The following is a 56,815-nucleotide window of genomic DNA, read 5'->3' on the forward strand; positions in this document are numbered from 1 at the left end:
CTCAGTCTCTTATGGGGACAATGCTCCTTTCTCCTGGTTCCTGGTGCACAGAAAGTTTTGTCTGTGACCTCCAAGGGTCTGTTTTCCCAGTCCTGTGGAAGTTCTGTAATCAAATCCCACTGGCCTCCAAAGTCAAATTCCCTAGGGGTTCTCAGTGCCTTTGCTGGGTCTCCAGATTGGGAAATCAGTTGTGGGTCCTAGAACTTTCTTAACAGTGTGAGAACTTCTTTGGTATAATTGTTTTGCAGTTTGTGGGTCATCTGCTCAGTGGTTCTATGGTGGATAACGCTCCATGACCCAGGTGTGCTGCAACCTGAGCCTCTGTCCCTACAGCAAGCCAGTGCTGACCCATGCCTCCACAGGAGACATTCAAACTCTTAAAGGCAGGTCTGTGTCAGTCTCTGTGGGGCCTCTGGTTCCTGGTAAGCACAAGGCTTTGATTGAGCCCTCCAAGCATCTTTATGGGTATGGGGTTGTTTTCTAAATGCCATTTAGAAAAAACCACTAGACAATTAGGGAAAACCTCTAGACCATTCCAGTATGAGCTAAATCTAATCTCTTATGATTATACAGTGGAAGTGACAAATATATTCAAGGGATTCAATCTGATAGACATATTTCCTGAAGAACTATGGACAGAGGTTGATGACTGTACAGGAGGCAATGATCAAGACCATTACCAAGAAAAAGAAATGCAAAAAGGCAAAATGGTTATCTAAAGAGGCCTTACAAATAGTTGAGAAAAGAAGAGAAGCTAAAGACAAAGGAGAAAAGGAAAGATATACCCATCTAAATGCAGAGTTCCAAAGAACAGCAAGGAGAGACAAAAAATACTTTCTTGGTGATCAATGCAAAGATATTGAGAAAAACACGCAGATCTTCCTGACCCAGGAATCAAACCAGGGTCTCCTGCATTGCTGGTGGATTCTTGAACAACTGAGCTATCAGGGAAGCCCCAGAGGAAAACAACAAAATGGGAAAAATTAGAGATCTCTTCAAGAAGGTTATAGTTACTAAAGGAATATTTTATGCAAAGGTGGGCACAGTAAAGGACAGAAACAGTATGGACCTAACAGAAACAGAAGACATTAAGAAAAGGTTGGAAGAATACACTGAACTATACAGAAAAGATTTAATGACTCAGATAAACATGAGGTTATGATCACTTACCTAGAGCCAGAGATCTTGGAGTCTGAAGTCAAGTGGGTCTTAGGAAGCATCACTATGAACAAAGCTAGTGGAGGTGATAGAATTCTAGATGAGCTATTTCAAGTCCTAAAAGATGATACTGTTAAAGTGCCATACTCAATATGCCAGCAAACTTAGGAAAGTCAGCAGTGGCCACAAGAGTGGAAAAGGTCAGTTTTCATTCCAATCCCAAAGACGGGCAATGCCAAAGAATTTTCCAACTGCCGCACAATTGCTGCTGCGCCTTCTAGGGGACCTGCATCCCTGTCTGGGATTCGTTTGGCTGCGACAAGGACTGTCTGATTTTCATTCCCTTTAAGCTGCCACAGATCAGCTGCTTCACTCTCAACCTTAAATGTTTCACCTCTGACCCAGACATTTGCCAGATATGGGAATCGGACCCCTGCTTTAGTTCCCTCACCCGCTGAGGGCAGGTCCAGTCCTACTAACACTCCTGTTTTCCCCCTACTCCTGTTTTCCCTTTGTCCTATGGTTTCATCTGGTTCTGTATATTCTTTTCCCATGATCAGGTACTCCTGTCTGCTCTCAGCTGGTGCTATGCAAGCATTTCTGTGTCTGAAGGTGTATTCCTGATGTATCCGTTAAGAGAGATGTACTTCACATCCACCTACTCCTCTGCCATCTTGTCCCACCACCCCATTTCCTTTTAGTTAGCAAACCCCTTATCTTTAATTTTTTGAAATATTTGGAGAAGATAAATAGTAACTTTTACAAATGTTTGGTATATTTCACCTATCTAGCTGTCTGGTCCTGGACTTTTGTTGTTGATAAATTTTAATTACTGATTCAATTTCATTACTAATGATTGGTCTGTTCAGATTTTTTATTTCTTTCTGATTCAGTCTTCAAAGATTGTATGCTTCTAGGAATTTACCCATTTCTTCAATTTGTTTACATTTGATTATTCATAGCAATCCCTCATTACCTGTTATATTTCTGTGCTGTCAGTTGCAACTTCTCTTTCATTTCTGAATTTATTCATTTGGGCCCTCTCTTTTTTCTTAATGAACATAGCTAAAGGTTTCACAATATAGTTTATATTTTCAAAGAACAAGATCTTAGTTTTATTGATCCTTTCTTTTTTTTAATCTTCCTTATTTCACTCATTTTTAATAATTTCCTTTCTTCTACAAATGTTTAATTTTTTAAAAATTCCTTTATATCTAAGTTTATATTGTTATTGGAGGTGTTTCCTATTTTCTATGTTAGTCCCATATTACATCAGTTTCTTTCTAGAAAACTAGAAGTAGTGCTTTTGTTACATCCATAGCTTTGGGAACATGGTGTTTCCATTTTAATTTGTCTCAAAGTATTTTTTATTTCCCCAATGATGTGTTTAGTGGCCTATTGGTTGTTTACTAGCAAGTTGTTTATACTCCACATGATTATATTTTATCCTTTCCCCCCTGTATTTGATTTCTAATCTCATACTGTAGTGGTCAGATAAGGTGATTGATATTATTTCAGGTTTTCCAAATGTATTAAGACTAGTTTTGTGACCTAATTTGTGATATATTCTGAAGAAGGTTCCATATGCACTTGAAAAGAATGTGTATCTTTCTGCTTAGGGATAGAATGTTCTATACATTTAAATTAAGTCCATATGCTCCAATGTGTTATAAAGGCCAATGTTACCTTGTTGATTTTCTGTCTGAATAACCTTTAAATTGATGTAAGTGAGGTGCTAAAGTCTCCTACTATTATTTTATTACTGTCCATTTCTTCCTTATGTCTGTTAGTATTCACTTTATGTATTTAGGTGCTCTTAAGATGGGTGCATATGTATTTATAAGTATTATATCTTACCATTGAATTGATCCTTTTATCATTGGAAAAGGAAAGGACAACCCACTCCAGTATTCTTGCCTGGAGAATTCCATGAACAGAGGAGCTGGCTCAGGATGGGGAACACGTGTATACCTGTGGTGGATTCATGTTGATATATGGCAAAACCAATACAATATTGTAAAGTTAAAAAAAAAAAAAACATGTTAGTAGTCTGGAAGACATGGTAATAGAAATTTACTTTTCTCCTAATCTAGCTTGAATTGATTTTTCAAGTGCAACCAAAAGAATCTTCACATAACAGTTGAAGGCATGGAAATACAAAAGATCAAGTATTAGTAGCTTACTATTCATCAACTCATAGTGAAAAGTGAGGAGGAGCAAGGAATTAAGTTGGAAAGGTAGTTAGGCTCCAAATCCTGGTGGTTCTCATATATCTTTTTGTTCATCTCCTCATACATAGCAACCTCAAGTTATAGGAATGCATATGTACATGCTAAACTGCTTCAGTCATGTCCGACTCTTTGCAACTCTATGGACTGCAGCCCATGAGGCTCCTCTGTCCATGGGATTCTCCAGACAAGAATACTGGAGTTGGTTGCCATGCCCTCCTCCAGGGGATCTTCCTGACCCAGGGATCAAACCCTTGTCTCTTAAGTCTCTTGCATTGTCAGGTGGGTTCTTTACCACTAGTGCCACCTGGAAAGCCCTTTTAGTAATAATGAATGCAAATCATCTTTCCTGTTATACAATTGGGCTTCCCAGGCGACGCTAGTAGTAAAGAACCCACCTGCCAATATAGGAGACATAAGAGTCATGGCTTTGATTCCTGGATCGGGAAGATCCTCTGGAGGAGGGCATGGCAACCCACTCCAGTGTTCTTGCCTGGAGAGTCCCATAGACAGAGGAGCCTGGAAGGCTACAAACCATAGGGTCACCAAGAGTCAGATTCAACTGAAGAAACTTGGCACACACACACACTGTACAATTATCTTAGGAAGAAGCCTCTAGAGGCTTATGTTATAGCACAAGAAATTGTTTTGAATATAGGAAGTATTTTCAACTGAAAATTTTGAGTCTAATCTGGATTAAGTGGTCGTAGAATTGTTGTGTTAACTTGTTATTAATTAATGCTTCTATGATCAGTATCAACTTTTAAATTTATTAACACCACAATTAATCTTTTATTTGACATCTAGAAGAAAGTGACAGCAAGCTCAGTAGAAATATTTAAAACATTTAGAGACTTATAGAATAAAAATATGCCATCCAATTTATGTAAACCTCCAGGGAATAAGAAGTAACGTCTGTTTAGCACCACCGAATCAATGGACATGAGTTTAGGCAAACTCTGGGAGATTGTGAAGGACAGGGAGGCCTGGCACGCTGTAGTCCTTGGAAACACAAAGAGCTGGACACAACTTAGCAACTGAAAAAAAACAAGAACCATAATCTACCTCCAACAATGTTTAAATGAAGGATTTCTTCTCATCACTAAAAGGTAACACTCTGTGAAATCTGTACATTCCCACATAGAATCCTGCAGTTATAAATAATCCCTCAGTGTATCAGAGAAACCTATTTTTTATCTTTAAAGTAGTAGACAGATTCAACTAACTGTGACAATGATTTTTAGCCCATTTTATTGCAAAATATAATGCTTTCAAGAGACTTTATAGAAAATCACAGATGTTGCCATCATACAGGTTAGGAAATAGAACAATGCTGACAACTTACAAGCCCACACACATATGCTTTCTAGAGTACATTCTCTTCCCTCTGCCATAGACATAATCATTATTATGAGTTTATAATAATCACTTTCTTATTTTGCTATAGTTGTTTTTACCACCTATGTTTGCATCCCTCTTTCTGAACTTTATATAAATGGTATCTTAAATCTTTTGTTCAATGTTACAGGTTTTATCCATATCTCCCTATTTTTGTGTATCTATAATTAATTCATTTTCATTGGTGGGTGATATTCCAGTGTAAAAACATCAGATTTTTTGTTTTTGTTCTGTTTCTAATAGACAAAAAGTATACATCTTAAGACCTAAGATAAAATAAAGCTGGTTGTGAATCTAATAATATTATCCAAAACTCTATTTGAAACTGTATTTTTATAAACTAAGAATCTCTCCAGAGCAATATTGTTCAATAGAACTTTCCATGATGCTTGAAATGGCTCTCTCTGTTTTTCTTTCCATTTTCCTGTAAATTTTTTTTTTCATTCTATAAGATCTTTATAAGTTATCCTATCTTTGGAAATCAGCTACACTTTATTGCTTTCCACAAATTAAAGACGAAAGATAGGAAAGAATTTCTCTCAGAAAAATTCATAGAGGATATTGTTAGCCTGATTTTTTTTTTTGCATATGAATTCTTAAAACAGCCGAGTATTTGCACCTCATGTTGAAGAAATAACTACTGAGCATACTCCTTGCGTGCTTTGTCCCTGTTAGGCTGTCACCACAGCTGTGCAACAGGTATAGAGACTTTTTTTCTTTTTTAAAAGCAATTTCAAATAGCCTTACTGTCTTCAGCCAGTCAGTAGGTGGTCTTGAGCCTTAAACAAAACAAGGAACTGAGCAAATAGTCTTCCTGTCACTGACTTCTACTTATTAGGTAGGAATGATTACTTGCCAGAATGATAGAAATGGTTATAGCCAAATTATTCTATCAATAATATATAGCCAAATTATAGCTATTTTCTATCATTGCAGAGTTGAAGCACATGATCTACCACTTGGCAAAAGTCAATGAATAAATGCTCAAAACTTGGAAAATACTTGCGTATGTGTTATTGAGAGCATTAATCAAACAGTGGAGCAGGAAAACCATACACACTTAGTAGCAGTAAAATAAAGCATGTTGGTTACCTAAAAATGTTAAATCCCATATTAATGTATGGTGGAAATGTAACAATAAGCTACTCTCTAGCTTTTTACGTAAGGAGTAATTTTGTCATCAGTATATTAAAACACTAAATAATAAATGATCACAGTAAGTTCCCAAATTAGTGAATGTATCTAGTAAACAAATACCTCCTTATACAAGGTCCCTTTCCTGATTAAATTAGAAAAATCTTGGGTAAATCTTGCTTGTTAGCCTGATTTGGTCCAATCACTACAACTAGAGGTGACTGAGTAGTAATTTCCAACTCCTACCACAAAAGGTGGACAGGGGAAATTTTCTACAGAAAAATATGGTATATTTAGTAAAGGAAAGGAGGTTAGAGTGTTGGGTGTACAAAGTAATTTATATAGGAAAATTTGAGAGTAAATAAAATTTACATCAATTACTTAGCTTTTAAACAACAGATTATACGGAAAACATAATCGGGAAAATGGGTTACTGACTAAAATATAACTTCCAAAACTTTGTGCCTCTATCCTATAACTATAAAATTTTGTTTCATCTTACTGGAAGAGAGTTCATGATTAATAGCATAAATTAAAATTTAAATTCAAAGTCAAAAGTCTTTTGGTATTAAGATACAAAGTATGAAAAAAGTAAAAGAACACAGAACATAAAAATGAAGAGTATCAATTGATAGAAGACTGAAAACTTTTATATTTAGGTATCTAGTGAGTCTTACATCCTAAGCTTCAATTGCACTGAAATATTTGGAAGTCATTCTCACTGAGCTAGCCAATTCCCCTTGTAGAGGATGAATAGAACCATCTCAGCTCTGATTGACTGGGCACAGTGATTTCCAAAACAGCAAACAATCTGCCTGGGACATAACAAACTCTGAAACAGCAATTTCCTTTTCTGAATGCATGTATTTGTATTAAACTGGAAAATGTTTCTGAGCATGGCTTACAAGCTAGAAAATCATGCTCTTGGTAAAGTCTCATATAGCATTAAATGAGAGCACATGTAAGTTTTTCAAAATTCTATTTCAGAACAACTTGTGGACACAGTGAGGGAAGGAGAAGGTAGGACAAACTGAAAAAATAGCATTGATGTATACACACTATCATGAGTAAAATAGATAACTAGTGGGAAACTGCTATGTAACACAGGGAACCCAGCCTGGTTATAGGGGTAGGATGGGAGAGGCGAGGGAGCCTCAAGAGGCAGGGGATATACATGTAATTATGACTGTTGTACAGCAGAATTCAACGCAACATTGTAAAGCAATTAAAAAGAAACTCTATCTCAACTAAATCCTTTTTTCTCACTCTCAATATTTATGAATACTCAAGAAAAATGTTTATAATACAATCTATCTTAAATTTTATCACAAAGAATAAAGAGCCACAGGAACTTAGCATATTTGTTATTAAATATGTATCAATATATGTTCATTGGAAGGACTGATGTTGAAGCTGAAACTCCAATACTTTGGCCACCTGATGCGAAGAGCTGACTCATTTGAAAAGACCCTAATGCTGGAAAAGACTGAGGGCAGAAGGAGAAGGGGACGACAGAGGATAAGATGGTTGGATGGCATCACCGACTCAATGGGCATGGGTTTGGGTGGACTCCAGGAATTGGTGATGAACAGGGAGGCCTGGTGTGCTGTGGTTCATGGGGTCACAAAGAGTCAGACACGACTGAGCGACTGAACTGAACTGAATATTATGAACTGAAATTGATTCTCTATTAGAATAGGTAATTCAGAATCTCCAAATCATTGAGCATGATTTTGAACTGGGCTATTTTCAGATTAAATTTCCTTATTCCAAACCTGAAGATAAACATTTTAGAATGATTGACAAATCATATAAAGCAAAAGTGTTCATCAAGCTGAAGATTTGAGGTAATAAATAGTGCTGGTTGAACAGTACAATCTTTGGTTTATTTTTATATTTATTTCCTCCATTTAAAAAGTACATACTTAACAATAACTGAGTTTATACTGGGATAGAAAATATTTTTGATTATTGAGGAGCCCAGATTCTGAACACCAAGAAAAGGATTTGTCGGTATTGTGTCTTCATAAGCAGTCTATATCATAGTATTAAATTTTGCTTTAATTCAAAATTTACCTCAACAGTATACCTCAACAGTGTATTTTACATACACACACTTAGGTAATAATTATATGTTATATAAATATTACATTTGATAGTTTTGATAATTTTTCTCTATTCTTTCTTTATTACTCCAACTAAATACTTTCAATTATTAAAATATTAAATTCATAATTTTATAGAGTATTTATAAAGAATAATTCATTCTGGGCTTTGGCACAAAACTGTTTTATAAAAGTGAATCATATAAGCAATAATTATTTAAAGGGTATTTTTTTTCTTCCTTTCAACATTCGTGAGGAAACAACAACAACAAAAATCACTAAGTACTGAAGATTATGGAAATATTTCTGTTTATGTGCCAAGGGGAAATATATTGAAGTTAGAGCCAGATTATTTATTATGCTGATGATCTTGAAAATTAGACAAAATTACCTTAATTTTGCAATAAAACTAAATTGTAAAAAATAAAACTAAATTGGATTTGATAAATATTAGATAGTTATTTCCAAGCAGAAAAACCCACACCATAAATATCCGGTGGTTAAGTAATATAGACAAAGTGCTATTGCTATAGGAAAGCTAGGAGTAAGTGCAATTTTTCATTAGATTGATTTGCCATTCTTAAGTAGAGTGCATGACTTGCTTTTTCTGCAGTTAAAGTCAATTCAGAATTGTCTGTGAGTGTACAGATGCATCATATCGAAGTACAGGAAGGTGCTCCTGTCTCTAGGCAGTTTCTCACTAAGGTATTGTTGAAACCCCACTGAAGAAGAAATTAGTCAATGGAAGTATTTTTTCAGTGTCACACAGACATGTTACTCTAACTTGTTGGCATCCACATCCAGATTTGCCACAGATTTGCCACTAAAACAGCTCTCAGTTGGGAAATTTAAAATAAAGGCAGCTTTGGTGCAGAAATGGTATCAGGGTTTGTTTGTTTCTGTTTTTTTTCTAATTGAAATATAGTTGATTTGGGGCTTCCCAGGTGGCAGTAGTGGTAAAGAACCTGCCTGCCAATGCAGGAGACAAGAGATCTGGGTTCGATCCTTGGGTTGGGAAGTCTCCTAGAGGAGGGCATGGCAACCCACTCCAGTATTCTTGCCTGGAAAATCCCATGGATGGAGGAGCCTGGCAGGCTATAGTCCATGAGGTCACTAAGAGTTGGACATGACTGAAGTGACTTAGCAGCAATAGCAAGTAGTCTGCAACTGTTAATCCCCTTTTACTTATTTCACCCAAAGTAAATGGACAGACATCAGTTGCATTTTTATACAGTAATAACTATGAGAAAGAGAAATTAAGAAAAAAAATCCACTTACAATTGCATCAAAAAGAATAAAATACCTAAGGATAGATTCAAACAAGAAGGTGAGAGACCCATATCTTGAAAACTATAAGACATGTATGAGAGAAATTGAAGATGATACAAATAAATGGAAAGATATCCTGTGTTCTTGGATTGTAAGAATTAATATTGGGTAGATAATTTAATTTCTTAATTTTCCAAAGGAATTTACAGATTCAATGCCACTCCTCTCAAAATACCCTTTGGCATTTTCCACAGAACTAGAATAAGCAATTATAAAATTTGTAATGGAACCACAAAATACCTCAAAAGCAATCATGAGAAAGAAGAAAAAAGCTGGAGGTATCACAATCCCTGACTTCAAGCTATATCACAAAGCTATAGTCATCAGAATAGTATGGTCGTGGCACATAGACCAATGAAAAAGCTCAGAAATAAACCCAAGCCCACATTGTCAATTAATTTATGACAAAGGAAGTAAGTTTAACTAATCTTCTGAAAAAGCTCCAAAATTCTTGGCTAAGGGAAGTGGCTAAGGGAAAAGTACATAGTTTAGGATTTTGGTCTTATAGAGAGAGAAAGCATTAGGCTAAAAACTCTTACCATAATGAGCACATGCCAGAAATGGGATACCTAAGTTTACATACAGAAATTTTAAAAAAGATAAAGTAGCCTAGAAAAAAGTATTGAGAAAATTGAAGAAAAAATAGTTGAGAAAATATGGCCACCTAATTATGATCACATTAGTTTTGGGTCATTTGAAATGTGAGGATCCTTAAGTGCTTCCCTGGTGGCTCAGATGGTAAAGAACCCGCCTGCAGTGTGGGAGGCCCAAGTTCAATCCCTGGGTTGAGAAGATCTCCTGGAGAAGGGAATGGCTACCCAACTCCATTATTCTTGCCTGGAGAATTCCATGGACAGAGGAGCCTGGTGGCATATAGTCCGTAGGTTCACAAAGAGTTGGACACGACTGAGGGACTAAACACTTAAGTAGCTGAAGATTTAGAGTCAGTGATGACTTGTTGTATAAAGGGCAATGATATAAGTAGTACCACTTATTTAGAACTAACTATATTTTAGACATTTTCTGGAGGCAGATAATACATATTACTGTATGTACATACACTATGAACGGTAGGCATTATTGTCTTCTAAACACATTAGTAAACTGTGGCATTGAAAAATTCCTTAATTTTCTAACAGTGACATAGCTATTTTAAGTGACAAAGTCCACATTTAAACACAGGGCTGTTCTGACTCTGAACCCTAGAGTCATTACTCTGGGTTAAATGGGGTTGATGAAGTCTGGGTCTTGATACTGTTCTAAGAGGAGGACATTTTGATAATGATAATAAAGAAAACAAAAATTCCCTGGGTGCTTTAGCCAGTGAGATTTTTGTTTCTTGAGTTAGGACTCAGACACTTTCATAAGGGAAAAGCCCTACAGAATTCTGAGAGGAATAGAGTCATTTCAGGGTCTGCGCTTCCTAATGCAGTTAACAGCATATGCCCCTCATGCATTTCATTCTATGAGAGTCACATGGAAAATATTTGACTCTATATGAACCATCTGAAGAATTTTAATGGCTATGTCTTCACAGACCTGGTAAGAGAAATGAAATTATAATCTCAAATTATATTTACATTGCTAGTATAGTCACTGGAAAAGAATGGGGTGTTAGATTACTACACAATGAAATGGTTACGTGCGATGTTGTAAAAACATAGATATTCATCCATGTGTATATGTTTTACGCCTATTGTTGCTGTTCAGTCACTAAGTCACGTCCAACTCTTGGCAACACCATGGACTTCAACACGCCAGGCTCCTCTGTCCTCCACTATCTCCTGGTTGTTGCTGTTGTTCAGTCACTAAGCTGTGTCTGACTCTGCAACCCCGTGAACTACAGCATGCCATGGTTTCTCTGTTCATCACTATCTCCCTGAGTTTGCACAGACTCATGTCTATCGAGTCAGTGATACCATACAACCATCTCATCCTCTGTCGTCCCCTTCTCCTCCTGCCTTCAGTCTTTCCCAGCATGAGGGTCTTTTCGCATGAATCGGCTCTTCACATCAGGTGGTCAAAGTATTGGCGTTTCAGCTTCAGTCCTTCTAATGAATATTCAGGATTGATTTCCTTTAGGATTTACTCATTTGATCTCCTTGCTGTCCAAGGGACTCTCAAGAGTCTTCTCCAACACCACAGTTCAAAAGCGGCAATTCACGCTGCTCAGCCTCCTTAATGGTCCAACACATCCGTGTGTGACTACTGGAAAAACCATAGCTGTGACTTTGGCTGGCAAACCGATGTCTCTGCTTTTTAAAACACTGTCTAGGTTTGACATAGCTATTCTTCCAATAAGGAAGTGTCTTTTAATTTCATTGCTGCAGTCACCTCCACAGTGATTTTGGAGCCTAAGTTTTATGCTTAAGTCTTGCTTTAAAATTTGGATCCTAGGCTTCATTCCCCAAACCAATAACTGACATTTCACTGAGTGGCACCATTTTGACTTAGTTTTTGTACTTAAAAAATACTTAAATGTAGTAAAATTTTCGGAGAAGGCAATGGCAACCCACTCCAGTACTCTTGCCTGGAAAATCCCATGGACGGAGGAGCCTGGTAGGCTGCAGTCCATGGGGGTCACTAAGAGTCGGATATAACTAAGAGACTTCACTTTCATGCATTGGAGAAGGAAATGGCAACCCATTCCAGTGTTCTTGCCTGGAGAATCCCAGGAACGAGGGAGCCTGGTCAGCTGCCCCACAACTGAAGTGACTTAGCAGCAGCAGCAGCAATAAATTTTTATCAAATGACAACTTATCTGAAAGAGAAAAATTCTACTATTTTACGTATTTTTAAAACTGAATAGATACTATAACATCAGAATATAAATATGAAATCGAACTTTTCATGTGAAAGCAATTGCTTGAAAAATACATCCTTAATTACTTCACAGAAGGAAAAGAAATTCCTTATTTATTTAAGGTAAATAAACTCATGTATTTTTATATTAAATAAATAAGAATCAGTATCAGTCCAGTTCTTCCACAAACTAGACCCTGGATAAGTTTCAAACACAAGATGGTTGGATTTGGTGATCTCAAATGTTTTGTGCAACTCAAAGAGTCAATGTATCTCAATTTCCTAAGACCAAGATGAGTAGCTTACAAAATATTTTCTCAGGTAAGAGTAGAATCATTACTACTTGAGTCATTGAAACAAGCTACTCCTGGAGGTACTATCTGGGAAGATCCTTTCTTGGCTCACAGTGTACAGCATGATGTAATGTTTTAACAGGCCCCACCTTAGTCTGGTAGAATCACTTTATCAGTTGAGTTCTGGGTTGACAGCTCTAAGATAAGCTCAAAGTGGACTATATATGAGACTATATATGAGATTTAAAATTCTTTCATTATGCTTCATAAGGAATTTAGGAAAACCAGTATTCGAATTGTACTGAGAAGTTTAAAATATCACTATTCCCACTTATAACACTGAGTTTGTGCTGTGTAATGCATGCAATTGTGCAGCTAAAGGTTTATTTGGCAAGGAGTTAACAATCAGTGAGTGGAGAAGAAGTTCTAATGAAGCTATAACTCTTATTATCATGCATTTACACAGTGAGTTTCTTAAGCTTTTCTTAAGAAAAGCTTTGTGAAACTTCTTCCAAGTAATGCGGAAAGATTGGCATCTAGCCATGGTGAAAGAATCACCATGTGACAGTTTTCTAGGTGGATGGGGAAAGTTGCTTTGCTACAAGGACACCTGGAATATTCCTTCAGTGTAATATAGGGTGAAATAAAATAAGTAAATACATTTCTCTAGCACTTCTTCCTCTCTCTTCCTGATCATCTCTTACTTTATCTTTATTACTTTTAAAATGAGGAAAAAAACATATCTAGACATGCAAGTATCCTTGCTTGGCTTTTGCTCAAATTTAAGTTTTTTTACTTTGAAATTATAAGCCAATTTCCCCAATTTTAAAGAGTTTGGAATTTAACTTTTAGTTTAGAAATATAGATCAAGTAATAGATTTCAATAGACCAAGTGTATTGTTTCCTCCCTACAGTCCCCCATCTAAGAGATCAGGAAAAATGAAGAGTATTTATTCTCTATATTTCTCTCTGTAGATCATAGACACAGCTCAGTTCAATAAACATGTGCCAAAAACTATGCTAGTATGAGGTTGAAAAAATAATGATTGTTGTTATCATTGTGTTTATAGTTAACTAGATATATAATTATAATAGTAGTAATAATAATGATAATGTCTAACATTTATTGAGTGGTTCCTATAGTGTCAAGTTAGACTAAATATTTTAGATGAATTATCTCATTTATCACCCCTTATAGCCTTCTGGGATATAAATTACTGTTATCCCCATTTTATAGATGAGAAAGTTAAACATTGGGGGAGGTTTAGTAACATGCTCAAAGTCACACTTGAGGTGAATGAAAAGCTGCCTGCAAACTTTCTTCTATCAACTTTGGAATCTCATCCCCTTAATCAGTAGCTTAAAGCCCTCTAGGAGCACATCTAACAAGAAAGGGAAGAGAAGCAAAGACATTTCACAGAGGGACCCTGCAGTAATCCATGGCTCTGAAGATGTTAATTCTATAGAAGAGGTGATGAAAGAAAGTTAAAGGTAGATTATGAATTCTAGGCCTTCACAGAGAATCAGACTGAGTTTTGACCAAAATATAATATGTTCTTTTCCTTCACTTCAATTTCTAATTTAGATATTTACAGAGCTCTGGATGAAATGCTAGAAATTCAACAGGGAAGAATATTTACCCCATCCTCACAGATCTTAATTCTAGCAATTCATACATAATCCAGAAACTTCAGATTTCCAAAATTTGTAAAAGCAAAAACAGACCAACAAAATCCTGTAAATATCCAGGCAAAATAATCACTTTTTAGTGTATACTTTATTTATTTTCTTATTTGAGGTATAATTGATTTATTGAGTTGGGGCTTTTTCTGTATATCTTTCATTATTATTATTTTCTGTAACATTATTATTCATTTGGGTTTTTCTATAACATCTTATACATATTAATATCTTATTTATCTTCTTCAGATTCTTTTCCATTACAGGTTGTTACAAAATATTGAGTCTAGTTCCCTGAGCTATACAGTAATTCCTTGTTAGTTATCCATTTTATTCACAGAATATTATATATATGTTAATCCTAATCTCTTAATTTATACCCCTCTGCCTTTCTTTTTTGGTTTTCTATGTGTATGGATCTTTGTTTTCTATGTGTACGGATCTATCTCTGTTTTATAAATAAGTTTATCTGTATTTTTATTAGATTCCATATATGTTATATCATATGAGATTTGTCTTTCTTTGACTTATTTCACTTAGCATGATAATTTTTATGTCCATTCATGTTGCTGTAAATGGCATTATTTAATTGTTTTTTATGGTTAAATAATATTTCATTATATATGTGTGTGTGTGTGTGTGTGTGTGTGTGTGTGTATTCCACATCTTCTTTATCCTTTCATCTGTTGATGTACACTTAGGTTGCTTCTATGTCTTGGCTATTGTAAATTGTGCTGCAATAAATATTGTGGTGTATATATCTTTTTGAATTATAATTTTCTCCAGATATACACCTGGAGAGTGGGATTGCAGGATCATATGGTAGGTCTATTTTTAGTTTTTGAAGGACCGTCTATAATGTTCTCCATAATGGTTATGCCAATGTATGTTCCCACTAAGAGTGTAGGAAGATTTCTTTTTCACTACAACCTCTCCAGTGTTTATTATTTGTAGACTTCTTGATTATGCCCATTCTGACTGGTGTGAGGTGATACCTCATTGTAATTTTCTATTTCTCTAACAATTAGCAATGTTGAGTATTTTTTTCATGCATGGAGGCATAATAATTCTTGTTGCTATCTTTATTGGAGTGTTCAAGCTCTTTGGAGGAAAAAAAAAACAGAGAATGTGGCTATATAGTGAAATGAAGATGTGAATTGCTATGTCTCAATACATCTTAACAGTTTTTATAGCATTTAAAAATAATATGTAATTAAGGTAGGCCTACTGGAATTTAGCCAAAGAATACATATTTTCAAAATTTTTATAGACTATAATTTTTTAAAAATCTACTTTCTACAAGATTTTAAAGATGTATTAATATTTTACTCAGAAGAATCTATTTTATGGGAAAAACTGATTGAAAAATTGTATTTTTTTATATGAGATACTAACAGGTGTGATAATTCAAGGAAGGATAATTAAAGTTAAGAACCAAAAACAAAGAAAAGACCTATGAAATTTTTTTTTCATTATTGTTTGCAACAGAATAGATAGTTTTATTTCTATGGTAACTGCCAGTTAATTAGTGTTTCATAAAGACTAGAGAAGAAAATTCAATTTTAACTATAGTTGTGAAGTTCACTAAAGTATTCTTTAATATTTGCTTTGAATTCAATTTGCTTTAATTTTTTATTATGCCCATAACCAAGTCTAACAGATCAACTGTTCTTTATTGTACACAGACCACCTTGGGATATATAAACAGAATGCATATTCTTTTAAAATCTGAAAATAATGAGGTATGGCTATAAGGTTGATTTTTTTAAATGACCCTATCAAAACAGAAACATTCTAGGCATCACTGACTCAATGGACGTGAGTCTGAGTGAACTCCAGGAGTTGGTGATGGACAGGGAGGCCTGGCGTGCTGCGATTCATGGGGTCGCAAAGAGTCGGACACAACTGAGTGACTGAACTGAATTGATGATCACTGTATATTATCAAGATTGATTACTTGATCTATTGAGTTTGCTGTGACAAATAATTTTTAGAAATTCTCATTTGAAAACAGCCTTCCAAATCTGAATTGCATTTTTCAAAATTTATTATTTGTCAAACTTAATATTTTGAAGGTGGGTTTAATTTTGGAGTAAAGCTAAAATCATTGAGCCAAGTCTTATAAATAAGAAGGATTATTTGTAATCCAAAATGAATTATATCTATCTTTAAAGTAATAAGACTAATTCTGATACGAGGCTATGGAAAGAGGAGGAGGATATGGAAAGATAGGAGAAGAATGTCGCAACAATGATTTGCTTAGTTAACAATGTTAAGTCATTGATAAACTAGATTATCAACCAAGAGTATAAGAGATTTGAATAACATGTTCATGGTGAACTCAGCAGAACAAATAGAATACATAGTCGAGCTTTTATTTGAGGATATACTCACCTAGGTGGAGTAATCACTGCTTGTCTGGGCTGGACCAACCAAAATGACAAGTTTTATAGTGGAATAAAGAACAAAGAGAAGTGTAAGGGATTATGATAGTGAAGAGGAAAGTTCTTTGCATTTTTGATTAATGAATACGGTAAATTTCATTGCTGACAAGTATGAGACCAAAACCTTCCTATTAAAATTTAAATAGACAATTTACTCAACTATATATGTTAAATGATGAGGAGAAGTAAAGGATGGCACTGTTCTTCCTACTCCCTTTTTAACCTTGCCCATTATATTGAAAGTCACAAAATAAGGATCTAAAATAATTGTTCCTAAGCATCATTCTTCTATTTCCCTCATCTTCTCTTTTGAAACTGGAATTTCTGTCCAAAGTACTATTTACAGTGACCTTGACAAGAATTTTAAAGAAATATATATTTTTCATTCATCTATTTAAAATACATATTTGAGATACATTTGGAGTTGGCATAATCATTTTCCTAATTCTGTGGCATATTACCAGAAAAGGTGTATCAGTCAGGGTTCTCCAGAGAAACAGACTAATATAGGGTAGATAGATAGATAGATTTTAAAGACCTGACTTCCACAATTATGGGCATTGTCAAGCTTGAAATTTGTAGGACTGGCTTTTCATGTCTTGAGATAAAATTCTTTCTTTTCAAGGAAACCTGGGTTTTCACTCTTAAGACTTCTAATTTAAGATTGGATCAGGTCCACCCACATCAATAATGATATCTCCTTTATTTCGGAGAAGGCAATGGCACCCCACTCCAGTACTCTTGCTTGGAAAATCCCATGGACGGAGGAGCCTGGTGGGCTGCAATCCATGGGGTCGCTAAGAGTCAGACACAACTGAGCGACTTCACTTTCACCTTTCACTTTCATGCATTGGAGAAGGAAATGGCAACCCACTCCAGTGTTCTTGCCTGGAGAATCCCAGGGATGGCTGAGCCTGGCGGGCTGCTGTCTATGGGGTCGCACAGAGTCGGACACGACTGAAGCGACTTAGCATTTAAAGACTAATAATTGTAAATGCTGATCACATCTACAAAATACCCTCTTGGGCTTTTTATTCATTTGTTATGTGAGGAAACCAAGGTTTGGTAAAGTTAAGTAACCTGAGTAAATCATACAGGTATTGAGAGAAGCCACATTAGATTTCACGTTCCACCTCCTAGATTAGGATTTCACCACTCCACTCTATTCTGTTCATTCTCTCAGTTGTGTCCGACTCTTACCAGCATACCAGGCCTCCCTGGCCATCACCAACTCCCGGAGTTTACGCAAACTCATGTCCTTTGAGTCAGTGATGCCATCCAGCCATCTCATCCTCTGTTGTCCCCTTCTCCTCCCACCTTAAATCTTTCCCAGCATCAAGGTCTTTTCAAATGAGTCAGTTCTTTGCATCAGGTGAACAAAGTATTGGAGTTTCAGCTTCAGCATCAGTCCTTCCAATGAATATTCAGGACTGATTTCCTTTAGGATGGACTGGTTGGATCTCCTTGCAGTCCAAGGGACTCTCAAGAGTCTTCTCCAACACCACAGTTCAAAAGCATCAATTCTTTAGCACTCAGCTTTCTTTATATTGCAACTCCCACATCCATATATGACTCCTGGAAAAACCATATCCTTGACTAGTCAAGCCTTGACTAGTTTTTCCAGTGGTTATGTATAGATGTGAGAGTTGGACTATAAAGAGGGCTGAGCAAAGAAAAACTGATGCTTTTGAACTGTGGTGTTGGAGAAGTCCCTTGGACTGCAAGGAGATCCAACCAGTCCATCCTAAGGGAAATTGGTTCTGGGTATTCATTGGAAGGACTGATGTTAAAGCTGAAACTCCAGTATTTTGGCCACCTGATGTGAAGAGCTGACTCATTGGAAAAGACCCCGATGCTGGGAAAGATTGAAGGCAGGAGGAGAAAGGGATGACAGAAGATGAGATTGTTAGATGGCATCACCGAGTCAATAGACATGAGTTTGGGTAAACTCTGGGAGTTGGTGATGGACAGGGAAGCCTGGCGTGCTGCAGTTCATGGGATCACAAAGAATAGGACATGACTGAGCAACTGAACTGAACTGAACTGACTAGATGGACCTTTGTTGGCAAAGTAATGTCTCTGCTTTTTAATACACTGATAGGTTGTTCATACTTTTCTTCCAAGGAGTAACTGTCTTTTATTTCATGGCTGCAGTCACCATCTGCAGTAATTTTGGAGCCCCCCCAAAAAAGTCTGTCACTGTTTCCACTCTTTTCCCTTCTATTTGCCATGAAGTGATGGGACCAGATGCCATGATCTTAGTTTTCTGAATGTTGAGCTTTATGCCAACTTTTTCACTCTCCTCTTTCACTTTCATCAAGAAGCTCTTTAGTTCTTCTTCGCTTTCTGCCATAAGGGTAGTGTCATCTGCATATCTGAGGTTATTGATATTTCTCCTGGCAATCTTGATTCCAGCATGAGCTTCATACCGCCCAGTGTTTCTCATGATGTACTCTGCATATAAGTTAAATAAGCAGGGTGACAATATACAGCCTTTCCCTATTTGGAACCAGTCTGTTGTTCCATGTCCATTTCTAACTGTTGCTTCTTGACCTGCATACAGATTTCTCAAGAGGCAGGTCAGGTGGTCTGGCCTTCCCATGTTTTGAAGAATTTCCCACAGTTTGTTGTGGTCCACACAGTCAAAGGCTTTGGCATAGTCAATAAGCAGAAATAGATGTTTTTTGGAACTCTTTCTTGTTTGATGATCCAACAGATGTTGCCAATTTGATTTCCAGTTTCTCTGCCTTTTCTAAATCCAGCTTGAACATCTGGAAGTTCATGGTTCACATACTGTTGAAGTCTGGCTTGGATAATTTTGAGCATTACTTTACTAGCATGTGAGATGAGTTCAATTGTGCAGTAGTTTGAGCATTCTTTGGCATTGCTTTTCTTTGGCATTGGGATGAAAACTGACCTTTTCCAGTACTGTGGCCACTTCTGAGTTTTCCAAATTTGCTGGTATATTGAGTGCAGCACTTTCACAGCATCATCTTTTAGGATTTGAAATAGATCAGCTTGAATTCCATCACCTCCACTAGCTTTGTTCATAGTGATACTTCCTAAGGCCCACTTGACTTGCATTCCGGGATGTCTGGCTCTAGGTGAGTGATCACACCATTGTGATTATCTGGGTCAAGAAGACCTTTTTTATATAGTTCTGTGTATTCTTGCCACTTCATCTTAATATCTTCTGCTTCTGTTAGGTCCATACCATTTCTGTGCTTTACTGTGCCCATTTTTGCATGAAATGTTCCCTTGGTATCTCTCACTGTCTTAAAGAGAACTCTAGTCTTTCTCATTCTATTGTTTTCCTCTATTTCTTTGCATTGATCCACTCTATTGCCTCACTTGAATGCCTTCAGCAAAGCTCATATCTAGTATCTAGGAAGGAACTTATTTCCTCCATCACAATGATTTTTTTTTTTAATTGAAGTGTAGTTGATTTTCAAGGTTGCCTTCATTTCACGTGTACAATTAAGTGATTCAGTCATACTTATTTTTTTTCAGATTCTTTTCCTTTACAAGTTATTACAAAATATTGAATATAGTTCCTATGCTATATAGCAAGTTCTTGTTCATTATTTGTTGTATATATAGTAATGTATTTATGTTAATCTGAAACTCCTAAATTATCCCATCCCCCACTTCCGCTTTGGTAATCATAAATTCATTTTCCTAGTCTGTGGGTCTACTTCTGTTTTTTATTTAAGTTCATTTGTATCAGTTTTTTTAGATTCCACATATAAGTGATATCATATGATATTTGTCTTTCGCTGGCTTACTTCACTTGGTGTAGTAAACTTTAGGTCCATCATTTTGGTGTAATGGCATTATTTCTGTCTTTTTATAGCTAAATAATATTCCATTGTGTATATATACCACATCTTCTTTATATATTCATCTGTCAATGGGTACTTAGGTTGCTTCCATGTCTTGGCTATTATAAAAAAGTGCTACAACAAATATGCACATATCTTTTTGAATTATGGCTTTCTCCAGTTATATTCTCAGGAATAGGATTGAAGAATCATTGTAGCTATATATTTAGCTTTTGAAGGACCTGCTCTACTTTTCTCCACAGTAGTTGTACAAATGTATATTCCCACCAATGTTTAGGAGGGTTCTTTTTCTCCACACCCTCTCCAGCATTCATTATTTGTAAACTTTCTGATGATGGCCATTCTGACTGGTGTGAGGTACCTCACTGTAGTTTTGTTTTGCATTTTTCTGATAATTAGCAATATTCAGCATCTTCTTATGTGCCTTCTGGCCATGTCTATATCCTCTTTGGAGAAACATCTATTTAGAACTACTACCCACTTTTTTTATTGAGTTGTTTGATTTTTTTTGATATTGAGCTGTGTAAGCTCTTCATGTATTTTGGAGATTAATCCCTCAACAGTTGCATCATCTGCAAATATTTTCTCCGATTGTGTAGGCTGTTTTTTCATTCAACTTATAGGACTTTTTGCTGTACAAAAGCTTTTAAGTTAATTAACTGTCATTTGTTTACTTTTGTTTTTATTTCAATTACTCTAGAAGATGAATTTGTAAAGATATTGCTGCAATTTACGTCAAAGAGAGTTCTGCCTGTATCTTCTTCCAGGAGTTTTATAGTATCCAGTTATACATTTATGTCTTTAACCCATTTCATAAAGATCATCTAAGAGAAATCCATAGCTAACATCATTCTGGATGATGAAAACCTGAAAGCATTTCCTCTAAGATCAGGAACAAAATAAGGATGTTCACTCTCACCACTATTATCCAACACAGTTTTAGAAGTCCTAGCTATAGCAATTAGGCTTCCCAGGTGACTCAGTGGGTGAAGAATCAGCCCACAATGTGGGAAACAGTGGAGACATGTGTTCAACTCCTGGGTTGGGAAGACCCCCTGGAGGAGGGCATGGCAACCCACTCCAGTATTCTTGCCTGGAAAATCCCATGGACAGAGGAGGCTGGTAGGCTACAGTCCATAGGATTACAAACAGTTGGACACATATGAGTGACTGAGTATATGCACCCACACAACCACAACAATCAGAAAAGAAAAAGAAATAAAAAGAGTCCAACTTGGAAAGAAAGAAGTAAAACTGTCATGGTTTGTAGGTGACATGACGCTATACATAGAAACATTCTAAAAATGCTACCTGAAAATAACTGGAGCTCATCAATGAATTTAATACACAGAATTCTGTTGCATTTTTATACTCTAACAATGGAAGATCAGAAAGAGAAATTAAGGAAACAATTCCATTTACCATTGTATGAAAAAGGAGAAAATATCTAGGAATAAACTTACTGAAGAAAATAAAAGACATATACACCAAAAACTTTAAGACAGTGATGAAAGAAGTCAAATATGACCCAAATTGATGGAAAGATATCCTTCATTCTTAAATTGATGAAATCAATATTGTCCAAATGACTGTTACCCAAGACAGTTACAGATTCAATGCAATACCCATCAAATTGCCAATGGCATTTTTCACAGAATTATAACAAAAAAGTTTTCTAATTTGTATGGAAACACAAAGGACCTCAAAGAGCAAAAGCAGTGTTGAGGGGAAAAAAGAAACAAGCTGGAGGAATCAAGCTTCCTGACTTCAGACTATACTACAAAGCTATAGTAATCAAAACAGTATGGTACTGACACAAAAACAGAAATAAAGATTAATGGAACAGGGTATAATGGTCAGAAATAAACCCACAATCTCTGACAAAGGAGGCAAGAATGTACAATGGAGAAAAGACAATCTCTTCAATAAGTAGTGCCAGGAAAATTGAACAGCTACACATAAAATAATGAAATTAGAGCATTCCCTAACATCATACACAGTGACTTTTATTTAAAAGTTTCATGAATATTTAACTAACATAAATGTTTTGTTCTTAATTGAAAAGATTATCTTCTTGGCTCATATATTTCCTCATTTACTCACTTCACCTGAAAAATGTAATCCCAAAGAATCCTGTAGAACCTACAATCTTATTTGTCACAGAGGAACTTGTTGTTGTTGTTCAGTTAATACAGTGAAAGTGAAAACCACTCAGTCACGTCCAACTCTTTGCATCCCCATAGACTATACAGTCCATGGAATTCTCCAGGCTAAAATACTGGAGTGGTAGCCTTTACCTTCTCCAGGGGATCTTCCCAATCCAGGGGTTGAACCCAGGTCTCCTGCATTGCAGGTGGATTCTTTACTAGCTGAGCCACAATGGAAGCCCCAGTCAATCACTAACTCATGTCCAATTCTTTGTGACCCTATGGACTGCAACATGCCAGGCTTCCCTGTCCTTCACTATCTCATGGAGTTTACTCAAATTCATGTCCATTTAGTTGGTGATGCCATCCAACCATCTCATCCTCTGATGCCCCATTCTACTCCTGTCCTCAGTTTCCCCAGCATCAAAGTATTTTCCAATGAGTTGGCTCTTCACATCAAGTGGTCAAAGTATTGGAGCTTCAGTTTTGGCATCAGTCAGTCCTTCCAATGAATATTCAGGGTTGATTTCCTTTAGGACTGACTGGTTTGATCTCCTAGCTGTCTGAGAGAACTCTCAAGAGTCTTGCCCAGCACCACAACTTGGAAGCATTAATTCTTTAGTGCTCATTCAACAGTGCTGCTGCTGCTAAGTCGCTTCAGTCATGTCCAACTCTGTGCGACCCCATAGACAGAAGCCCACCAGGCTTCCCCGTCCCTGGGATTCTCCAGGCAAGAACACTGGAGTGGGTTGCCATTTCCTTAGCCCCCAAGTATACTACCAGACAAGCTATCTCAGTATTCAGGAGGACCCCTGTGTCCCAGGGAAGAGAAAGAGTCTTAGAAAAAAATAAGAAATAAGTTCAAGTTAAATTTAATTAAATAATTTTAAAATATTAGTGTGAAACCAGATAAAAGAAATGGACTAGATTAGCACACTTAGAAAATGTTACAAGGGGGAATATCACACTACATGAATCCCTTTTGCAGAGTTCTTATGTCTGCTCTCTCTCTCTTTGCTGCAGCATGTCTCCCAGCTTAAGATACAATTATGAGAATCATAGCTGAGGTTTGAATAAAGAGACCCACAGATGAGAAATGTCTGGGGTAATGATACACACTTGCTGTATCAGAAAATGAAGGTCAGTTAGACTGATGAGTCACTACAGTTTTTATTTGTGTTTCTTGGGTTGAGAAGAAAAACAACTTGGGGCCAGAATGGGACCATACTGTGTGCTATCATTGCCCAGAGCAGTCATGTTCATTAATTGGCTTTTACACTTATTTCTATCTTTAAGTAACAATTTTTCCATCATCATATTCTCTATTGATTCTACCCATTTTTGGCATGACCTAGATTATTAATTTACTCTTGATAATTCATCTATATATGAGTTTGCCTGTATCAACATGCTCTATTTAACATATCCTATACCATACTATCTGAATCTTTTATGCAATCCCTAGGTTCACATTATGTGAGCTTCAACTATATACTGTAAACTAATAATTTATTTACTACCTATGCTTGGCACTTTTCATGAATTTCACCATTTTTCTTATCTTTTATAGAATAATTGCATGTTCTTAAATAGTTTGCACATTATTAGGAGAAATAATCACAACTTTTATAAACCCAAAGATCACTGAAGAGCCTTAAAAAAATACTGCTGTAAGAGTGGAGCTTTAATGTTCTCATCATAAAAACAACAACAAAATGGTAATTATATGGGGTGAAGGATATGTTAGGCTGCCCTGGTGACTCAGTGGTAAAGGACCCACCTGTTAATACAGGAGATATGGGTTCAATCCCTGGGCTGGAAAGATGCTCTGGAGAAGGAAATGGCAACCCACTCTAATATTCTTGCTTGGGAAATCCCATGGATAGAGGAGCCTCTCAGGCTATAGTCCATGGGGTTGCCAAACAGTAGGACCCTAAGTGGCTAAACAACAACAACAACAAAAGATGTAACTAACCTGATTGTGGTAAACATTTCACAATATATGTGTATCAATTCATCACATTGTACACATAAAAGTTATGATGATTCTAACACCCAGTTCCAATGTCTGGGAGGAGGGATCCCACACACCAAGTAATTCTTAAACAGCTGGGTGTCCTACAATTTAATGAAATTCAAACACTGTATAGCATCAGATTCTACAGGTTAAGGGCTCAATCCTTCAACATTTCTCATCCCCTCTTCAAGAATCAGTTGCAAGTCCAGGTTGTCACCTGTGCTTCTGACTAACTAGCTGTAAGATCTGAGGTTCCAAAAACTCCCTCCTTGGGTTTGATTAATTTGTTAGGCTGGTTCACAGAACTCAGAGAAACATTTCACTTAGCAGACCACCAGTTTATTATAAAAAAGGTTACAACTCAGGAACAGCTAGATGGACGACATGCATAGGGCAAAGTATGTGGGAAGAGGTTGTGCCACTTTCCCCAAACATCCACATGTTCATCATCACAAAAACTCTCTGAATACCATCCTTTCCAGTTTTTCTGGAGGTTTCATTACACAGGCATAATTGATTAAATCATCAGGCCATTGGCTATTGATTCAACTTCCAGTTCCTCTCCCCTCCCTGAAGTCGGTGGGGTGGGACAGAATGTTCCAGTCCTCTAATTGCAGAGTTGGTTTCCTAACAATGAGTCTCAATTTTTAACTGTGTTCTGAATTTACCTCATCAACATAACAAATGACGTTTTTATATTCTCGTTGCTTAGACAGTTCCAAGGATTTTATGAACTCTGTTAGAAACATAGACAGAGACCAAATATATATTTCTTATTATAACTCACAATGTCACAAATTCTTAAACTTATACAATGCTATATATCAATTATAACTCAATAAAATTTGAACATAGAATAAATACTATAATTCCATTTTCGAATTTTGCCTTTAACATCACATCAAGTTAGATTGTTATATTGAGGAGGGCTTGTACCATTAGACTAGAAGAAGACAGTTGGTCCTGCCTTTGAGACTTACCTTAGGAGAATCCAAGTTATAAATACAGCTTCTCATGGATCCAATTTCTCTGATACTTGTTTTTTTAAAGGGGAATATTATAACTACTAATACAGAGCTCTTTCTAGCATATGACTTGGATCCAAAATCTATACAAATACAAACATGAATATGATGTGGTCTCTGAGTTTGAGTAGCTCTAAGTAGATGGGGAGGAAGGTCCATAAAAAGTAATTACTGGGACTTTCAGGGCTTTCTGGAATAATAATCCACTTTGCAATGCAGGGGACACCAGTTCAATCCCTGGTGTGGGAAGATCCCACATGCCTCAGGGAAACTAAGCCTTTGTGCCATGATACTGAGCGCGTTCACTACAGTCCACTAGTTGAAACTACCAAGCCCGGGGGAGGAGGAGTTAAGATGGCGGAGGAGTAGGATGGGGAGAACACTTTCTCCCCCACAAATTCATCAAAAGAACATTTAAACGCCAAGTAAATTCCACAAAACAACTTCTGAATGCCGGCAGAGGACATCAGGCACCCAGAAAAGCAACCCAAGTCTCCGAAAGGAGGTAGGAAAAAATATAAAAGACAAAAAAAGGGACAAAAGAGGGAGGGATGGAGTTCCGTCCTGGGAAGGGAGTCTTAAAAAGAGAGAAGTTTCCAAACACCAGGAAACCTTCTCACTGCCGAATCTGTGCCGAGCCTTGGAAGCACAGAGGGCAACATAACAGGGAGGAAAAATAAATAATTAAAACACGCACATTGCGAGCCCTACGGTAACTCCCCCAGTGGAGAAGCAGCACAGACGCCTGCATCCGCCATTAGCAAGCAGGGGCTGGGCAGGGAGGCGCGGCGCAGGCTGCATCACAAGAACCTGGCCTGAATACCCTGAGCGCTATCTGAGCGAAATAATTTGGGTTAGCAAACCAGACTGTGGGATATCTACCACACGAAAAGCCAGCCCTAACCTATGACACTGCCAGGCCCGCGCACAGAACAAAAGACTGAACAGAGATAGCCAACGACAGACCATCCCCCTCTGGTGATAGGCAGCCAGAGCCGGAAGGGGGCAATCGCAGCCCCAGAGAGACATTATCTATAAAACTGTAAGCAGGCTTCTTTGCTAACTAAAACTTCTTGGGGGTTTGGACGGTCAACATCTGCCTGAGAAGGTGTGCTGGTGCACAACTAGATAACCGAGCGGTGGGGAGATGATAAGTCGCAGCAATCGCGCGCACAAAACATCTCATCACCTGAGCTGCTCGGATCTGGGAAGGGCACAAAACGCAGGCCAAACCGAGAATCTGCGCCTCTGAGAACTACCCGAGTGCCTGAACCTGAGCGGCTTGGATCTGGGAAGTACAGGCAGTCCAGGGCCAGCCGCGGATGGTTCCCGGCGGAGCAACCTAGAGCCTGAGCAGCGTGGGCAGAGAGGCTACACGCGCCGTAAACGGGGAGGCAGACCCAATGTGGCTGAGGCACTGCAAGCACACGCCAGTGTTATTTGTTTGCAGCATCCCTCCCTACCTCCCCTCAGCGAGACTGAACAAGTGAGCCCCCCCAAAAAAAAGTGTCCTCCACCATCCCCTTTGTCTCAGGGCGGAAACCAGACACTGAAGAGACCAGCAAACAGAAGCTATAACAGAGGGAACCGCCTTGGAAGCTACAGGCAATAGATTAAGACCCTGTGGTTACTACCATCTACATAGGAAGGGGCCTATAGATCTTGAGAAATAGAAGTCGGACCAAGGAACTAGCCAAAAATGAACTGAACCCACAATACTCACAACAAAACCGGAGAAAGTCCTAGATATATTTTTACTATTTGTACGATCATTCTTTCTTATTTTTTTTAATTAAAAAGATTTTTTAAGTCTTCTATTATTCCTTTAATTTCCACTTTTATAACCGATTACTTTGCAAAAAAAAAAAAAAAAGAAGAAGACCCTATTTTTTTAAAGCAAACTTCATATATATATATTTTTTAAAATAATTTTTGACCTTTTTTTTTTCCTTCTTTTCTTTAACATTGTATTTTTGAAATTCCAAACTCTACTCTAGATTTTTAATTTTAGCTTTTTGGTATTTGTTATCAATTTTGTACCTATAGTTTTTTTTTGTTTTTGTTTTTATATAATTTCTGTGACCCTTTTTTCTTTTTTCTTTTTCTCTGTTTCTTTCTTTTCTTCTTTTAAATAACATTGTATAGCTGAAATTCCAAACTCTACTCTAGATTTTTAATTTATGCTTTTTGGTATTTGTTATCAATTTTGTACCTGTATTTTTTTTTTTTATAATTTATGCAACTTTGTATGTTATTGTTTGTTTTTTTTCTCTCTCTCTTTCTTTTTCTTCTTCTTTTTTTAACAGTGTATTTTTGAAATTCCAAACTCTACTCTAGATTTTTAACTTTTGCTTTTGGTATTAGTTATCAATTTTGCACCTATATTTTCTTTATAATTTTTGCGACCTTGTTTGTTTTTGTTTGTTCGTTTTTTCTCTCTTTCTTTTCCTTCTTCTTTTCTTTAACATAGTATTTTTGAAATTCCAAACTCTACTCTAGATTTTTAATTTTTGCTTTTATGTATTTGTTACCAATTTTGTACCTTTAAGAACCCAATCTTCAGTACCCATTTTTCACTAGGGAGTGAGATTACGGGCTTAACTGCTCTCTCTCCCTTTGGACTCTCCTTTTTCTCCACTAGGTCGCCTGTGTCTCCTCCCTAACCCCTCTCTACTCTACCCAACTCTGTGAATCTCGGTGTGTTCCAGACGGTGGAGAACACTTAGAACTGATTACTGGCTAGATCTGTCTCCCTCCTTTTCATTCCCCCCATTTATCCTCCTGGCCACCTCTGCCACCTTCCTCCTTCTTCTCTTCTCTGTATAACTCTGTGAACAACTCTGAGCAATCCAGTTGTGGAGTGCACATAAGGAAGAGATTACTGAATAGCCCACTCTCTCCTCTATTGATTCCACCTCATCTCATTCGGGTCACCTCTAACTCCCTCCTCACTCTTCTCTTCTCCATATAACACTGTAAACCTCTCTGGGTGAAACAAGTTTCAGGGCAAGACATACCAAGCAAATTCTCCAGCAGCAAGGAACACAGCCCTGAGCTCCAAGATACAGACAGCCCAAAGTCACCCCAAAACCATAGACATCCCATAACTCATTACTGGACATTTCATTGCACTCCAGAGAGAAGAAATACAGCTCCACCCACCAGAACACCGACACAAGCTTCCCTAATCAGGAAACCTTGACAAGCCACCTGTACAAACCCACACAGAGCGAGGAAACGCCACAATAAAGAGAGCACCACAAACTGCCAGAATAAAAAAAGGACACCCCAAACTCAGCAATTTAAACAAGATGAAGGACAGAGGAATACCCAGCAGATAAAGGAACAGGATAAATGCCCACCAAACCAAACAAAAGAGGAAGAGTTGGGAATCCACCTGATAAAGAATTCCAAATAATGATAGTGAAATTGATCCAAAATCTTGAAATCAAAATGGAATCACAGATAAATAGCTTGGAGACAAAGATTGAGAAGATGCAAGAAAGGTTTAACAAAGACCTAGAAGAAATAAAAGAGAGTCAGTATAAAATGAATAATGCAATAAATGAAATTAAAAACACTCTGGAGGCAACAAATAGTAGAATAACAGAGGCAGAAGATAGGATTAGTGAATTAGAAGATAGAATGGTAGAAATACATGAATCAGAGAGGGTAAAAGAAAAATGAATTAAAAGAAATGAGGACAATCTCAGAGACCTCCAGGACAATATTAAACGCTACAACATTCGAATCATAGGGGTCCCAGAAGAAGAAGACAAAAAGAAAGACCATGAGAAAATACTTGAGGAGATAATAGTTGAAAACTTCCCTAAAACGGGGAAGGAAATAATCACTCAAGTCCAAGAAACCCAGAGAGTCCCAAACAGGATAAACCCAAGGCAAAACACCCCAAGACACATATTAATCAAATTAACAAAGATCAAACACAAAGAACAAATATTAAAAGCAGCAAGGGAAAGACAACAAATAACACACAAGGGAATTCCCATAAGGATAACAGCTGATCTTTCAATAGAAACTCTTCAAGCCAGGAGGGAATGGCAAGACATACTTAAAGTGATGAAAGAAAATAACCTACAGCCCAGATTATTGTACCCAGCAAGGATCTCACTCAAATATGAAGGAGAAATCAAAAGCTTCTCAGACAAGTAAAAGCTGAGAGAATTCAGCACCACCAAACCAGCTCTCCAACAAATACTAAAGGATATTCTCTAGACAGGAAACACAAAAACGGTGTATAAACTTGAACCCCAAACAATAAAGTAAATGGCAATGGGATCATACTTATCAGTAATTACCTTAAACGTAAATGGGTTGAATGCCCCAAACAAAAGACAAAGACTGGCCGAATTCATACAAAAACAAGACCCCTCCAAATGTTGTCTACAAGAGACCCACCTCAAAACAGGGGACACATACAGACTGAAAGTGAAGGCCCAGAAAAAGATTTTCCATGCAAATAGGGACCAAAAGAAAGCAGGAGTAGCAATACTCATATCAGATAAAATAGACTTTAAAACAAAGGCTGTGAAAAGAGACAAAGAAGGTCACTACATAATGATCAAAGGATCAATCCAAGAAGAAGATATAACAATTATAAATATATATGCACCCAACACGGGAGCACCGCAATATGTAAGACAAATGCTAACAAGTATGAAAGGAGAAATTAACAATAACACAATAATAGTGGGAGACTTTAATACCCCACTCACACCTATGGATAGATCAACTAAACAGAAAATTAACAAGGAAACACAAACGTTAAAGGATACAATAGACCAGTTAGACCTAATTGATATCTGTAGGACATTTCATCCCCAAAAATGAATTTCACCTTTTTCTCAAGCGCACATGGAACCTTCTCCAGGATAGATCACATCATGGGCCATAAAGCTAGCCTTGGTAAATTCAAAAAAATAGAAATCATTCCAAGCATCTTTTCTGACCACAATGCAGTAAGATTAGATCTCAATTACAGGAGAAAAACTATTAAAAATTCCAACATATGGAGGCTGAACAACACGCTGCTGAATAACCAAGAAATCACAGAAGAAATCAAAAAAGAAATCAAAAAAGAAATCAAAATTTGCATAGAAACTAATGAAAATGAAAACACAACAACCCAAAACCTGTGGGACACTGTAAAAGCAGTGCTAAGGGAAAGTTCATAGCAATACAGGCATACCTCAAGAAACAAGAAAAAAAGCCAAATAAATAACCTAACTCTACACCTAAAGCAACTAGAAAAGGAAGAAATGAAGAACCCCAGGGTTAGTAGAAGGAAAGAAATCTTAAAAATTAGGGCAGAAATAAATGCAAAAGAAACAGAAGAGACCATAGCAAAAATCAACAAAGACAAAAGCTGGTTCTTTGAAAGGATAAATAAAATCGACAAACCATTAGCCAGACTCATCAGGAAACAAAGGGAGAAAAACCAAATCAATAAAATTAGAAATGAAAATGAAGAGATCACAACAGACAACACAAAAATACAAAGGCTCATAAGAGACTACTATCAACAATTATATGCCAATAAAATGGACAACGTGGAAGAAATGGACAAATTCTTAGAAAAGTACAACTTTCCAAAACTGGACCAGGAAGCAACAGAAAATCTTAACAGACCCATCACAAGCATGGAAATTGAAACTGTAATCAAGAATCTTCGAGCAAACAAAAGCCCAGGTCCAGATGGCTTCACAGCTGAATTCTACCAAAAATTTAGAGAAGAGCTAACACCTATCCTGCTCAAACTCTTCCAGAAAATTGCAGAGGAAGGTAAACTTCCAAACTCATTCTATGAGGCCACCATCACCCTAATACCAAAATCTGACAAAGATCCCACAAAAAAAGAAAACTACAGGCCAGTATCACTGATGAACATAGATGCAAAAATCCTAAACAAAATTCTAGCAATCAGAATCCAACAACACATTAAAAAAGATCATACACCATGACCAAGTGGGCTTTATCCCAGGGATGCAAGGATTCTTCAATATCCGCAAATCAATCAATGTTATACACCACATTAACAAATTGAAAAATAAAAACCATATGATTATCTCAATAGATGCAGAGAAAGCCTTCGACAAAATTCAACATCCATTTACGATAAAAACTCTCCAGAAAGCAGGATTAGAAGGAACATACCTCAACATAATAAAAGCTATATATGACAAACCCACAGCAAACATTATCCTCAATGGTGAAAAATTGAAAGCATTTCCTCTAAAGTCAGGAACAAGACAAGGGTGCCCACTTTCACCATTACTATTCAACATAGTTTTGGAAGTTTTGGCCACAGCAATCAGAGCAGAAAAAGAAATGAATCCAAATTGGAAAAGAAGAAGTAAAACTCTCACTGTTTGCAGATGACATGATCCTCTACATAGAAAACCCTAAAGACTCCACCAGAGTGGAGTGATTATAGTAAAGTTGCAGGATATAAAATCAACACACAGAAATCCCTTGCATTCCTATACACAAATAATGAGAAAACAGAAAGAGAAATTAAGGAAACAATTCCATTCACCATTGCAATGGAAAGAATAAAATACTTAGGAATATATCTACCTAAAGAAACTAAAGACCTATATATAGAAAACTATAAAACACTGGTGAAAGAAATCAAAGAGGACACTAATAGATGGGAAAATATACCATGTTCATGGATTGGAAGAATCAATATAGTGAAAATGAGTATACTACCGAAAGCAATTTATAGATTCAATGCAATCCCTATCAAGCTACCAACGGTATTCTTCACAGAGCTAGAACAAATAATTTCACAATTTGTATGGAATTACAAAAAACCTCGAATAGCCAAAGCGATCTTGAGAAAGAAGAATGGAACTGGAGGAATCAACCTACCTGACTTCAGACTCTATTACAAAGCCACAGTTATCAAGACAGTATGGTACTGGCACAAAGACAGAAATATTGATCAATGGAGCAAAACAGAAAGCCCAGAGATAAATCCATGCACATATGGACACCTTATCTTTGACAAAGGAGGCAAGAATATACAATGGATTAAAGACAATCTCTTTAACAAGTGGTGCTGGGAAAACTGGTCAACCACTTGTAAAAGAATGAAACTAGAACACTTCCTAACACCATACACAAAAATAAACTCAAAATGGATTAAAGATCTCAACATAAGACCAGAAACTATAAAACTCCTAGAGGAGAACATAGGCAAAACACTCTCTGACATACATCACAGCAGGATCCTCTATGACCCACCTCCCAGAATATTGGAAATAAAAGCAAAAATAAACAAATGGGACCTAATTAAACTTAAAAGCTTCTGCACAACAAAGGAAACTATTAGCAAGGTGAAAAGACAGCCTTCAGAATGGGAGAAAATAATAGCAAATAAAGCAACCGACAAACAACTAATCTCAAAAATATACAAGCAACTCCTACAGCTCAACTCCAGAAAAATAAATGACCCAATCAAAAAATGGGCCAAAGAACTAAATAGACATTTCTCCAAAGAAGACATACAGATGGCTAACAAACACATGAAAAGATGCTCAACATCACTCATTATCAGAGAAATGCAAATCAAAACCACTATGAGGTACCATTTCACGCCAGTCAGAATGGCTGCGATCCAAAAGTCTACAAGCAATAAATGCTGGAGAGGGTGTGGAGAAAAGGGAACTCTCTTACACTGTTGGTGGGAATGCAAACTAGTACAGCCACTATGGAGAACAGTATGGAGATTCCTTAAAAAACTGGAAATAGAACTGCCTTCTGATCCAGCAATCCCACTGCTGGGCATACACACTGAGGAAACCAGAAGGGAAAGAGACACGTGTACCCCAATGTTCATCGCAGCACTGTTTATAATAGCCAGGACATGGAAGCAACCTAGATGTCCATCAGCAGATGAATGGATAAGAAAGCAGTGGTACATATACACAATGGAGTATTACTCAGCCATTAAAAAGAATACATTTGAATCAGTTCTAATGAGATGGATGAAACTGGAACCTATTATACAGAGTGAAGTAAGCCAGAAAGAAAAACACCAATACAGTATACTAACGCATATATATGGAATTTAGAAAGATGGTAACAATAACCCTGTGTACGAGACAGCAAAAGAGACACTGATGTATAGATCAGTCTTATGGACTCTGTGGGAGAGGGAGAGGGTGGGGAGATTTGGGAGAATAGCATTGAAACATGTATAATATCATGTATGAAACGAGTTGCCAGGCCAGTTTCGATGCACGATACTGGATGCTTGGAGCTGGTGCACAGGGACGACCCAGAGGGAGGGTATGGGGAGGGAGGAGGGAGGAGGGTTCAGGATGGGGAACACGGGTATACCTGTGGTGGATTCATTTCAATATTTGGCAAAACTAATACAATATTGTAAAGTTTAAAAATAAAATAAAATTAAAAAAAAAAAAAGAAGAAGAAGAAACTACCAAGCCCATGTGCCACAACTACTTAAGTCCACATGCCTGGAGCCTGTACTCTACAATAAAAGAAGCCACTGCATTGAGAAGTTCATGCACCACAATGGAGTGTAGCTTGTACTCACCACAACTAGAGAAAGCCTGCATGCAGCAAGAAGATCTAGGGTAGCCAAAAATAAATGTAAAAATTTTTTAAAAGGCATTATTACCAGAATGAACACTGTTACAACATAATGGAAGAGGAAATGCTATCATAATAGCATAAACCTTCTAAGAGGAGCCATTAATGTTGGATTTGATGAATAGAAGGTTGCAAAAATTGCCAAGATAAAAGCAGACATACAAACTATGCAGGAAAATCATGGGGGAATAAAAGAATATAGCATGGACAAGGCATGGAGCAAATATGGAATGAATGGACTACAGGTTTTCTTAGGATTAGAAGATAAATATTGTAAGGTTACTTGTATCCATAGTATGAAGGACCTCATAGGACCTTTTCATGGAGTTTCGAATTCATTATCAGACAGTAAGGAGTTATAAGAGAAGTTTAAACTTGGGTGTGAAATAATTGGATTTGTCTTCCCAGATACCATCCAATTTGGGTCAGACAGCTCAGATTCTGATTTTGGTTTTCACTTCAGGGCTTTGAGTAACCACTCTTTGCCTCCAGCCTCTGTAGTTAGGCCTAAGAAAACCTGTACTCCATTCATTCCATATTTGCTCCATGCCTTGTCCATGCTATATTCTTTTATTCCCCCATGTTTTTCCTGCATAGTTTGTATGTCTGCTTTTATCTTGGCAATTTTTGCAACCTTCTATTCATCAAATCCAACATTAATGGCTCCTCTTAGAAGGTTTATGCTATTATGATAGCGTTTCCTCTTCCATTATGTTGTAACAGTGTTCATTCTGCCAACACCCTCATGTAATCCTTTCAGCCTTCTTCCTCCAAACACACAGAGAAGCACACTTTGTACTTTTTGGTTGTACATTGAACTGAAGCTTTCTCTTGTAGTTTTCCATGTGTGTAAGTTTCAAGAATCCCTTTACCTATGCTAAATTCTGTTTTTCTATAAACCCTTCTTTTCTGTGCTGGCAGACCTGTGGGATCTTCCCTGACCAGGGATCAATCCTGAACCCCCTGCGGTGGAAGCACGGAGTCTTCCACTTGCCAGGGAAATCCCTATAAAACTCTCTTGAATTAAAAAAAATTGTACAGCATCAGATTAGAGATCATTCAGTTCAACCTCCTCATTCCATTCTATACTGATTTACTATAAAAAATTTGAAACTGTTTTGCCCTATTTAGCTCTTAGTTGTATAACCCATTATTATGCACAGTTCCTTTATAGATTCATTTCCAAGTCTTATTGCCATGAAGATTTTTTTATAACTATATGTCTTTAATACAGTTATTTAATTTTAGAAGCAAAACTCTGAAAATTGGTATCACTAACTGCCTATGGAGTTTGAAATGGCATTATTAATAACCGAAAGTCAAACTGTATTTTTGTAATTCCAGGGTTTTGGATATATGATCAAGAGTACAGAAAAATGGCTGTTGTTATTTGTGACACAACTTTGCAGATATAAAAGTAAGTCACTCATGTCCAACTTTTTGTGACCCCATGGAGTATACAGGCCATTGAATTCTCCTGGCCAGAATCCTGAAGTGGGTAGCCATTCCCTTCTTACCAACCCAAGGGTTGAACCCAGGTATTCCACTTGGCAGGTGGATTCTTTTCCAGCTGAGCCACTAGGGAAACCTGCTGTAACAAAAAACAGGAAAGAGACTTAGTACAGTTCCAGTAATAGTTAAATTAATTGAACTCCAAATTGAAGATACTTCTGTTCATTACTAAAAAGTTCTCCAGTTAATTTCTTGCCTGAACATAATGAAACTCTCTTTTTGCTGTGAATGATATATATTCAGGTTTCACTCATTTTTAGGAGACACCCTTTTGACTGATGCCTAGGAACCTTTAAGGACTTCTGGAACTAAAGAGTTCTCTCCAAATATGAAAGTTCAAATGTCTATTGCTAACTCACAGCTGAGTTAAAGAGCCAAAGAATTGATGCTTTTGAACTGTGGTGTTGGAGAAGACCCTTGAGAGTCTCTTGGACTGCAAGGAGATCCAACCAATCAATCTTAAAGGAAATCAGTCCTGAATATTCATTAGAAGGACTGAAGCTGAAGTTCCAATCTACCTCATGTGAAGAGTCGATTCATGCGAAGAGACTCTGATGCTGGAAAGGATTGACGGCAGTAGGAGAAAGGGAGGACAGAGGATGAGATGGTTCATTGGCATCACTGACTCAATGGACATGAATTTGAGCAAGCTCTGGGAGTTGGTGATGGACAGGGAATCCCGGCATGCTGCAGTCAATGGGGTCGCAAAGAGCAGGACATGAGAGAGCGACTGAACTGAATTGATACATCAGATCAGATCAATCGCTCAGTCGTGTCCGACTCTTTGTGACCCCATGAATCGCAGCACGCCAGGCCTCCCGGTCCATCACCAACTCCCGGAGTTCACTGAGACTCACGTCCATCGAGTCAGTGATGCTATATATCACCAGAGATAATTTGGTAGTACTTCTCGACATTTTAAGTGCAAACACTCTTTAAGCCAACACTCCTATAATTAGAAATACATTACATGTACACATATGTATATAATAATATACACATTTTTAGGAATGTTTGCTCTAGTGGCAATAAGTTGCAAAAAACTAAACGTCCATCAATGAAGAAATTGTTAATTACAGCCATAAAATGATAATCTGAAGTCATTAAAAATATATAATATAGGTAAAGAGATAGAGATGACAGAGAGGTAGAGAGATATGAAAAGATGCCCAAGAATTATGGAGACATAATGAGTTGAAGAATTATGAGTATACTATGGTTTTACTTGTGTGGTCTTTTTTTAAAGATAGTGCAAGCAATGAAAAAAAAAAATACAGACACAGAACTTCATCAAAATGAAGATATTTTTGGATCCAAAGGACATCCTAAAGAAAGTAAAAAGGCAACACATAGAATGGGAGAAAAGATGTGAAAACTATCTATATAATAAGGCATTGGCATTCAAAACATTTAAAGAACTCTTACATCAATAATAAAGGCAACCAATTAAAAATGGGCAAAGGATCTAAATAGACATTTCTCCAAAGAAGATACATAAATGTCTAATTAGCACACGAAAAGACATTCAACATCATTAGTCATCAGAGAAATGCAAATAAAAATCATAATGAGATACTATTTTGCCCCCCGTAGAATGCCAAAAATAAAAGATGAACAACAAATATTTGGGAGAATGTGGAGAATTGGAATTCTCAAACACTGCTGATGAGGTTGTAAAATTATGCAGTCACATGAATTGTTAAAAATAGTTTACCATATGTTACAGTAATTCCACTCTTAGGTACATACCAAAGAGTATTAAAAGTAGATGTTCACACAAAACCTTATGAATTGTTGATCATAGTGGCATTATTCATAATGGCCAAAAAGTGGAAACAGAAATGTCTATCAACAATAACTGCATAAGGTATAGCTATACAATGGTATCCTATATAGCTAGAGAAAGGATAAAACATGATGTATATTCTATAACATAGATGAACCTTGAAAACACCTTGCTAAGTAAAAGAAGCTAGACACACAAGGCTGCATATTCCATGATTCCATTTATATGAAATGTTCAGAATAGACATTTTCCATAGAAACAGAATTTTCTATAGAAATAGAAAATAGATTAGTGGTTGTCACAGGTGGAATTGATAATTTTACAATGTCTTTTTTGAGGGTAAGAAAATATTCTGGAATTAGATAATGATTATGACTTTACAACCTTGTGAATGTATTAAAAACCACTGATCTTTTTATACTTTAAAAATTGAATATTAAATTATGTGAATCCTATCTCAGTAAAGCTATTATTTTAATAGGTAATGTGGTAGTGATTTATGTATTATCCAAATATGTTAGTTTATTGAACTTGGTAAAGTGCAAGAAGGAAACAAATTTATTTATTCTCCCCACTAGAATGGCACCCCACTCCAGTACTCTTGCCTGGAAAATCCCATGGACAGAGGAGCCCAGTAGGCTGCAGTCCATGGGGTCACTAAGAGTCAGACATGACTGAGCAACTTCACTTTCACTTTTCACTTTCATGCATTGGAGAAGGAAATGGCAACCCATTCCAGTATTCTTGCCTGGAGAATCCCAGGGATGGGGGAGCCTGGTGGGCTGCCATCTGTGGGGTCGCACAGAGTCGGACACGACTGAAGCAACCTAGCAGCAGCAGCAGCAGCAAACTTCAAACAAGCACTGCAAGATCTTCCATTTTGGACAATATCTCAGACAAAGCCCCTTAACTTTTCCCTGTCATTAGCTTGAATTACCAAAAAGCCTCACTTGTAAGCATCATAAAGTCCAGGCCAATCTAATATCAAGAATAATCTTATCCAGTTCAAAGCTTCTCTCTTCTGACTTCAATTCTTTACTCTTCTGCCTTATGCTTCTACCTTCATCTCTTCTCTCTTTGCTACCTCTGCCACCTGCTTTTGTGATGCAGTTATCGTCTGGCAGAAGTTCAGATGCCACTCTTCTCTCTTGGGCTGTCTTTGTGAGCTCTCTGGGCACCTCTTCCTATTCCCACTGCCCGGTGCCCTCATTACATTGTCTTCCCTCAGACAGGCTACAGCTTCTCAGATCCTACCCACGCACCCTCTTTCTGTTGGGGTTCCCTCACCTAGCATGGCTGTCCTGTTGGGTAGGGTTCTTTCAGGATAATTCAGTCTTCTTTGGCACAGGCTTAACTCACAGAAAAGTTCTGGAAGTACAGATTTCTACTTAACTTCAAGGACCCTCTGTTCAGGGTCAACCTCTCTCTTTTAAACTTTTTTAAAATTGAAAAGTATAACATACTGTGAAATACCATATATAATGTATATTCATAGTTCAGAGAACAGTAATAGTACTAATAAAATTGACAACCATATATACAACTCCCAGATGCTCTCTTAAGAAACAAAATATTGCTACAAGTTTTCACCACAAGGAAAAAAAATTCTTTTTTTCCCCTTTTTTTTGGTATCTGTAAGAGATGATGTGTGTTAACCAAACTTATTGTGGTAATCATTTAAGTAACAAGTCAAGTGATTATACAGTATATCTTAAACATGTTACACTATATATGTTAAACATATTAAACAGTATTATGTCAATTGTACCTCAATAAAACTAGAGGGAGAAAAGGAAAGAGAATATTGACAATTTCCTTGACTCTCTTAATGTTTTGTGTTAATCTTTCTTTTAACATTTTGAAATAGTTATATATATATATATATATATATATATATACACATATATATACACACACACACATATGTATATATTGTATATATACAATACTCTATTTAGCTGTACCTGCTTTTGAATTTTACATGAATGAAATGATACTCTAGACCCTGGAACCACATTGCCCATTCCCATGACTAGATATGTGCCATTGAATAGTTACTTAACCTTTCTATGCCTCAGTTTCAGCATCTGTAAACTGAAGCCAACAATAAAGGTTATATTGTTGAATTGTTTAGAGGATTAAATGAATCAATAATCATAAAATGCCTAGTCTAACATGGTAATTACATGTTAAAATGTTTGTTAAATAAAATAAAATTGCTTATATTCCACTATATTTAAAAATTTTAATTTGGCATCTTTGCATTGAAACATTTACGTTATATCCAAGGTAAAGGTTAATTTTTATATTTCCCTGTTTAACATCCTAGGGTACCACAATTTATCTATTGTACTCTTCATTGATATTTGAAATGTTTCCAAACTAAGACTATTTCAGACATTCAAATCTTTTGATCATCTTTATATTTACCATGTTCTGGCTTAATATGCCAGCAAATTTGGAAAACCCAGCAGTGGCCACAGGACTGGGAAGGTCAGTTTTCATTCCAAGCCCAAAGAAAGACAATGCCAAAGAATGCTCAAACTACCGCACAATTGCACTCATCACACACGCTAGTCAAGTAACGCTCAAAATTCTCCAAGCCAGACTTCAGCAATACGTGAACCGTGAACATTCAGATGTTCAAAATGGCTTTAGAAAAGGCAAAGGAACCAGAGATCAAATTGCCAACATCTGTTAGATCATTGAAAAAGCAAGAGAGTTTCAGAAAAACATCTACTTCTGCTTTATTGACTATGCCAAAGCCTTTGACTGTGTGGATCACCACAAACTACGGAAAATTCTTCAAGAGATGGGAATACCAACCACCTTACTTGCCTCTAGAGAAATCTGTATTCGGATCAAGAAGCAACAGTTAGAACTGGACATGGAACAACAGACTGGTTCCATTTTGGAAAAGGAGTACGTTAAGGCTGTATATTGTCATGCTGCTTATTTAACTTACATTCAGAGTACATCATGAGAAACGCTGGGCTGGATGAAGCACACACTGGAATCAAGATTCCCCTGGAGAAATATCAATAACCTCAGATATGCAGATGACACCACCCTTATGGCAGAAAGTGAAGAGGAACTAAAAAGCCTCTTGATGAAAGTGAAAGTGGAGAGTGAAAAAGTTGGCTTAAAGCTCAACATTAAGAAAATGAAGATCATGGCATCCAGTCCCATCACTTCATGGGAAATAGATGGGGAAACAGTGGAAACAGTGGCTGACTTTATTTTTCTGGGCTCCAAAATCACTGCAGATGGTGACTGCAGCCATGAAATTAAAAGACGCTTACTCCTTGGAAGGAAAGTTATGACCAACCTAGATAGCATATTCAAAAGCAGAGACAATATTTTGCCAACAAAGTTCCATCTAGTCAAGGCTATGGTTTTTCCTGTGGTCATGTATGGATGTGAGAGTTGGACTGTGAAGACGGCTGAGCGCCGAAGAATTGATGCTTTTGAACTGTGGTGTTGGAGAAGACTCTTGAGAGTCCCTTGGACTGCAAGGAGATCCAACCAGTCCATTCTGAAGGAGATCAGCCCTGGGATTTCTTTGGAAGGAATGATGCTAAAGCTGAAACTCCAGTACTTTGGCCACCTCATGGGAAGAGTTGACTCATTGGAAAAGACTCTGATGCTGGGAGGGATTGGGGGCAGGAGGAGAAGGGGATGACAGAGGATGAGATGGCTGGATGGCATCACTGACTCGATGGCTGTGAGTCTCAGTGAACTCCAGGAGTTGGTGATGGACAGGGAGGCCTGGTGTGCTGCGATTCATGGGATCACAAAGAGTCGGACACAACTGAGCGAGTGAACTGAACTGAACTGAATTGTGGGATTTTCTCTGAAATTGGTAATCAAATCATTCTTTCTCTTTAATAAAACTTTATCTGTTACTGGTATGTGGAGATGTGATTGACTTCTCAATGATGATTTCTAGCTGACAGTCATGTTAATACTAATAATTTTTCCAAAGATTATTTTGTTTTCAATAGTGACAGTCATTTTCAAATAATAACATTTTTATTTCTTTCTTGCAAACTTTGATACATTTTATTTATTTTTCTGGCCAGATTGCAGCTGCTAGGATCTTTAGAACAATGTTGAAAAGAAGAGTCATTGGGAGAAATGGCCAAGATGGTGGAGTGTGAAGACCCCTTCCATGGGCACACCAAAATTTCACCTCCAGAGCAACTACTGATGAGAAAAACTGGAATACTAGTAGAAAAGGCTTTCTTCAAGTAAAGATTTTTAAAAAGGAACCACAACAAGATGGTAGGAGGTGTGGAGGCATGGTATGGTTAAGATGTATACACTCAAGTGGGCAACGCACAAATAAGAGGATAATTACAACTGCAGAGATTCTCCCCAAAGAGTGAGGAGTTCAAGCCCTATACTGGGCTCCCCAGCCATGGAGTCTTGTGCTGAGGAGATGAAAACCCAGAATGTTTGTCTTTTAAGGCCAGTGGGACTTATTTTTAGAAGAGCCAGAGAGCTTTGGGAAATAGAGACTTGGCTCTTAAAGGACACACACAAAATCTCACACACTCCAGGACCCAGGGCAGAAGAAGTAATTTGAAAGAAGTCTGGATCAGACCCACTGCTGATCTTGGAAAGCCTTCTGGAGAGGTAAGAGGCAAAGGACACTGGCAGCAGCCATTTTGGGGAGCTTGTTCTACCACATGAACATTGGTGCTGCCAAGTGCCATTTGTGGAATTATTCCTCTAGTTTACTAGTGCCGGACCCTCTCACTTGCCTGTGGGGCATGAGTGCTGGGACATCTCAGGCCCACCTACCAGACATGGTACTTTTAAGAGCTGTATTGAGACCCAGCCCTGCATACCAGTGACCTGACACTAGCCCCAAGACCATATTCATCCACCAGTGACCTGGCACTAACCTGTAGACCCTTGGGACTCAGCTCCACCCACCAGTGGGCTAACACCAATTCCAGGACTCACCAACTCTGGGACACCTGGGGACCCTCAGTCAGCCATGCCAGAATCTAGCCTTATCCACTGGTTGGCTGACACCAGCTCCAGAACTCCCAGAGCCCTGCAGCAAGAGACCCTGGAACAGGGCTCCAATCACCAATGAGCTTACATTGGCTCCAGGACCTGCCAGAACCCAGCTCCACCAAAGAGCAGGCCAACACAAGGGTCAGGACCTTCTGGAGCTCCAGGTCCACCCACCAACAGTCCAACCCCAGCTCTGAGACACCCTGGGTTCTCAGCACCACCCCAGTGTTCAATTTCAAAGGCCAACACCAGCTCTGGGACATAATAGACACCATAACCATAACCAGTGGCCTCAGGAACTAGCCCTAAGCACAAGCAGGCAGACACTATATCTGGGACCCCCAGCATTGCAACCACACCAGAACCTGGGTCTGCCCACCAGTGGGCCAGCAATAACCCTGGGACCCCTGAAACTTCTAAACTAGCAGTCTTGGGATCCTGCCCAACACATCAGTAACCAGCAGCTTTTACACAAGGCAGGGCCTGGCAACCAAAGGGACAAAGCCAGCCATACCTAATGAACTGCCTACAGTAGTCAACTTGCCACGACAGACTCATGAAGCCCCAGTAGGGAGTACCTTTAGAGGTTATAGCCCTGGAGACCAAAAGGGAGTATGCTGTTGGGACACATAGGATGCCTTCTACAAAAAGCCACTTCCCCAAGGTCAGGAAACATAACCAACCTACCAAATATATAGGGGGAAAACCCAATAAATTAGGCAGAAGGAGGTGACAGAGGAATGTGTCTCAAACGAAGGAACAAGATAAAACTCCAGAAAAAGAACTAATGACATGAAGTTAGGCAGTCTAGAAACCTCGATAGACCAAGGTGGTGATTGTGACGATATTAAAAAAAAAAAAAAAAGGCAGAAAATTATAACAGAGTGAGAAATTAGAAACTTTTAACAAAGAGTAAGAAAATATAAAGAACAAACAGATAAAAATACAATAACTGAAGTGGAAAATACAGTAGAAGGAATAAACAGTAGATTAGATGAAACAGAGGATCAAATCAGCCTGATGGAAGAGAGAGAAGTGAAAATCACTGAAGCTGAAAAGAAAAATGAATAAACAGGGAATATTACTCAAAAAATTAAAAATAGAACTACGTATGATCCAGCATTGCCTTTCTTTGGGATTGGAATGAAAACTGACCTTTTCCAGTTCTGAGGCCACTGCTGAGTTTTCCAAATTTGCTGGCATATTGAGTGCAGCACTTTCACAGCATCATCTTTCAGGATTTGGAATAGCTGAACTGGAATTCTATCACCTCCACTAGCTTTGTTCCTAGTGATGCTTTCTAAGGCCCACTTGACATCACATTCCAGGGTGTCTGGCTCTAGGTCAGTGATCACATCATTGTGATTATCTGGGTCATGAAGATTTTTTGTACAGTTCTTCTGTGTATTCTTGCCATCTCTTCTTAATATCTTCTGCTTCTGTTAGGTCCATACCATTTCTGTCCTTTATCCAGCCCATCTTTGCATGAAATGTTCCTTTGGTATCTCTTATTTTCTTGAAGAGATCTCTAGTCTTTCCCATTCCGTTGTTTTCCTCTATTTCTTTGCATTGATCACTGAAGAAGGCTTTCTTATCTCTTCTTGTTATTCTTTGAAACTCTGCATTCAGATGTTTATATCTTTCCTTTTCTCCTTTACTTTTCGCTTCTCTTCTTTTCACAGCTATTTGTAAGGCCTCCCCAGACAGCCATTTCGCTTTTTTGCATTTCTTTTCTATGGGAATGGTCTTGATCCCTGTCTCCTGTACAATGTCACGAACCTCATTCCATAGTTCATCAGGCACTCTATCAGATCTAGGCCCTTAAATCTATTTCTCACTTCCACTATATAATCATAAGGAATTTTACTTAGGTCATACCTGAATGGTCTAGTGATTTTCCCTACTGTCTTCAATTTAAGTCTGAATGCTCAAACTACCGCACAATTGCATTCATCTCATACGCTAGTAAAGTAATGCTCAAAATTCTCCAAGCCAGGCTTCAGCAATATGTGAACTATGAACTTCCTGATGTTCAAGCTGGTTTTAGAAAAGGAAGAGGAACCAGAGATCAAATTGCCAACATGCTCAGGGTCATAGAAAAAGCAAGAGAGTTCCAGAAAAAACATTTATTTCTGCTTTATTGACTATGCCAAAGCCTTTGACTCTGTGGATCACAACAAACTGTGGAAAATTCTGAAAGAGATGGGAATACCAGACCACCTGATCTGCCTCTTGAGAAATTTATATGCAGGTCAGGAAGCAATAGTTAGAACTGGACATGGAACAACAGACTGGTTCCAATAGGAAAAGGAGTACGTCAAGGCTGTATATTGTCACTCTGTTTAACTTATATGAAGAGTACATCATGAGAAACGCTGGACTGGAAGTAACACAAGCTGGAATCAAGATTGCCAGGAGAAATACCAATAACCTCAGATATTCGGATGACACCACCCTTATGGCAGAAAGTGAAGAAGAACAAAAAGCCTCTTGATGAAAGTGAAAGTGGAGAGTGAAAAAGTTGGCTTAAGCTCAACATTAAGAAAATGAAGATCATGGCATCCAGTCCCATCACTTCATGGGAAATAGATGGGGAAACAGTGGAAACAGTGTCAGACTTTATTTTTCTGGGCTCCAAAATCACTGCAGATGGTGACTGCAGCCATGAAATTAAAAGACGCTTACTCCTTGGAAGGAAAGTTATGACCACCCTAGAGAGCATATTCAAAAGCAGAGACATTACTTTGCCAACAAAGGTTCATCTAGTCAAGGCTATGGTTTTTCCTGTGGTCATGTATGGATGTGAGAGTTGGACTGTGAAGAAGGCTGAGCGCCAAAGAATTGATGCTTTTGAACTGTGGTATTGGGGAAGACTCTTGAGAGTCCCTTGGACTGCAAGGAGATCCAACCAGTCCATTCTGAAGGAGATCAGCCCTGGGATTTCTTTGGAAGGAATGATGCTAAAGCTGAAACTCCAGTACTTTGGCTACCTCATGCGAAGAGTTGACTCATTGGAAAAGACTCTGATGCTGGGAGGGATTGGGGGCAGGAAGAGAAGGGGACGACAGAGGATGAGATGGCTGGATGGCATCACTGACTCAATGGCCGTGAGTCTCAGTGAACTCCGGGAGTTGGTGATGGACAGGGAGGCCTGGTGTGCTGCGATTCATGGTATCACAAAGAGTTGGACACGACTGAGCAACTGATCTGATCTGATGTTCCTTCTATTCCTGCTTTCTGGAGAGTTTTTATCGTAAATGGATGCTGAATTTTGTCAAGGATTTCTCTGCATCTATTTAGATAATCATATTGTTTTTATTTTTCAATTTGTTAATGTGGTGTATTGCATTGATTTGCAGATATCGAAGAATCCTTGCATCCCTGGGATAAAGCCCACTTGGTCATGGTGTATGATCTTTTTAATGCGTTGTTGGATTCTGATTGCTAGAATTTGGTTAAGGATTTTTGCATCTATGTTCATCAGTGATATTGGCCTGTAGTTTTCTTTTTTTGTGGGATCTTTGTCAGGTTTTGGTATTAGGGTGGTGGTGGCCTCATAGAATGAGTTTGGAAGTTTACCTTCCTCTGCAATTTTCTGGAAGAGTTTGAGCAGGATAGGTGTTAGCTCTTCTCTAAATTTTTGGTAGAATTCAGCTGTGAAGCCATCTGGACCTGGGCTTTTGTTTGCTGGAAGATTTTTGATTACAGTTTCAATTTCCGTGCTTGTGATGGGTCTGTTAAGATTTTCTATTTCTTCCTGGTCCAGTTTTGGAAAGTTGTACTTTTCTAAGAATTTGTCCATTTCTTCCACGTTGTCCATTTTATTGGCATATAATTTTTTATAGTAGTCTCTTATGATCCTTTGTATTTCTGTGTTGTCTGTTGTGATCTCTCCATTTTAATTTTTAATTTTGTTGATTTGGTTTTTCTCCCTTTGTTTCTTGATGAGTCTGGCTAATGGTTTGTCGATTTTATTTATCCTGTCAAAGAACAAGCTTTTGTCTTTGTTGATTTTTGCTATGGTCTCTTTTGTTTCTTTTGCATTTATTTCTGCCCTAATTTTTAAGATTTCTTTCCTTCTACTAACCCTGGGGTTCTTCATTTCTTCCTTTTCTAGTTGCTTTAGGTGTAGAGTTAGGTTATTTATTTGACTTTTTTCTTGTTTCTTGAGGTATGCCTGTATTGCTATGAACTTTCCCCTTAGGACTGCTTTTACAGTGTCCCACAGGTTTTGGGTTGTTGTGTTTTCATTTTCATTCATTTCTATGAAAATTTTGATTTCTTTTTAGATTTTTTCTGTGATTTCTTGGTTATTCAGCAGCGTGTTGTTCAGCCTCCATATGTTGGAATTTTTAATAGTTTTTCTCCTGTAATTGAGATCTAATCTTACTGCATTGTGGTCAGAAAAGATGCTTGGAATGATTTCTATTTTTTTGAATTTACCAAGGCTAGCTTTATGGCCCATGATGTGATCTATCCTGGAGAAGGTTCCATGTGCACTTGAGAAAAAGGTGAAATTCCTTGTTTGGGGATGAAATGTCTTATAGATATCAATTAGGTCTAACTGGTCTATTGTATCATTTAAAGTTTGTGTTTCCTTGTTAATTTTCTGTTTAGTTGATCTATCCATAGGTGTGAGTGGGGTATTAAAGTCTCCCACTATTATTGTGTTATTGTTAATTTCTCCTTTCATACTTGTTAGCATTTGTCTTACATATTGCGGTGCTCCCATGTTGGGTGCATATATATTTATAATTGTTATATCTTCTTCTTGGATTGATCCTCTGATCATTATGTAGTGACCGACTTTGTCTCTTTTCACAGCCTTTGTTTTAAAGTCTATTTTATCTGATATGAGTATTGCTACTCCTGCTTTCTTTTGGTCCCTATTTGCATGGAAAATCTTTTTCTGGGCCTTCACTTTCAGTCTGTATGTGTCCCCTGTTTTGAGGTGGATCTCTTGTAGACAGCATATGTAGGGGTCTTGTTTTTGTATCCATTCAGCCAGTCTTTGTCTTTTGGTTGGGGCATTCAACCCATTTACGTTTAAGGTAATTATTGATAAGTATGATCCCATTGCCATTTACTTTATTGTTTTGGGTTCAAGTTTATACACCGTTTTTGTGTTTCCTGTCTAGAGAATATCCTTTAGTATTTGTTGGAGAGCTGGTTTGGTGGTGCTGAATTCTCTCAGCTTTTGCTTGTCTGGGAAGCTTTTGATTTCTCCTTCATATTTGAATGAGATCCTTGCTGGGTACAATAATCTGGGCTGTAGGTTATTTTCTTTCATCACTTTAAGTATGTCTTGCCATTCCCTCCTGGCTTGAAGAGTTTCTGTTGAAAGATCAGCTGTTATCCTTATGGGAATTCCCTTGTGTGTTATTTGTTGTCTTTCCCTTGCTGCTTTTAATATTTGTTCTTTGTGTTTGATCTTTGTTAATTTGATTAATATGTGTCTTGGGGTGTTTCGCCTTGGGTTTATCCTGTTTGGGACTCTCTGGGTTTCTTGGACTTGAGTGATTATTTCCTTCCCCATTTTAGGGAAGTTTTCAACTATCATCTCCTCAAGTATTTTCTCATGGTCTTTCTTTTTGTCTTCTTCTTCTGGGACCCCTATGATTCGAATGTTGTAGCGTTTAATATTGTCCTGGAGGTCTCTGAGATTGTCCTCATTTCTTTTAATTCGTTTTTCTTTTTTCCTCTCTGATTCATGTATTTCTACCATTCTATCTTCTAATTCACTAATCCTATCTTCTGCCTCTGTTATTATACTATTTGTTGCCTCCAGAGTGTTTTTGATTTCATTTATTGCATTATTCATTTTATATTGACTCTTTTTTATTTCTTTTAGGTCCTTGTTAAACCTTTCTTGCATCTTCTCAATCCTTGTCTCCAGGCTATTTATCTGTGATTCCATTTTGATTTCAAGATTTTGGATCAATTTCACTATCATTATTTGGAATTCTTTATCAGGTGGATTCCCTATCTCTTCCTCTTTTGTTTGGTTTGGTGGGCATTTATCCTGTTCCTTTATCTGATGGGTATTCCTCTGTCTCTTCATCTTGTTTAAATTGCTGAGTTTGGGGTGTCCTTTCTGTATTCTGGCAGTTTGTGGAGTTCTCTTTATTGTGGCATTTCCTCGGTGTGTGTGGGTTTGTACAGGTGGCTTGTCAAGGTTTCCTGGTTAGGGAAGCTTGTGTCAATGTTCTGGTGGGTGGAGCTGTATTTCTTGTCTCTGGAGTGCAATGAAGTGTCCAGTAATGAGTTGTGAGATGTCTATGGTTTTGGGGTGACTTTGGACAGCCTCTATCTTGGAGCTCAGGGCTGTGTTCCTGTGTTGCTGGAGAATTTTCTTGGTATGTCTTGCCCTGGAACTTGTTGGCCCTTGTGTAGTGCTTGGTTTCAGTGTAAGTATGGAGGCGTTTGATGAGCTCCTATCCATTAATGTTCCCTGGAGTCACGAGTTCCCTGGAGTCAGGGTTTGGACTTAAGCCTCCTGCTTCCAGTTATTGGTCTTATTTTTACAGTAGTTTCAAAACTTCTCCTTCTATACAGCACCATTGATAAAACATCTAGGTTAAAGATGAAAAGCTTCTCCACTGTAAGGGTCACCCAGAGAGGTTCACAGCATTACATGGAGAAGAGAAGAAGGAGGAGAGAGTTAGAGGTGACCCGAATGAGATGAGGTGGAATCAATAGAGGAGAGAGTGGGCTAGCCAGTAATCACTTCCTTATGTGCACTCTACAACTGGACTGCTCAGAGATGTTCACAGAGTTATACAGAGAAGAGAAGAAGGAGGAAGGAGACAGGTGGCCAGGAGGATAAAAGTGGGGGAATGAAAAGGAGGGAGACAGATCCAGCCAGTAATCAGTTCCCTAAGTGTTCTCCACCATCTGGAACACACAGAAATTCACAGAGTTGGGTAGAGTAGAGAGGGGTTAGGGAGGAGACACAGGTGATCTGGTGGAGAAAAAGGAGAGTCCAAAGGGAGAGAGAACAGTCAAGCCAGTAATCTCGCTCCCTAGTGAAAAATGGGTACTGAAGATTGGGTTCTTAAAGGTACAAAATTGGTAACATACATAAAAGCAAAAATTAAAAATCTAGAGTAGAGTTTGGATTTTCAAAAATACAATGTTTCAAAAAAGAAGAAGAAAAAGAAAGAGAGAAAAACAAACAAAGTCGCAAAAATTATAAAGAAAATATAGATACAAAATTGATAACAAATACCAAAAAGCGTAAATTAAATATCTAGAGTAGAGTTTGGAATTTCAGATATACAATGTTATTTAAAAGAAGAAGAGAAAGAAAGAGAGAGGGGGAAAAAAAAGTCACAAAAATTATGTAAAAAAAAATAGAGGTCCAAAATTGATAACAAATACCAAAAAGCTGAAATTAAAAATCTAGAGATTGGAATTTCAAAAATACGATGTTAAAGAAAAGAAGAAAAGAAAAAAAAACCAGGTCACAAAAATTATAAAATATATATATATGAAGTTTGCTTTAAAAAAAATAGGGTCTTTTTTTTTTTTGCAAAGTAATAGTAGGTTATAAAAGTGAAAATTAAAGGAATAATAGAGGACTTAAAATTTTTTTAAAAAAATTAAAAAGAAAGAAAGAATGATCATAAAAATAGTAAAAATATATCTAGGACTTTCTCCGGTTTTGTTGTGGGTATTGTGGGGTCAGTTCATTTTAGGCTAGTTCCTTGCTCCGACTTACATTTCTCAAGATCTATAGGCCCCTTCCTATGTAGTTGGTACTAACCACAGAGTTTTAATCTATTGCCTGTAGCTTCCAAGGCGGTTCCCTCTGTTATAACTTCTTCTGTTTGCTGGTCTCTTCAGTGTCTGGTTTCCACCCTGACACAAAGGGGACAGTGGTGGACACTTTTTTTTTTTTTTTTTTTTAGGCTCACTTGTTCAGTCGCACTGTGGAGAGGGAGGGACGCTGCAAACAAATAACACTGGCGTGTGCTCGCAGTGCCTCAGCCACACTGGGTCTGCCCCCACTCACGGCGCATGTAGCCTCCCTGCCCACACTGCTCAGGCTCCAGGTTGCTCCACCGGGAACCATCCTTGGCCGGCCCTGGGCTGCTTGCACCTCCCAGGTCCAAGCCGCTCAGGTTCAGGCACTCGGGTAGTCCTCAGAGGCGCAGACTCGGTTGGGCCTGCGTTTTGTGCCCTTCCCAGGTCCAAGCAGCTCAGGTGATGAGGTGTTTGGCGAGCATGATTGCTGTGACTTATCGCCTCTCCCCTCGGTTATCTAGGTGTACAACCGTCGCACCTTCTCAGGCGGATGTTGACCATCCAGACCCCCAAGAAGTTTAGTTAGCAAAGAAGCCTGCTTACAGTTTTATAGATAATGTCTCTCTGGAGCTACAATTGCCCCCTTCTGGCTCTGGCTGCCTGTCACTGGAGGGGGATGGTCTGCAGCCGGCTATCTCTGTTCAGTCCCTTGTTCCATGCACGGGCCTGGCAGTGTCTTAGGTTAGGGCTGGCTTTTTGCGTGGTAGATATCCCACAGTCTGGTTTGCTAGCCCAAATTACTTCGCTCAGATAGAGCTCAGGGTATTCAGGCCAGATCTTTACTCTAAGCGATGCAGCCCACGCCGCACCTCCCTGCCCAGCCCCCGCTTGCTAGTGGCGTGTGCAGGCGTCTGCGCTGCTTCTCCTCTGGGGGAGTTACCGTAGGGCTCGCAATCTGAGGGTTTTAATTGTTTATTTATTTTTCCTCCCTGTTATGTTGCCCTCTGTGCTTCCAAGGCTCGGCACAGATTCGGCAGTGAGAAGGTTTCCTGGTGTTTGGAAACTTCTTTCTTTTTAAGACTTCCTTCCTGGGACGGAACTCCATCCCTCCCTCTTTTGTCTCTTTTTTTGTCTTTTATATTTTTTCCTACCTTCTTTCAAAGACTTGGGTTGCTTTTCTGGGTGCCTGATGTCCTCTGCCGGCATTCAGAAGTTGTTTTGTGGAATTTACTCGGCGTTTAAATGTTCTTTTGATGAATCTGTGGGGGAGGTGTTCTCCCCGTCCTACTCCTCCTCCATCTTAGCTCCTCCCCTGATGTTTTTATTATTCATTTATTCATTCCTATTATTTTTCAATTGTGATATTTTTTGTTTTTCATTAGAGTTTGTCAATTGTATTAATCACTCCAATCTTTTGTTTATACTCTTTATATTGTTTTCTATTTTTGTGTATGTCTGCTTTTTCCTATATTATATAATTTCTTTCACTTTGAGGTCATTGTGTTGTTCTTTTTCTAATTTGTTAAATAGAAATGATTATTGAAATGCTTATTTCATCAATTTTCAACTTTATTTGAATAATTTAAGGTTGTAAGTTTACCTCCACAGATTCTGACAGGCAATATTTATATTACTTTTCTGTTTTAAATATATTTCCATATTTTTATAAACCTATCTTTTTCTCTTTCTAAAAGTTTGAAATGATTTTAATTATATTTTACCATTATTTTCAACATAATTGTATTATAATTAGAGAATGGTGCGTAAGAATTTAGTTCTATCTTTGTTTTATGAAATGCCAAAAATTATTTGTTGTTGTTCAGTCACTCAGTCGTGTCTGACACTTTGTGACCCTATGGAGTGCAGCACACCAGGCTTCCTTGTCCTTCACCATCTCCTAGACATTGCTCAAACTCGTGTCCATTGAATCAGAGATACCATTCAACCATCTCATCCTCTGTACTCCCCTCCTCCTCCTGCCTTCAATCTTTCCCAACATCAGGGTCTTTTTGCATGAATCAGCTCCTCACATCAGGTGGTCAAAGTATTGGAGTCTCATCTTCAGTCCTTCTAATGAATATTCAGGACTGATTTCCTTTAGAATTGACTGATTTGATCTCATTGCTGTCCAAGGGACTTTCAAGAGTCTTCTCCAACACCACAGCACAAAGGCATCAATTCATTGGCATTCAACCTTTTTTATTGTCCAACACTCACATTCAAACATGACTACTGGAAAAAATATAGCTTCGACTAGATGGACCTTTGCAAGCAGAGCATTGTCTCTGCTTTTTTAATACACTGTCTAAGTTTGTCATAGCATTCCTCCAAGGATCAAGCGTCTTTTAATTTCATGGCTGCAGTCACCATCTGTAGTGATCTTGGAACCCAAAAAAATAGTCTCTCACTGTTTCCATTGTTTCCCCATCTATTTGTCATGAAGTGATGGGACCAGATGCCATGATCTTAGTTTTTCAAATGTTGAATTTTAGGCCAGGTTTTCACTCTCTTCTTTCCCTTTCATCAAGAAGCTGTTTAGTTCCTCTTTCTTTCTGCCATAAAGGGTGGTATCATCTGCATATCTGAGGTTATTGATATTTCTCCTGGCAATATTGATTCCAGCTTGTGCTTCATCCAGCCTAGCATTCTGCATGATGTGCTCTGCATATAAGCTAAATAAACAGGGTGACAATATACAGCCTTGTTGTACTCCTTTCCCACTTTTGAACCAATCCATTGTTCCATATCTGGTTTCTAACTATTGCTTCTTGACCTGCATATAGGTTTCTCAGGAGGCAGGTAAGGTGGTCTGATATTCCCATCTCTTTAAGGATTTTTTTATGGTTTGTTGTGATCCACAGAGTCAAAGGCTTTAGTGTAATCAATGAAGCAGAAGGAGATGTTTTTCTGGGATTCTTTTGCTTTTTCTATGATCCAACAGATGTTGCCAATTTGATCTCTGATTCCTTTGCTTTTTCTAAATTCAGCTTGAACATCTGGAAGTTCTAGGTTTATGTACTGTTGAAAACTAGCTTGGAGAATTTTGAGCCTTTGCTAGCATGTGAAATGAGTGAAATTTTTTGGCAGTCTGAACATCCTCTGGCATTGCCTTTCTTTAGAATTGGAAGGAAAACTGATCTTTTCCAGTCCTGTAGCCACAGCTGGGTTTTCCAAATGTGCTGGCACATTGAATGCTGTACTTTAGCAGCAGCATCTTTTTGAATTTGAAATAGCTCAGCTGGAATTTCATCACTTCCATGAGCTTTTTTCATAGTGATGCTTCCTAAAGCCACTTGACTTTACACTCCAAGATCTCTGGCTCTAGGTGAGTCATCACACCATCAAGGTTATCTGGGACATTAAGATCTTTTTTGTATAATTCTTCTGTGTATTCTTGCCACCTCTTCTTAATTTCTGCTTCTGTTAGGTCCATACTGTTTCTGTCCTTTATGGTGCCCATCTTTGCACGGTATGTTCCCTTGGTATCTCTAAATTTTTTTAGGAGATCTCTAGTCTTTCCCATTCTATTGTTTTCCTCTATTTCTTTGCATTGATCACTGAGGAAGCTTTCTTAACTCTCCTTGCTCTTCTTTGGAACTCTGCATTCAGATGGGTATGTCCTTCTTTTCTCCTTTGTCTTTAGCTTCTCTTCTTTTCTCAACTATTTGTAAGGCCTCCTTAGACAACCATTTTGCCTTTTTTTTTTTTTTACCGTGGGGATGGTTTTATTCATGTCCTCTCATACAATGTCACAAACCTCTATCCATAATTCTTCAGACACTCTATCAAATCTAATTCCTTGAATCTATTTGTCACTTCCACTGTATAATCATAAGGGATTTGATTTAGGTCATACATCTATGGTCTAGTGGTTTTCCCCACTTTCTTCAATTTAAGTCTGAATTTTGCAATAAGGAGTTCATGATCTGAGCCCCAGTCAGCTCCCAGCCTTGTTTTTGCTGACTGTATAGAGCTTCTCCATTTCGGCTGCAAAGAATATAATCAAACTGATTTTGGAATTGATTTGATGAGGTCTATGTGTAGAGTCTTCTCGTGTTGTTGGAAGAGGGTGTTTGCTATGACCAGTGCATTCTCTTGGCAAAACTCTGTTAGCTTTTGCCCTTCTTCCTTTTGTACTCCAAGGCCAAACCTGCTTGTTATTCCAGGTATCTCTTGACTTCCTACTTTCACATTCCAGTCCCCTATAATGAAGAGAACATCTTTTTATTTTATTTTATTTTTATTATTATTTTTTTTTTTGGTACTAGTTTTTTTTTTTTTTTTGGTGATAGTAGGAGGTCTTGTAGGTCTTCATAGAACCATTCAACTTCAGCTTCTTCAGCATTAGTGATTGGGGAATAGACTTGAATTACTGTGATATTGAATGGTTTGTCTTGGAAATGAACAGAGATCATTCTGTTGTTTTCGAGATTGCACCCAAGTACTGCATTTTGGACTCTTTTGTTTACTATGAGGGCTATTCTATTTCTTCTACAGGATTCTTGTGCACAGTAGTAGGTAAAATGTTCATCTGAATTAAATTCACCCATTCTGGCCATTTTAGTTCACTGATTCCTAAAATGTCAATGTTCACTCTTGCCATCCCCTGTTTGACCACTTCCAATTTATCTTGATTCATGTACCTAACATTCCAAGTTCCTATGCAAGCTCTAGCTATGGAGGCATCTGCCAAGCCCTCCTGCAAGAGTAGGGTTTGTAACATCTCCTGCCCTGTCTGCCAATAATTATTTGGTTCCTATGCCAATAATTATACATTTTATATATTTTTAGCTTTAATTATATTTACTTTTTTTCTTTGTTCATCATTCCTCTTGAATCTCTGGGATATGTGGGATTATTTCCCTCCCTCAAATTTCTTTATTGAATTTCTGTAGAATACCAAACAGATGATATTAAACATACAGGAAAGAGAGATGGGTATGGAAGTAACATCACAACGGCTGCCCAAGGAGAACCCCAAGTTCAGCTCAAGCTTGTATTGATTGATGATGGTGGTACTGGAATAACTACATTCATGAAACAGCATCAGACTGGTGAATTTGAGAAAGTGTATGTAATAGCTACCTTGGGTACTGAAGTTCATCTCCTTGTGTTCCATTCCAACAGAGGACCATTAACTTCAATATATGGGTTACAACTGGTCAGGTGAAATTTGGTGAACTGAGAGATGGCTATTATATCCAAGCTCAGTATTCCATTATAATGTTTGATGTAACATTGAGAGTTACTTGCAAGAATGTGCCTAATTGGCATAGTGATGTGATAAGATTATGTGCAAACATCCTCATTGTGTTGTATGGAAGCAAAGTGGACATTAAGGATGGAAAGATAAAAGCAAAGTCAATTGTCTTCCACTGAAAGAAGAATTTTCAGTACTATGACATTTCTGTCAAAAGTAACTACAACTTTGAAAAACCCTTCCTCGGGCTTGCTAGAAAACTGATCAGAGACACTAACTTGAAGTTCATCTCCAAGTTGCCCCACCAGAGATGGTCATGGCCCCAGTCTTGGCAGCACATGAGCATGAGCTGGAGGTTGCTCAGAAAACAGCTCTCCCAAATGAAGATGATGACTTGTGAGAAAGTGAAGCTGGAGCCCAGAGTTAGAAGTTTAGTTTTATGGGCAGTCCAGCATTTGCCACATTATTGTATAGCTAAATAGAACATGTGCTTAATCTTTGGGATGCTAAAGGAGATGAATGGGCTTCAGAGTGAATGTGACAGCTAAAATACCTTCATTTTTTAGACCTGCTTATTGAGCTACTTTGGAAGAGTTGTTTCCTCCTTGCTACAGTCACATCACAGTATTCAGTGGTGGAGTCTTGTTTGTTACTGTTATTCCCATTCCTTTTCATTTAGAATCAAAATAAAGTTGTGTTTCAAATATCTTTTTAAAAAAACAGAGGAAATAAAATTCAGCACACCTGCAAAGGTATAACCAATTAGATTGACAGCTGCCCCAAGAGCAATACTAGTTATGAAAAAATATTGAAATGACATCTTCAAAATGTTGAGAAGAAATAATTAGCAAATTTAAAATTCTCTAACTCAGTGAAACACTCTTTTAAAAGGAAGGAAAAATAGAAAAACATTTTAAGCAAATAAAAACTGAAAATATTTACTATCATCATAATTGAAATTTGCTCAGTCATGTCTGACTCTTTGTGACCCTATGGACTGCCAGGCTCTTCTGTCCATGGAATTCTCCAGGCAAAAATACTGGAGTGGGTAGCTTTTCCCTTCTCCAAGGGATCTTCCCAACCCAAGGATCAAGCTCAGGTCTCTTTCATTGCAGCAGGCAGATTCTTTACCAACTGAGCCACCAGAAAAGACCACTATCAACATAAGAAATATTTTGAAAGATGAAAAACATAATTTTCATGAATTATTGACAGTCATACATTGTAAGATTCAGCAAGCTGAAAGGTTATAAGCAAAATAAGTAAAAGTCAATCCATAACTTTCTCATTCTCTTTCATCA

At 37.8% G+C, this 56,815-nt stretch overlaps 1 pseudogene; it reads left to right on the forward strand.

Annotated features, from left to right (window-relative positions):
• Positions 1 to 292: 292 nt before the first annotated feature.
• On the forward strand, positions 293 to 56,217 carry LOC100847470 (GTP-binding nuclear protein Ran-like; annotated as a pseudogene).
• The last annotated feature ends 598 nt before the right edge of the window (positions 56,218 to 56,815 follow it).

Source organism: Bos taurus, chromosome 5 (assembly GCF_002263795.3).
Source record: "Bos taurus isolate L1 Dominette 01449 registration number 42190680 breed Hereford chromosome 5, ARS-UCD2.0, whole genome shotgun sequence".
NCBI classification, from domain to species: Eukaryota; Metazoa; Chordata; class Mammalia; order Artiodactyla; family Bovidae; genus Bos; species Bos taurus.